The 71204-nt window shown below is 40.4% G+C and overlaps 5 protein-coding genes and 1 pseudogene across 10 annotated transcripts in view; 2 read left to right on the forward strand and 4 right to left on the reverse strand.

The window, feature by feature from the left end:
- The window catches only part of LOC146649359 (uncharacterized), a 3272-nt gene extending 3026 nt beyond the window's left edge, over window positions 1-246 (reverse strand). The window contains exons 1-2 of the mRNA XM_085387500.1: window positions 231-246; window positions 43-124 (exon numbers count right to left, since the gene is read on the reverse strand). Coding sequence (XP_085243626.1) covers window positions 43-124; window positions 231-246 — 98 coding nt within the window. The remainder of the gene's footprint in view (window positions 1-42; window positions 125-230) is intronic.
- Window positions 247-23839: 23593 nt separating this feature from the next.
- On the reverse strand, window positions 23840-24819 carry LOC146649360 (uncharacterized; annotated as a pseudogene).
- Window positions 24820-34316: 9497 nt separating this feature from the next.
- glrx2 (glutaredoxin 2) lies at window positions 34317-40666 on the forward strand. 4 transcript variants are annotated; one of them, XM_085385759.1, is made up of 4 exons: window positions 34317-34363; window positions 35490-35556; window positions 36855-37031; window positions 40051-40666. In XM_085385759.1, exons 2-4 carry the CDS (start codon window positions 35491-35493, stop codon window positions 40213-40215), a joined length of 408 nt encoding a protein of 135 aa, XP_085241885.1. In that variant the 5' UTR covers window positions 34317-34363; window position 35490; the 3' UTR covers window positions 40216-40666. The 4 variants fall into 4 exon arrangements, with proteins under 4 accessions (XP_085241885.1, XP_085241884.1, XP_085241882.1 ...); XM_085385758.1 differs by lacking the exon at window positions 34317-34363 and adding an exon at window positions 34370-34550; XM_085385756.1 differs by lacking the exon at window positions 34317-34363 and adding an exon at window positions 34577-34645.
- Window positions 40667-41402: 736 nt separating this feature from the next.
- On the forward strand, window positions 41403-53826 carry uchl5 (ubiquitin carboxyl-terminal hydrolase L5). The gene is made up of 11 exons (XM_085385753.1): window positions 41403-41605; window positions 42014-42077; window positions 42154-42259; window positions 42705-42830; window positions 44053-44114; window positions 44313-44443; window positions 44697-44760; window positions 44849-44951; window positions 52474-52587; window positions 52726-52824; window positions 53451-53826. Exons 1-11 carry the CDS (start codon window positions 41530-41532, stop codon window positions 53493-53495), a joined length of 990 nt encoding a protein of 329 aa, XP_085241879.1. The 5' UTR covers window positions 41403-41529; the 3' UTR covers window positions 53496-53826.
- Window positions 53827-57658: 3832 nt separating this feature from the next.
- Window positions 57659-59852, reverse strand: rgs2 (regulator of G protein signaling 2). Its single transcript, XM_085385754.1, has 5 exons — window positions 59596-59852; window positions 59404-59481; window positions 58966-59027; window positions 58600-58766; window positions 57659-58456 (listed from the first exon to the last, which is right to left on the reverse strand). The coding sequence occupies exons 1-5, from the start codon at window positions 59685-59687 to the stop codon at window positions 58262-58264; spliced, it is 594 nt and encodes a 197-aa protein (XP_085241880.1). The 5' UTR covers window positions 59688-59852; the 3' UTR covers window positions 57659-58261.
- An 8511-nt stretch (window positions 59853-68363) lies between these two features.
- Window positions 68364-71204, reverse strand: part of LOC146649364 (regulator of G protein signaling 1-like) — a 3261-nt gene continuing 420 nt past the window's right edge. The window contains exons 2-5 of one of the 3 annotated variants that reach the window (XM_085386722.1): window positions 70994-71053; window positions 70628-70692; window positions 70308-70474; window positions 68364-70140 (exon numbers count right to left, since the gene is read on the reverse strand). In XM_085386722.1, the coding sequence (XP_085242848.1) occupies window positions 69952-70140; window positions 70308-70474; window positions 70628-70692; window positions 70994-71053 (481 nt within the window). In that variant the 3' untranslated portion in view covers window positions 68364-69951. The remainder of the gene's footprint in view (window positions 70141-70307; window positions 70475-70627; window positions 70693-70993; window positions 71054-71204) is intronic. The other 2 variants (XM_085386725.1, XM_085386724.1) reach the window with 2 other exon arrangements.

Genomic DNA, 71204 nt, shown 5'->3' on the forward strand with positions numbered 1-71204 from the left:
AAAACATACATACGTTTAAAAATCCAGTAATGCTGTACACACCTTGTGCCTGTTAGAGAACTAGTTCCAGCTGTAAAAGCGCCCGTTTCTAAAGAAAAGGGTCCTGGGCCGTTCTCCCGAACTCCTAAAAATTAAGCTTTTGTTTTAGGAAAAAAAGATAGTTTGAATATCCTATAATATGTTAACATAACACTTTTTAAAAATCCAATAATAGGTTTTGTTTTACTTACCGTTTACGATGTCCATGTTATAAAGAACGATGTTAGTGTTGATGATCGCAAAGAAAATGGTGTGCTCTGCAGTGAATCTTGAGGCGTAAATGGCTCAGGGTATCGGGCTCTGAGCGTGTTTTTTATATAGGGTGGGTGTTTCCAAAAAGAAAGGTATGTCTCCAATCAATTTAAATGAGGCCCTACAGGGCTTTTGTCTTCTCAAGGAATTACAAAGGAGCCGATACTTCAGACAATAGGCGGGGTCGCCACCCGACTGGTACCAACTGCCCCATTTACCTTGTCGAGGAATTACAAAAAGAGCCAATACTGGCCACTTTAAACAATAGGTTGGGCCCTTGTTCGCATGGTACTCTCAACAACTAAGTGATACCCGCGGTGGGCTTTTACAATCCTGAACAAATTCAAACAATTAGCCAGCTGTTGAAAAGTTGGAGCGGGTCTGGGCGACTGGTTTTAGAAGTATCACTGTAGCGTTTATTTTCTAAAGGGCTGAATGTTATTTGCGACTATGTGTTGTGTTAAAAACTACTCTGAAACCATGAAACCACTTACAGAAGAAATGGCCCGTTTGATCCGTTTTTAAATAAAATAATCGCATCAACCCTGGAAAGAAACCCCAGTAGATGTGTAAAAACTAGTTAAATTAAAACTAGGGGTTTGATTAAATGAAACGCTTGTGAACATGCTGACATCACCCATTCAGAAGAAATTCCCATTTGTGCCGTTTATAAAATAAAATGCATGCCTCACCGCAAGCTGAGACATTGTCAGATTTAGAAAATTAGTGTGATTAAAACACTATTACCAACACTTTTGACTAGAGCACACCCTCTTTGTTAAGGCGCACTGTGAACCAAAACAGCTTCCACTCCGCCAAGAATGAAACAAGATGTCTCCAATCAATTTAAATGAGACCCTACAGGGCTTTTGTCTTCTCAAGGAATTACAAAGGAGCCGATACTTCAGACAATAGGCGGGGTCGCCACCCGACTGGTACCAACTGCCCCATTTACCTTGTCGAGGAATTACAAAAAGAGCCAATACTGGCCACTTTAAACAATAGGTTGGGCCCTTGTTCGCATGGTACTCTCAACAACTAAGTGATACCCGCGGTGGGCTTTTACAATCCTGAACAAATTCAAACAATTAGCCATCTGTTGAAAAGTTGGAGCGGGTCTGGGCGACTGGTTTTAGAAGTATCACTGTAGCGTTTATTTTCTAAAGGGCTGATGAAAAGAGCGATACTGGCTGCTTATAGCATTTATTTTCTAAAGGACTGAATGCTATTTGTAACATTTACTGTGTTAAAAACTAGCTGGCTGGCTTTGTCTCACTCTTAGTTCAACATTCCGAAATCCCGATTTTTAAATAAAATGATCGCATCAACCCTGGAAAGAAACCCCCAGTAGATGTGTAAAAACTACTTAAATTAAAACTAGGGGTTTGATTAAATGAAACGCTTGTGAACATGCTGACATCACCCATTCAGAAGAAATTCCCATTTGTGCCATTTATAAAATAAAATGCATGCCTCACTGCAAGCTGAGACATTGTCAGATTTAGAAAATTAGTGTGATTAAAACACTATTACCAACACTGTGAACCAAAACAGCTTCCACTCCGCCAAGAATGAAACAAGAAACAAAGAATTGCTTTTAAGAACACATGCATAACTGAATGTTGCGATACACCTAAGTGAAAAAATAGTTTAATTAAAAACCCTATGGTTTGATTAAATTAAAACCCCGTTAAAAACACATAAACTCATATAACCCCTCTGATACCCTGTGGTATTTCCACACCTGAACACGCATGCGCACACACACACGAAACTGGTCAAATCGGTTTGGCTGGCCGCCATCTTGGACTAGTGCCATCGAATTACTGAACGCGCATGCGCACACGCACGAAACCGGTCAAACCGGTTCTCAAACCGGTTTGGTTGGCCGCCATCTTGGACTAGTGCCATCGAATTACTGAACGCGCATGCGCACACGCACGAAACCGGTCAAACCGGTTCTCAAACCGGTTTGGTTGGCCGCCATCTTGGACAGGTGCCATCGTATTACTACTCACACCTTGTGCTTTTGGGCACTCCAGTGATGTTGCAGCTCTGAAATATGGCCAAACTGGTGGCAAGTGGCATCTTGGCAGCTGCACGCTTGACTTTTCTCAGTTCATGGGCAGTTATTTTGCTCCTTGGTTTTTCCACACGCTTCTTGCGACCCTGTTGACTATTTTGAATGAAACGCTTGATTGTTCGATGATCACGCTTCAGAAGCTTTGCAATTTTGAGACTGCTGCATCCCTCTGCAAGATATCTCACTATTTTTGACTTTTCTGAGCCTGTCAAGTCCTTCTTTTGACCCATTTTGCCAAAGGAAAGGACGTTGCCTAATACTTATGCACACCTGATATAGGGTGTTGATGTCATTAGACCACACACCTTCTCATTACAGCGATGCACTTCACCTAATATGCTTAATTGGTAGTAGGCTTTCGAGCCTATACAGCTTGGAGTAAGACAACATGCATGAAGAGGATGAAGTGGACAAAATACTCATTTGCCTAATAATTCTGCACTCCCTGTATTAATGATTTCCTGCACACTGGAGATTCTGTCCATGTATAATAATCATTTATCTAATATCAGCAGTTATAGCACAAGTACATTTATTGTCATGTTAAGAGGTTACTTATTACTTTATTGACTTCAAAGTGCACATGCTTTGGAGACATCTATGGCTCCGATTTTTGAGAATCACCACAGCTGAATGATCTAAACACGGAACAAAAGAGGGCAGAGTAAAAAATCCAAATCTTTAACCTCCTAGGACCTGGCGTCCACATATGTGGACATCAGATTTTGGGATTTCTAGACCAAAATACAAAATTTTACTCAACAAGGGACTGATATCCACTTACGAGAACATTATACTGACACTGTTCTATCGAAATTTAAAACAAATGTCCTCATATGTGGATCTTATGTGGATCCTTGTCAGAGATAAAAATTAGGTAAAAAAAAATCTTTTGGAAATTCTTTGTTTTTACATTCATCAGGCCCAAACAGCCCAAATAGCAAAGAGAATTTAAAAATGCATGCCATATAAGAGTTTGGGTCTTAGGAGGTTAATGTGAAAACATGAGTGGAGTAAACACATCCAACAAGGCACAGGCAAAATGCAAGAATCGACCATTGGGTCAGTTCCACAATGGAAACGACATGGGATTATAGACACACTAGAAATTACTATGTTTGACTACAGGAAGTGCAAGACGATCTGACAAGGAAGTAAGTGAACAACTGGAGGTACTGAGGAGTGCGCTAGGCTAAGGACAACACAGGTGCAACTAAAACAAATGGAACTGAATATCATATCACGATGAATTACTTAATAAACTGAAAGGTTAGGAGAGACAAGTACAACTTACACTCCTGTAAGTATTTTTGTATCTGGTTAGTTTCTTTGTTAAGTTCTTCAGACAGTCAGAAAATCAAGTATGCAAAGTTAAATCCTATCATTTTTTTCCCCCCTAAAATAATGCCTTTATTTAGTGTGAGATTTCTTTGGAGAGTGTTAATCCTAGATTATACTCTGTTATGTTCAATAAAGATACAGGCCTACCATGTGGTTTAATGTACTAATTTACTCACTACAGCTTGTACTGCTGTCATTCCAAACAATGTATGTCATAACAGTTAATATGCATGTACAGACTCACCAATCACTGCATTAGTTAATTCTTTGTGACATACATTCAAGAAGGCGCTGGGTACATTCTTCACAGGTTTTGGTCCAAATCAACATGACAGCATTGCACAGATGCCCCAGATTTGTCAGTTGCACATGCATAATGTGAATCTCTTGTTCCACCACGTTCCAAAGGTGCTCTATTGGATTGAGATTTGCTGACCGCAGAGACCGTTTGAGCTCATGTTCAAGAAATGAGATGAGATGATCTGATGTGATACGGGCGTGGTCAACAACAATACTCAGGCTGGCACAAATGGTATGGCCTAAAGTATGCCAAGAAAATACGAACCATAGATACATGGCAGAATGGGTCCATAATTCCATGTTATTTTTTGTTTGTTTTTCTTTTTTACACCAAAATGAGACCTTATTTTTCTGAATACCATAGCGAAAATGAAGACTTATTAAATTAGGCAACATCTTATACTGTCCAACTTTGATAGGCCCATGTGAACTGTAGCCTCAACTTCCTGTTTTTAGCTAACAAGAGTGACACCTGGTGTGGTCTTCTGCTCCTGTAACCCACCTGCTTCAAGGTTTAATGTTCTGTGCATTTGGAGATGGTCCGAATGTGGAATGGTTGTTGATGGCAGGCTGGCTGATCTGAGCATTTCGCAGTCACTTAAATGCCCTTTCCTCCCATTCTGATACTCGGTTTAACCAATATACTTAAGTGCATTGAGTCAGCCAGGAACTGACTGATTAAATAATTGCATTAATGAGCAACTGGATAGGTGTAGCTAATGAAGTGGCCAGCAAATATATACTTTAATTGTTATATGAATCTATATAATATATAAAATAAATATAAAAGTAGTCTAAATCATTGTAATTCAATAGTAATTGAGTATATGGGCATTACATAAAAATGCATGTGCATGTACTTTGAATTTGTACCCAGGTCCTGCAGGACTGAAAACCTGATGTGCAGTCAAAGTGAATTTCCCTAGTTTTTCCACTACTGTATAATTTCCCTGTGGCTGCTCATATCAAATTCAAACCCCAGTGCTAATGGCAGTGTAACCTTGTACTGTCCAGGTTTCACTTGCACACCAATCCTCTTTTCTCTGCTATAACTGGCAGCTCTCCCTCCTCTATGGTGGTCTGGACTTCACTCAGCCCGGGCTTCAAATCTATTCTACTTGGCTCTCCAATGGTGTGGTGACCTTCCCGATCCAGGACTGCAAAGTCACTTACTGTCTCCCACAATACCAACAAAATGAGGCTTTTTTTGTGAAAATCACTCAATCTTGCTAGCTGTCAGGATTATTGGCTGCCAGTTATCAGATTGACAGAATGTAATAAGACAGTGACAACAAATAGTAGTGCCAAAAGATAGTGGGGCCTACCTTATTGCGTTATTCTTTATCATCAAATATTACAGAATAGCTGTGTCGGTAATGAGTTGTGTGCTGTGTGCAGTGTATTGATATCACCTCACATCATTTCAGGGTAATGAAGATGAAAATTTGCCAACAGCCTCCTCTTGATAACATGTTGCAATGCAGACTGTGTGGTGTGACTGAGCTGTAAGCATGCACAAAATACTCCCAACAGCTCTATCTGATGTATGTAAAGCAGTTAAAGTCAGTTTTTAACGTTTCTGTGTGACGCAGAGTGTAGTTTTGGATAATATTGCTGAATTCATCTCATATTCCAGTATTATCACTATAAAGATAATAACCTTGTGTTTAGGCAGATAGAGAGAATTCCCTAAATGCTAAATACACGCTGAATGTAACCTTTGAAACAAGCTAGTCTGTCTTATTTAATTTGGGGTTAAAATAATTCATTTTTCCATCTCTCCAACTCGGGGCCTAGAAGACCTGGGTCCATGTTTTATTCACATTGCAAAACAGAAAACAGATCAAATATTTAAAATGAAAAATTTTATGTTGTCATGAAAAATATTACCTCATTTTGATTTTGATATAAGTGAAGTGTCTCAAAAAGTTGTTGGTAATAAAAAGAGAAACAGCTGGCAGAACGCTTCACAGTGATAGCAGGTCAGTAACACTAGTATAAAAACAACATCCTAGAGAGGCAGTTTCCCAGATGTGAAGATGAAAAAATTTAAATAATCTGGAGAAATCTCTGTGCGTGCATGTCTTTGATCTTCAGGCCTTAAGAGATTGTGTCATCATTGTGACTGAGTATTTCATTTTAAGTCTCCTTTCCTTTGCTTTCCTTGTTTGAGTCTGGCAACTTCAACATTATTACTGGTGGAGGCCCCCTTTTGAGACAGGTTGCAGTCATCTTTGGCATGTGTGCTGCCACTAAAGGAGACAGTTTATGTGCAAAAGGCAGAGAGTCACTGTTATGCAGAGAGGTGTGGCGTGGAAACAGCAGACATCACTCATAATCCTTCCACAGAGCCAAAAGAAGAACAAAGATTAGTTTTTACAAATAATATCAATCACATGTCATATATACACATACTCAATTTTGCACTGCACTGCTTTCTAAAGTGTATTTAAGTCTGGCTTTGTCACCACCATCAGGAATAAAAGGCACACCACTTTGCTTTCATTGGCTGAGAGTTTTTAGAGACTTTGATGTGCAGCCGAACAGTCTGTTCAACCTCTAAAGAGTCTTTATTCAGTACATCCTTCACTGGCTATCCATCCACTGTAACATTTTATGAAGTGCAACTGCAGCTGTCGCAGCTACACTAAAGGCACAACTTTCAGAAGTAATGCAGGAATTCAAGGTTGGCTGCTTCCTGGTCTGGGCGATATTACCCTCTGGAGGGAGGGGGCATCAATCACGCTCGTCTGGTGGAACAACAGCACGTATGTGTGTCTGCAGCCTGGGAGTTTGTTTATTTCTTAAATTTTATTTTTTCCTTCTTTTTATTTATTTATATTTGCCTTCTTTTGTTTCCCTCCCCTAAACATCCTCCACTGACTTTCATTAAGAGCTCTGTAGGGTTCTTGAAAGTACTATATCACACAAAAGTGAAACAAACAAAGTATTTTCAGACATAATGCATAATAAATTCCAAACATTCCCTTGAAGACTTTATGCGTGCATTTTTTTAAATATATTTGTACTTTTATTTAGTAATTTTTCATCAGGAGACTGCAGGAAGTTGACTCATTTTCTCTGGAATCTCTGTTGAATAGAAAATGTGGGGAGCAAAAAAGAAAAAGGCAAGAGCATTTCAGCAGATGATGAATAAGTGATCGCTGAACCGCAGGCATCAAGAAGAGTATTAATGTTATTTTAACCTCTGCTCTGATGCTTCACTCCCTTCTCTTTCCAAGAAACAAACATTTAAAAGTACTATGTTGTCAATTTTGACAGTTTATTCCCAATTTGGCTATTTCCTTTAACCGCTCGATGACCTCCTTTGCCGTGTACCACCAGTACTTGCGAACATAATTAATCTTCATTTCAGTTAAACTGTATTTATATCGAGCCATTTCACAACAGTGGTTTCCTCAAGATGCTTTATACTTTAAGAGCCTACAATAATACAAAGAATATCCCAACAATCAGACGACCCCCTATGATCAAGCACTTGGCGACAGACGGGAGGAAAACCTCCCTTTTAACAGGAAGAAATGAGGGAAAAAATTCAGGATTACCTCATCCAGAGCTAATTAATGCTTTATCAAAAAGGAAAATTTAAGCCTAATAAAAGTAGAAAGGGTGTCTGTCAGCTGAATCCAAACTGGGAGCTGATTCGACAGATGAGGGGCCTGAAAGCTTTTTAATATCCTATAAACCACAAGTAAGCCAACCCTGTGAAAGCAAAGTGCTCTATTAGGGTGATATGGTACTTTGAGGTCTTTAAGATAAGATAGAGCCTGATTATTCAAGACCTTGTAAATGAAGAGAATGATTTTAAATTCAATTCTGAATTTAGCTAGTAAAGAGAAACCAGTATAGGAGAAATATGCTCTCGCTTTCTAGTCCTAGTCTGTACTCTCGCAGCAGCATTCTGGATAAACCGAAAGCTTTTCATGGAGTTTGTTGGATAGTGTTAGGGTTTGTACATTTGAAACTCGGCGTTGAGTGTCCCAAAGCCTCCTGAATATGATGCAGTTTGTCTCTGCCAGCCTCATCATCCTGTCTTCATTGTGCGCTGCTTCTCATTACCGTTGCCCAGATATCTCTCCAGCACAAGGTCAGCCCCGGTGCATATGATGTACAACAACAGTTCACCGTTCCCTGCTGGAAAGATAATAAAGTTTGGAGAAAGGGAGCTCCATCCCTCTTGGTTTATTATTCAAATTACCTGGTCTTACTATAAATATACCCAGAATCAGTCATCGCTGGAAGTTGAAAGGAGAAAAAGCAGGAGAACTCAAGAACAGAGGAAAGGTGGAGGTTGGGGTACGTGTGGGAAGGCGGGGTTGATGGGTTTTAAGGAGGGAAAAGTGACAAAGGAAGTGGGGGTGGGGTAACATGTGTGTGGGTAGAGATAAAAAAAAAGGTGTGAAATGTGTTCGGAAAGAAGAAGTTAAAAGAGAATGAAAGGATGACGAAAAAAGAAAAAAGATTCAGTCTCCCCCCAAACTAGATCAGTTCTTCTCATATAGATTATCCTCTGATCATTTTCTCTGGCCACACAGGAGCTGTGCACGATTAGTGAGGAACCTTTGGGGAGAAACCTCCAAACAAAGCTCGGCGGTAAACAAAGGCAAAAAATGTTGTTATTCCTCCTGATGATGGGCTCCTCTGCTGCGGTGCCGCCAGAATTTAAGAAAAACTTCAATAAACGGCCGTCATGCAAAGCGGTGCCTTTAACTAGATGGAAACAAAACAAGCCTGACAGCGCTGCGTGTGTGTGGTTTTTATTTCTTTCCTTTCCTTTCCTTTGAATTTGGTCATTATTCTGCACAGAGCTGAAAGGAAGCCAAGTGTGGCAGGTGAGAGCATCTTGACTAGACAGCTGTCAAAGCCACTCGGAACGGGAGGGCATCGCGGAGAGCCGCATCACCGGTGGAGGCCTCGTCGCCCTGACTGCTGAGAGGCAGATACAGTGTGTGCAGCACACTGTACACAGGAGTTGTTACGACACGCACACACGCACACACGCAAGCACACTCAGACAAACACACGCACACATACACCTGCATGGGTGGTTTTATTGCCATGGCAACCAGTGATTGATCCCCTGAGTTATGCTGTGAGAGAGGGAATATTAATGACGGAGAGCAAGCAGCACTTGGTGGAGGATGGAGAGAGATGGCGCGGTGGGTGAGAAAGCTGCTAATATACACACACAGAGTCTCAGACTAATATACAGAAGGATCAGAGAAAAAAGCAGAATCATTTTTGTTTGGCCGACTCACACTGCAGCCCTTCATCCCCCATGCCTGCTTTTACTTCTCATTGCGCTGATGACTGTAAGCTGCTGATTCTGGCTCATGCTAAAGGGTTGCCTTTGTCACAAGGCTTCATTTTGCCATTGATGTTTAATTGTTAAAGGGGAACTTTTTTATAGTAAAGCTTTAGATCGCTCATGGAGAGCAATACTCTAGCCCAGGGATGTCAAACTCATTTTACATCGTAGGCCACATACTGCTCACTTTGATCTTAAGGGGGCCGGACCAGTGAAAATTCCCCTTTTCTGTCAGTGAGCTGAAGTGTAACTACACACTTAAACATCTTAATGTAAGGGGAAAAGGTGTCTCAGTTTTTCCATATGATACAGAAATGCTGCTGCAGTATATGAAAGAAATCTGTCGGCATGACTGTTCTGGGCTTAAATTGTAAGAAAAGTTGCCAGAAACAAAGTTTCTGTTAATTCATATAAAATGACATTTTATTAGTTAATAAATTGTTTATCTATTATTTAATTACTTTGGTGTAAAAAAAAAAAAGCTCTCAATAATATGAAAGACAAATATTTATTTATTTTTTAAAGTGCATTATGAAGAATACCTTACTCTAGGAAAGGTTATTGGCAATGGCACACAGCAGCTGGTCTTGTTTTGTTTCTTTGCACATATTTCTGAAAATTGAATGGCACATGAATAAACCGTGTTCCTGTCTACCATCTGCCTTCACGTTTGCTTCTTTAAACCGGCATCAGCCAGAGCTCACTTCACTGACTTCAGCAGATTCAAAATGCTGCCGTCTGGATTCTAAGTGGCACCAAGGAGTATGAACATGTCACTCCAGCGCTGGTAAGTTTATACTGCCTGCCTGTCGCATTACGTATAGATTTCAGAATCGTGAGAATTATTTTAAACCATTGAAAGGCCTAGCTCTGAAGTACATTAAGGACATTAACCCCTTATGTGACTGGGCTTTTACTCAGACTGGTGAATGGGGTCTCTGCTGGTTATTCTGAGGTCTTAGCTAGAAAACAAAGTTGGTTATGTGTTGGCCTTCAGAGCTCCTACTCTAAATTGTGGAACAGTCTGCCCACTTAGATCAGAACTGGAGCTTCTTCAGTGTCTTTTAAATCTCTTCTAAAATATTAGTTTTTGTAAATGAATATTGGATGAAACAAATGGTTACATAATTTCCTCTAAGATTAATAGACTATTAAGATTCTGAAATCTTCTCATGTCTTTTATTTTATGCCTTGTTTTTTTAAATAATATTTTTAGATGTCTCTTTTCAGTATATATTGTTACGTCCCCTGGCTAGTCTAGAAGGTTTGAAGGGACAAACATAAAGGTAAATAGTAAAGGAGGAGCCCAGATGGTAATTTTAAAAGGTTTATTTAATGCTAGTGTTGAAATTCTGGTTCAGACTGAGGGTTAACTTCAGGGAGAGCCAAGGCCAACAATAACAAACAAAACATCCCTGATGTGAAAATAAAAGAAACTTACCTAACTCCAAAGAAAACAAAATACACAACCTATAACCATAACCTACCTAACAACACATAAAAAGGAGAAAACAGGGTGTCAAAAAAAAAAGGCAGCTCTCCTCTACAGGCAGTCTGAACATGAAAACACAAGTCACAAAGGCACGCAAGCCTGCACAGGTATGGCAATCAAAATGGCCAGAGGGCCCAGAAACACAGCTCCACAGGCCTTAAGTAGCTGATTGACAATTAGCTGGATTCTGTGAGTAGGATCCAATCAGGATAGAGGAGGTGGAGCCTAGACAAAACATAAGGAGTTAGTTGAGAGAAGAAAACCAACATCCTCCTGGGAGATGTAACAATATTTAAATAATACATTTTCAATTTCTTTCTGTGAAGCACTTACTGTTGCTAACAGAAGCGCCGCAACAATAATAATCTCCACTGCTTCACAGCCATTGTGTGAGGAATCTGAACTGAGGAAAGAGGGCTAGGCTAAAAGTGATGCCAGTCAGCCCCGCCATTAAACCTACTCTCCAAGGGTCACTTAACAAGAGTTTCAGCCATTATTATGTGTACCTTAAACACAGACTGCATAGGAGAAAATTACAGTATGAGAACAGTTCCTGTTTTTACTCTTGCAACTTGAGGGCACACCGAGCGCTGTCTTGCAAAGAAAGGAAGGGTCATGCTAACTTTACTACACATCTCTGTAACACAATGTGTAGAAATCTGTGATTTTTCCAAAAACAGATTTTCTTCATGTTTGTTTACAGAGCACCAAATCACAACAGCAATCAGCTACATAATTGATAGTCCCATATAGGCTGTTGTGTAGTGATCACAATGCAGGGACTCCAGCAACACTTAACACTTGCATTGTTTGTTTGTTTTTCATCCTCTTCACGCACCTTGGAAGCAGGTGAAGTTGTGACAGAAATTTTTTGTTGTGTAGGGATGTCATTATGAAATCCACAATGCACAACACAAAGCTCAGAGCAAGGCATACTCCATCTTTGGTTCAAGCAAACTGCTTAAGCTGGGCATGCACTGTGCGATTTTTGGCCCATTTTGAGATGATTTTTCACTCGTGCGACCATTTTGGGGAACGGCCCGAGTTTCACCTTAATCGTGTCTCCTGCATCGTGTAGGTCATGGGGTAATGAAAAGCGATTGACACCACATGACCAGCTCCCAATCAGCAATCGTATGGTCGCAAGAAAATGAAACCTGTCTGTTCTGGTCGCTCCTCGGGAGGGTATCGCACTGTTTAAGCAGTGCCACAAGCTGATTTAACGCGATCTCTCACAATGCGCATGTGCAAACACAGAAATGGAAGTGAAAAAGACAGAGTAGCACGGCAGTGCAGCGTGTGATCTGGACACAAGCGATGGAGGCCCAACATGTAGAACTTTGGCAAACTCATCCGAGCCTTTTCGATGGCCTCACAAAATTATCAACATTATCAACCGCAACAACCATGAATAGAGTTGGACGGACATTCCTGCTCAATTGCAGCTGCCTGGACGTTTCTGAACACAGAATGCCAAGTTTCTCCTTGGTGAGCATTCTCAAATTCTCAGATTACCGACTCCCCACTTCCGGGTTCTTACAGTTCCGGAAACAAGAACACCACGTGTTGTGCATGGACGCACAGTGTGAGCACTCAGGTCACATCAGAGCATAGTGTGAGAACATGCAACGTGAGCTACGAACTTCTAACCCCTGCAATTCAGTCGTACAGTTTAAGCAGGAGCTGAATGTGCTCATGTAAAGTTTAGTGTGGAGCTCATTGTTGAGGTAGGGATTAAAGAATTGCTTCAGATTCTTCTATGGGAAGCAGAGAATCCAGCATTTCTGGTACATAATCCATAGCTTCTCATAGCTTCTAAAGACAGAATAGCATCTGCAACTATTTTTGCAACTCTGTCGTAACACAGAATAAAATTTATGGAGTTCCCCTCATGCATAAAAATGCAATCAAACAGATGGATCACAGACTCAAAGGAACAGTATCAAAGGTGTAGCCCTCTGGCCCTAGACAGTCATTACTGTAATGATGGTTATTGCACCAACATGAAGCTGTGGCTGGCTGGGTGAAACTCATTACTACTTTTCTTACTATTTTATTTAGCTGTACTTCATTGTAATATTGATCAGTATGCCTTAAACTCTAATTGGATGGTGAAGTTCCATTGACTGTGTGCATACTTTAGATATCAGAACAATTTTTCCTGAAGAATTAATCTTTTCCAGCCTGTTTCCAGCACATTGTGCAACACAATATGTGATTTGGGGTTTTAACAGTAATGAGGTGTCTGCAGCTGACTATTATTTTCCCCTACCATTGATTACCGAATTCAGCAGCCATCTACTTGCTTTAACACTAATGAGAACTACATGAGTTATCAGTTCCTAAGATCACTTATTAATGTGACATACAGTGAATTTTAAAGAACAAAATGGCGACCAGAATTTCACTTTCCATCCATTATTTACAGTGCACCCCTTTTACTCAGCCTCTGTGGGGGCTGCTCCCCAAGCAAACAGACACACAAATATAAGACATTTTTAGTCATCAATTAACCTTTATTCGAACTGTGGGAGGAACTGCAGGGGGAACCAAATCTGGTTCCCCCTGCAGTTCATTTGTAAAAGTCATGTTTCAAAAATGATTAAAAAAAGTTCAGTCAGGGCCACTGACATTTCCATCTCAAATAATTTATATTTGGACCTTTCCACCCATTCCATGTCCACACATACAAAGCTGGGTATGGAAAGAGCAGCAGCAATACACCAGTAGATAACAGAGAAGGCAGTAGCAACAACAGACACAACATTAAGTTCACATATAACATAAATGGAGTTGGTGGGTTGCAAAGTGGCTTGCAGATGTACAACAGCACTTTAACACATAATAGAGAAAGTATCACTGACTTCACTATCATATCAGTGATATGATAGTGAAGTCACATAGTACACAAAGTACACAAAGTACACATAGTACACAAAAGCATGCAGTTTCGATATGGTGATAGGTACCACCTGAAAATTAATCAATCAGAGAGATGGCAAAAACTTTAAGAGCGGCCAAATAACGAATCTGGGGCATTCATAAAAAGAAGGAACGCATGGGCCTGCTCAGCAACACCAAAAGTAAAGATCAAAGAAGACAACAAAACTGGAAAAACCACATCCCAACAACTAGTCAAGTCAAGAACTTTCTCCAGGAGTTAGGAGTCTTATTGACAAAGTCTATGAATAAAAGACACCTTCATGAATGTAAATACAGAGTGATTGTGCACTACTAATTACACACAAGAATAAAAAGGACTGCACAGTTCTGGGGGGAAAAACAGAGGACACCAAGATGAACTCGTACCAGAATCATGGCAAGAGAAAAGTATGGAGAAGGAAAGGCTAATGAAACAGCTAATGAGCTGAAGCAAACAATAATACTTTTTGAAAAAGTTTCTCTTGATGGTCCAATTGAATGGTTGACTGATTATTTCAACAGAAAAATGCTAGCTCACCCAGAGTCGTATTCTGTGACAGACTCTGCGTGCCCTCACAGCCCTGCAACAACAGATATGTCCCTCCTGAGAAGTTAAAAAAAATCACACACACACTTTAATGCAGTATGGATACTGTGACTGAAATAGCAGGAGAGAACAACAAAAAAACATAGCCTGCAGATAAGAGACGTATCAGCCACAGAGAAGAAAGCGATAGTGGATTTGTTTTTCCTGTAGGGACCAAGAGAGAGGACAGAACATCTCAATATCAAGGAATGCAAAATCTGTCACACATCAGTTTGTGTAGCGATATCCAATCACTCTGATGATGTAGACAGTCAGCTTCATATGAAAAATAACACTGAGGCAACATCAAAGAATTTTCCTGTCAAGTCACGCTTTTTCTTTTGAGAAGGAATAAATAATGTGTAGAATCAGAACTGAACCCTTTATTATCTACTACCTGAATTCTCGCACTTTAATTATTAATGTTTTTTCCCCCTTTCTAACCAGTTAAGCTGGCTGCTGCAGTCAGTACGTTTTCAGCTTTCTTATGTCGGGGACAATGAGTCTCAGCATGTAAGAAGCCTTGCTGTCTCCGACTTCAAGCCAGCCTTTGGGTTTTGGCTCTGTGAGCAACCCCCTCCCACGGAGAGCCAAAACCCAAAGACTGGCTGTAGCCCCGCAACCCGCTTATTTTTCTTCTGCCGATGCGCCTTCCCACGAAGAAGATTATTGCGTTTCTGATAAAGTGTTTTAGTTGCCGCGAGGTCAACGCTATTCCTGCTCCAGATAAAGCAACACATAGAAACCTAGAGCTCCGCTTGGGGGCTCTGAAACCAGCTGATAAAACTGCACTGGGTGTGGAAGGGGAGGGTGTGTGTGTTTGTGTGGGTGTGTGTGGTGGTGGGGGGTCCTGAAAAAAAGATAAGAGTGAAAGGAGAAAGAAGGGAAAAAGAAGAGGAAGAAGAAGAAGAAGATGGGAAAGGTTGGTGGGAGATGGATCGCCAGCTTCCATAGCCAACAGGATGTCATCTGTGAATGCTGCAGGCCACCCACACAGGAACAGCAGCAGCGACAGGCCGTTTACTTATCTACCTTGGCCTACTGAGCCTCGGGGGTCGGGGATTATTAGAGATAAATGCTGCATTTTCCCCTCTGATGTGCGGTAACGCTGCACACTCTGATGCTTTATTAGTAATCATCCCTTTTATGCTTGCTTGCTTCGTACAAAGTCTGCTCTTAAACAGGTGATATTAAACCAAAGGAGACTGTTCTTGGCCAAGCACGCTGCACCAGCAGCAGGCAAATTCAATAACAGCGCGAGAGGTGGTTGGCTATCTCTTCTGCAAATAAAGTTTTTCACCTCTCTTGATTAGACTGTTGGAAAGGTAAATATTCAGCTCGAGTTTCGGTGCCTGTCAGACAACAAAGCAACTCTGCCCTCCGCAGGATGACATCGAAACTGCGTGAAACACCTCGTCTGGCACTGATGAGGCAAAATGGTCACACCTTGTGAAATGAAATGTCAGCTCTATCCTGTTTTCCCCCCTGAAGTGAACTTAAAAGAACAAATTGATCTGTCAAGCATTCATCAAGAGTATTTGCATTTTTATTATTCATTTATATCTTTTAATAATCTGTATCATCAGTCAAGAGATTTAAAAAAAAGAAAAATATATATTATTCTTATAAATTTATTATATATGGCTTTGAAATAAAGACCATTAGTGCAATGGTGCAAATTTTGGTATACCCGAATGTCTCCCGAATCCAAACTGGAAGCTGGTTCCACAGAAGAGGGGCCTGAAAACTGAAGGCTCTCCCTCCCATTCTACTTTTAAATACTCTAGGAAAAACAACTAAGCCTGCAGTGCGAGAGCGAAGTGCTCTAATAGGGTGATATGCTACTACAAAGTCATTAAGATAAAATAGGGCCTGATTATTTAAGACCTTGTATGTGAGGAGCAGGAATTTGAACTAAATTCTGGATTTAACAGGAAGCCAATGAAGGGAAGCCAATATAGGAAAAAAAAATGCTCTCTCTTTCAGTATCAATCAGATCCTACTGCGCTTGTGTCAATCCGATACCAATACCAGTGTTGGTGTTGAAACTATCGATATTTGGATCCATCTGTACAGCTCATGAGAGTTCCACTTTCGACATTCCGCTCTGCCCTGGCTTTAAACTCAAACATAAAGGTAACAAAATGACGAAGAGCATCAACATCTCGTGCTCTTAACTGATGCGTGAAGGCATTGCTGTATCACCATGGAGCTGCCGTGACTGTCTGGTAAAAGTGTTTAATCAATTCAGAGAAAATAACACACTACAGCAAGGTGCTGCTGACCTTATTTGTGGGGGACAAGAGCACTTCACAGTGTGGTGCGATACAGATCAGGGGAAGCAGGGTTCAGTAAGTGTTTCAGCATCTTCCAAGGGGATCGTTTTATTTGCCATCTTGTATCAAGAGCTCCAGGATTACTGTGCTCAAGGAGCTGTGAAATCTCTTCCGACACCTCAAGCCACTGAAACAACTGGTGTCCGCCTCCCCTATCACAGAAACACACACTGGTCAGCATCTAACCTGAATAACAAGGAACAAAAAATATAAATAAATAACCCATACACACACACACACACACACACACACACACACACACACACACACACACACACACACACACACACACACACACACCAACAGTCAAAAGAATTGGGACCTGTCCTTTTTAGACTTTTAAACACTAACCTGACATGCCACCAATCCAATTTGTGTCAACTGCGGTCCCTCCACCGAGCCCCCCTCGACAACAACAACAAAGACAGCAATTGGTGCTGACAGCAGTCAGGAGAATACTTACTTGACACATTGTCGTAACCTTCCCTAAAACAAATGTCACCGTCGATGGCGGGGCTCATCTCGGCTGACACAAGCCATGTCCGGTCTTTCAGCAGAGGCATTTAAAAAGCAAAGATGACACACAAGCAGGAAGCAGGGCAGCAGAATTCATTTAAAGCCTGCAAATAGAATTGTGAAATTGTGTTTCTGATTTCCTTCAGCATGATCTTTCATGCCGTGATTTCCTTTTTTTCCTTTTTTTGGGGGGGGGGGGGGGGGGGGGGGAGTGTGCACTCCTGCTGAAACATGTTTGTCCAAGATAAGGCCTAATAAGAAAAAAGGCATATATTTGGGAGAGACTTTTGATAATGTATAATTGGGAAAATGATATATTTGGACAAACCTTTGAAAATGTTTCTCATAAATAAAGGAAAACATTATGCTATTAAGTGCAGCATCAGTGAGAGGCCAAAAATAAAATAAATATATTTTCAACTGTATGCAATGGACATTGATGTGCTTTAACTGGAAAATAATATAGTACAGTCTGACATACAATGCTGCACAAAACTCCTGAGCCATGCTTCATTTCTTTAAAATTATATTTAAAAATTTACTAGAGAGTCTGGATTCGTAGAAGAAAAACAAAAAGTAGTCTTTAGCAATAGTTCTCCAGGTTTTTCTGAACATCTTTCAAAGTGTTCTCTCATTTTCAGTCCAGTCCTTGAACCTGAGTATTTTCAGATCAGTGTTTTTTGGATGTCATGTCATTTAACACTAACCTATAAATCATTCAAGCATAAAAAAGACATAATTCGAGGTATGAACCAGTATTGTCCATCCATCCATCTTTTTCCGCTTATCTTCCAGATAAGCCTGATCACAGGGGCAACAGCCTAAGCAGGGAAGCCCAGACTGTCTCTCCCCATCCACCTCCTCCAACTTGTCCAGTGGAACACCAAGGCATTCCCAGGGCAGCCGAAAGATATAATCTCTCCAGCGTGTCCTGGGTCTGCCCTGGGGCCTCCTCCCGGTGGGACATGCCCGGAAAGCCTCACCCAGGAGGCGCCCAGGAGGCATCCTTGTCAGATGTCCGAACCACCTCAACCGGCTCCTTTCGATGTGGAGGAGCAGCAGCTCTACTCTGAGCCCCTCCCGAATGGGCAAACTTCTCACCCTATCTCTAAGGGAGAGGCCAGCCACCCTTCAGAGGAAGCCCATTTCCGCTGCTTGTATTCACAATCTCGTTCTTTTGCTCACTACCCTCAGCTTGTGGCCATAGGTGAGGGTAAGGACGTAGATCGACCAATAAATTGAGAGCTTTACTTTTACACTCAGCTCTCTTTCACCGCAACAGACTGGTCAGTGCAGCCGCAGCATGAATCCGTCTGTCGATCTCCTGCTCTCACATCACTCATGAACAAGACCATGAAATCTTCCACTGGGGGCAGGAACTCGTCCCTGGCCCGGAGTGGGCACTCCACCCTTTTCCGGCTGAGAACCATGGCCTCAGATTTGGAGGCGCTGATTCTAGCTTTTGTTTTTGGCTCAGTCCAGTGTTTGAAAGGTTTATGGTCACAGCTTTCAAAAAAAGGGCTTTCTCAGAAGCAGCATTAGATTTCTTGCACATGCCAAACCGAAACAGACAGAATAGAAGAGGGACAGATGAGAACAGGTGTAGTTGACATGTAAATGAAATCAAACCACAAAAATATAGATGCATATTTGTACACATATTTTTCACTATATGTAGTGGCAATACCTGGACCCTACAGAGGTTGCACAGTTCAACTCCTCCACATTAATAATGTAGAGGAGCTAAACAGGGCTGTAGAACATCCTTAACCCATCATATGCTCCTGTGTGCAAGGAGGAACAGGATGAACACTGCCAGAGATACCTCAAGCAGGTCACTGATGTGAGTGTCTCTGACCAAACAATCAGAAACAGACTTCATAAGGGTGACCTGAAGGCCCGACATTCTCTAGTAGACCCAGTGCTCACAGCCCAGCACAATGGAGTCCAACAGGCATTTCCCACAGAATACCAGAATTGGCAGGTGACCCACTGGTGCCCTTGCTTTTCGTAGATGGGAGCAGGTTCCCCCTGAGCACATGTGACAGATGTGAAAGGGTCTGGAAGAGCTGCGGAAAATGTTATACTGACTGTAACTTTGTTCAGCGTTACCAGTTTGGTGGTGGGCAGTGTTGGGTAAGTTACTTTAAATTAGTAACTTAGTTACATTACTAGTTACTTCTATCAAAAGTAACTCAGTTACTTCAAGTTACTCGGTACTTTCAGAGTAACTAGTTACTAGGGAAAGTAACTTTGGTTTTACTCAGAATTCTCTTGTTAATGTGTTGCTTCCGTAACTGGATACCCAGCAAGATTGCCAGTCTTCTAGCTTGCTTACTTGCCACAAGTGCACTGTGCCACCTACCAATAGAAAGGAAAAAATAATGTGCACATTTCCACATGAGAAATCCCACACCTGATTCTATCCTAGCCTGCTTTTTACATCCAACACAAAAACTGCAGTCGTGGTGCTTTCGATTGTACTCAGAACTCGGAAATTCTGCCTTCTGAATAGGAAGATGTAGGTAACACCAGACTGCAGATGAGCTGCATACAGGGCTGGACTGGGACAAAAATTTTGACCCACCATTATAGGAAAAATCATAAAGCCTTTGAATGAAAATAAACACTGTTGTGACAGTGATGTACACTGTTCTGATGGTATATATGTATCAATCTATCAATCGTTTGTTGTAAGATTCAGATAATTATTTTTTTAAAAGTGAGACATTTTAAATGAGAATAAGAAAGTATTTCCTTGTACCCCCCTTTCCCTTTTAATGCCCTACATGGACCCCTGGCAACACTTTGCTAGACCCACCCCTGCACAGTTATCAGCTGTCAGCTACTTAGAAAAGGATCCTGGTGTTATTTGTCTCTCAGAAACAGTTCATAACTTCCCTTCAACTCATTCATGTCACCTAAAAGGTAAACCTGTTTCTCCATCACAGCTCTGATGATCCAGTAAGGACATCTCCTGGTTTCATCTTCATGTTTCCCTCTCACCAGATAACCCGACGTCATGACCAGCAGGTTTACATCTGTGGCTCCAGCCAACATCAACTGTACTAGAAATTAATATTAAATAAATTCTAACAACAGCTGATCAAGCTTAAAAGTGCTGCTGGTTTCCTCTTTCTTGCGCAAAGTGGGCGATAAACAAACAAGAGAGAAAAGCCAATCAGTTTCATGATTGAAGTAGAAACGGGAGAGAGAGGGTGAGAGGATGAGAGTAGAAGAGGCAGCTGTGCAGCAAAAGACACAGAATAACTTTGTGTCTTTTTCATTGTAGCTGAAGTCCGGGACAAAATGTTCCTTTTCACCTCAATACGAAACGCGTAATATTTTCTCTGAATACGAGACGATTCCGTTTTTTACGGGACGGTTGGCAACTCTAATAATTAACCTTATGAACAAAATAAAGTTCAACATCAGTAACATAGCACCCACCCAGCTGTATAGAAACTCCGTCATGCTAGCTAGTAGCTACCCAGTACGAAAAAGTCAGCATAACACAAATAAACTCCACCTAAACTTGGTTCATATCTGACCCAGATAGACTGCAGGTTATAACTTCTTACCTGAAGTTCAGTTCACCTGACACTCTCGGACCAGCGGCCGCTTCGGGTCTCTCCTCTTGCCTCCCTTTTCCTTCATCCACCTGCTGGCTTCCAACACTTGCTAATGTTATTGAATCTGTGGAAACTCCGCGATAGCCACCACATGAAGTAACGAATAACGAGCCTATCTAAATCCCAGTAACAAGTAACGCGTTCCCGGTTTTGGCATAATAACTAGTTACCGTGCTCGTTACCACAATAATAACGTAGTTACTGTAACGCGTTACTTAATAATGCGTTAGTCCCAACACTGGTGGTGGGTCAGTGATGGTCTGGAGAGGCATTTCCTTGGAGGGACATGCAGATGTCTACAGGCTAGGCCACTGCACCCTGACTGCCATTAGGAATCAGGATGAAGTCCTTGGACCCGCTGTCAGGGTCCTGGGTTCTATTTTGTGTATGATAATGCCCAGCCTCATGTGACAAGAGTATGCAAGCAGTTCTCAGAGAAGGGAGGAAATGATACCATTGACTGGTCCCCACTCAACCCTGATCTAAATCCATTAGAACACCTCTGGTCCATATGATGCATCTACACATATATATATCTACAAACATATAGATAAATATCTGCACATGGATCAAGGTAATTTTGGACCCTCCTCAGCATTTTAGTGCTGCATCTTGAAACAGTGTCAAGTACAGTAATCTAGGAGAAGATATTTAGGCCACAAAGAGATGATAGTATTGCTGGTTGGAGGTTCTAATCCTCATTGTAAAGGAAACTATTTGCTTAAAAACAAAGACTCTACAAAGTTCACAAAAAGCCAGATGTGCATAAAATTCTAACCGATGCAGCAGCTGCCCAGATGTTTTTGTCTGAACCACATAGACTATCCTGCTGGTAACACTAGAGGCAAGACCAGAGATTCATGAAACTTATTGGCTGGAAACAGTGAAAGAGTCTGTTCCAGTACTTTATCTACATCTCTCAGTGAGTATAGCAATGGTTACACCAACAAAAGTTCTATGTTAAAAAGAAAAAAGAATGATGTGGAAACACTTAAATTAAACTGAAAAATATTAGCAAGTATTATATTCGGCCTTTGGAGTCTTTACTGTCAGCAGGATCTCACAATTTGTTTGGCTTCCACCAACTAAACACAAAAGCGCTTCATTATTCCATTATTCAGTGTCAAACCCCCGCCTGCCTTCCTTCCTTTTAATATTTTTTTTCTTGTGAGGTAATTTGCATTTCAAAACAGTCTCACTAAATTTCCAGAGACAAAGCTGTGCCAAAGAAAACCAAAGAAAGAAAGAAGGCAAGAAAGAAAGAAAAGACGACGCTGTGCATGATTGCACCCTGACAGCCAATCGGCAACCTGACTCATGAGTGTAATCAGGAAGGGCTGCTGGATCTGCTGCATCCTACTGGCGAGCCAGTGATTGTCCACTGTAGGCGAGGTGGGAGGAAGTTTGGGATGGTGGGGGTGACTTTGTAGCTGGCGAGATTCATGTCAGCCTCCTGCAGAACCTTGTGGACTGATTACACGTCCAGGAAAATGCATGCGGCAAATGGATATTAAATCAGCACAGCTTATTGCCATGCCAGTATAGGACCGACCCTGAGCATGGGCAAAATGCATCTGCAGCCAGCCCCTATAAACAGGCAGTGGGAAGAATTACATTACTATGGGGGCTCCAGATGAGTTAGACGATCTTTCTTTCAAAGGCAATGATTAATAGTGATGGTACCATAAATTGCTTCGTATGAGATTCGGTTGTTTTGCACTTGGAAGCCATTCTGTTCTGTTTGAGGTCAGCGATTTGATAAGCCTTCCACAGTAATAGCACAGATCCAGTGAAATCCACTCATCCTTCAGGAGAGCTGGTGCCTGATCCATCGAAACTTATTGCCACATGCCGTGCACTGATTTTTAAGCCCTTTGGTATAAAATTAAGCTCCCAGAGACCAAACAATACAAAGAGAAATCTGGCAGAAGTATCTCATTTTATCTCTAACCCAGCATGCTCTTACAGACTGTCTGCTGTCATCTGTACAGAGAAGTCTATTTTTGGACGTGTGCAGGGCTATAGTTGAGTCTGGTCCCCAGACCATTTTCTCACGTCTTTCACTTCTTACAGTGTTTATTTAAGAAGTGCATGTGCCAGTCTGAATTATTAGAGTCATATAAAGCACTCCATTATATTTAGAAATCTACTATCGCAAAAGAAAATCTAACAGCATTAACTGAGAAGACAGCCAGTCTTCCCTTGAAATCTAGCCAATTTCCTTATTAGGGCCTTTTGTCAAAAGTTGTGTTTTATGTTTAGTATTTCAAAAATTCATGAAGTCATGGAGATGTCTGTTTGTACTCTATTTGTTAACAAATGGCCATCTACTTCAAAGTTGTTGTTTTGTGCTTTTTTAAAGTAACGGATAAATTAGCTGATTTTTTGATTAGGCCTTTTTTACTTAAGGGTTTTTTCTAACTACAAACATTTTGTGTTATTCAAGTTTTTAAAAAAAAGTTTATTAATTTCTGCAAATCTGAATGACTGTGGCCGTATTGGTGGAGGAAGTCAGTGAGGGAACTGTTCTCTGTGTGATTAGGAACCTTTCTGCATCAGGAAGGTTCCTGGTTTAGACTCGAGCCCATGCCTTTCTGTGTGACTTTACATGTTCTCCCTGGACCAATGTGCATTTCCTCAGGCATTACTCCAACTTCCAGGCACAGTCCAAAGACATGCAAGTTCCAAAAAAAAAATGCAGATGCATCATCACTGAACAAAAATACAAACGCAAACTTCTGTTTTTGCTCCCATTTTTGATGAGCTGAACTTAGAAGATCTGAAACATTTTCTACATACACAAAGGACCCATTACTATCAAATATTGTTCACAAATCTGTCTAAATCTGTGTTAGTGAGAACTTCTCGTTTGCCGAGATAATCCATCCCACCTCACAGGTGTGGCATGTCAAGGTGCTGTTTAGAAAGCATGAATATTGCACAGGTTTGCCTTAGACTGCCCACAATAAAAGGCCACTCTGAAATATGCAGTTTGATCGCACAGCACAATGCTACAGATGTTGCAGCTTTTGAGGGAGCGTGCAATTGGCATGCTGACTGCAGGAATGTCTACCAGAACTGTTGCCTGTGAAATGAATGTTCATTTCTCTGCCATAAGCCGTCTTCAAAGGCGTTTCAGAGAATTTGGCAGTACATCCAACCGGCCTCACAATCGCAGACCACATGTAACCACACCAGTCCAGGACCTCCACATCCAGCATGTTCACCTCCAGGATGGTCGACCAGGTGAAGACCAGCCACCCAGACAGCTGCAGCAACAATCAACCAAACCACCAAAGAATTTCTGCAAAAATTGTCAGAAACCATCTCAGGAAAGCTCATCTGCATGATCGTGCGCCTCATTGGGGTCTGGATCTGACTGCAGTTCGTCACTTTAACCAACTTGAGTGTGCAAATGCTCACATTCGATGGCGTCAGGTCAAGATAGCTTGTGTTGCATCGTGTGGATGAGCAGTTTGCTGACGTCAACGTTGTGGATTGAGTGACCCATGGTGGTGGTGGGGTTATGGACATTGAACACGAGTGCATTTTATTGTTGGCATTTTGAATGCACAGAGATACCGTGTTGACATCCATGACCATTACCTTATGTTGCAGCATATTGCAAGGATCTGTACACAATTCCTTGAAAGGTGAAAATATCCCAGTTCTTGCATGGCCAGCATACTCACCAGATATGTCACCCATTGAGCATGTTTGGGACACTCGGCTCGGCGTATATGACAGCGTGTTTCAGTTCCTGCCAATATTCAGCAACTTTGCACAAGTATTGAAGAGGAGTGGCCAACATTCCACAGCACACAATCAACAACCTGATCAACTCTATGCCAATTGCACAATGGCAAATGGTGGCCACCCCAGATACTGACTGTTTTGCGACATCTGTAGCATTGTGCTGTGTGATCAAACTGCATATTTCAGAGTGGCCTTTTATTGTGGGCAGTCTAAGGCAAACCTGTGCAATATTCATCCTGTCTAATCAGCACATTGACATGCCACACCTGTGAAGTGGGATGGATTATCTCGGCAAACGAGAAGTTCTCACTAACAAACAGCAAATTCAAAAGTGTTAAATGTATTGGTGTTAGTAGTCTTCTTGCAAAAGTAGAGTTAATTTTACTCTAAGTAGAGTCACATTCTTTTAATGTAACTCTGAGGTGTAAAATGATAGTAGTTAAAATCGAGTGTTAAAAATGTGTGTTTCTATGTCAAATCTGGAGGTGTTACAATGGAAACATTAACTCTTGACCTCTTAACTCTGAACTCCTACAGGGGCTATGACACCAATAGAGTAAATTCACAGACTCCGCCCCCAGCACCATAGGCTCCAATCGAAGCTGAAGTGAAGCCGTTTCAGAACATTTTGCTCTACATATTTGAGTTGTTTGGCATGCTTGGTAAGTCATTTTTTCAAAGATTGTTTCAATCATTTCTATTAGCTTTTACTTCTGTGGCTCTTTGGAGTTGAGACAAAGCTGTGTGAAAGGCATTAGCCATGTTGCTCGGTGATAGCATAATATTCTGTTTTAGCTAGCTGAAAGGTATTGTTTGCGGGCAAATACCACAGCCTACCACCTAAAACAATGTCTAGAATGTGAAATGTTGGTATAATGGTGCTACTTGAAGCCTGAAAATGATCTCCCATAAAAAAAAAATGAGCAAACAGCAGTAGCAGATGTCCTGACTGGGTTCTACGTTAGCATTTAGATCCTCAGAGTTTTGTGCACACGGTTTAGGTAAAAATGAAAAAGGTTGAGGTTTTACATTTAGTTCAGTATTACCTGTTGCCTGTGTCCTTGTCTTTTGGGAAATTACTTTACACAAGTAATGGCTCAAAGAGGATTCCTTTTTTTTACTGTGCTGCAATTGATTACCGGATTATTTGTGCCATTAATTAGTGTCAACTAATTTTTTTTTTTCAATCTCCACATAGGATATGCTTGTGAAGATGGAATATGGGGGAGAGCAGAAGTGCGTTGAAGTTCCACAAAGTGATGAATGAAGGACATGCATATTGTATTGAAGAAATAAGTGATGAGAATGCTGTTATTTGCATTTACCATGTCAGACCTTTTGATAAACAAAATTCTAATGAAAGTGAGAACATGTACACTGTTACATCTTTCAGAAAATGTTTTGAAATTGTGGCGCACAGTTCAGAATAAATGTTTTTCAAAAACCATTGCATCTTTTTAGTAAATGTTTATTTCCAAAAGAAATTTCTAGAAGTTCAGAACAGTAAAATTCCCGCTTTTTAGAATGAATTAGAAGATAACTCTTACGTAGTTAAACTAAAATACTCTTTGAGAGTTAATATATAAACTCTTAACACCAAGTGTTAAATTATCAACTCCAGACAGATTTGGTGTTTAACACTAAATCAGAGTTAACGTACCAACTCTCCAAAAAGAGTTAAATTAACACTCTCTGGTGTGGACCCATATAGACACTTTAATAGTGTTGAAATCAAATCTGACAGTGTCAATTTGGACATGCTGGATTTGCTGTGCAGATTTAGACAGATTTGTGAACAATCTTTGATAGTAATGGGTCCTTTGTATATGTAGAAAATGTTTCAGAACTTTAAGTTCAGCTCATGAAAAATGGGAGCAAAAACAAAAGTGTTGCATTTATATTTTTGTTCAGTGTAGTACAGTTTGTTGATTTAGTCATTTTGTGTCTACGTAGATGAGAACAGATACAGGAACTGTTTCCTCCCACAACAGATGTGTTTATTTTGTTTAGATTTATTTTATCTATTTTTTTTATCCATTCCACCCCTTTAACTTTATTCTGCTAGTTTGTTTTGTCACTGTAATAATTAAATGTATGTCCTGCATTGCCTTTTGTTTTGACTGCTGTAACTCATTCATTTCATTCCCCAGTTGTGGGAATAAATAAAATATTTATAACCTTAAAAACCATTCTAACCTCTTTCAGTTGCATAATGTGCTTTTTTTGCCAGTATGGGGCCGAAAAACATCAAGCTGGAAGGAGAGACGACATATACAGTATATCAACCCATCCATCCATCCTGAAGTTTAAAGTCCATTCTTCTACAGAAGACAGTTGGAACTCAGCTGAAGTCAGGCCAACAGGGAAGTGTTCATTTGTCAGAGTTTTCTGGTCTCCATTCATTTCAACCTAAATCTTGCTTTTCAGCTTTTAGATATTCACTTAATGTTGTTTTCTCCCAATGCCATCACGTGCTTGGTAAGCATCTGACTGTTAATTGCAAGAAAAAGCCCCGGTTTTCCATGCAGCTGAACAAAATCTCAGATGCTCCACAGATTCATGTAATTTGACCTTTCTAACAAAAACACTGACTGATGCAAAAAGGTTGATAGGATTTTCATATTTGGAAAACCTCATTACTGCAGATTTTGGAACAAGTATTGGCTCATAAAAGTCTCGGAGCTTTTCTGGCTGTAGCTTCGGCTCAGCTTTGAGTCTTTTGGACATGATCTGGCAGCATTGGACTGAACCCAGGCCCTCCGCACTGTAGCCAGTCTTGATTGACAGTTTTATCAACACATAAAAATTGAGAATCTGACTGCAGCCAAGCTCCAATCCTGACTGAAGCCCACATATAGTGAAAAAAACCCCACAGTGACACACTCTTTACTTATCTGTATGATAGGTGTTATAGATTTTAGTGTTAGCTCATTGATTAACTGACTGAAAATTAGTTATTATACACTATGGCAATTGTCAGTTAGGCAGAAACTCTACAGCACTCAATCAAACTATAGCCAAGAGCCACACTTTGATCAATGAAGACTGCAATTGAGATTTTTCTCTACTATTGGGTTATTTGGCCTGAAGCAACTGCTAACTGTAAAGAAAATATAATCGTGTGCAGAATGTGCAGAGAAACTCACAAAGCAAACAAGTAAAAGCTCTCCCCCAAAGCAGCTATTAATTCACAAGTCATTTTTCAAAGCTGGCAAAGATAAAAGTATTTTACAAACATTCAGGAGTGTGATTTCAGCTGGGCTTAATGGTGGTCTGTTTGATAATATAACTCCAGTTCCAAAAATCTGGGATGCTGTGAAAAATATAAATACTATCTGAACGCTATAATTAGCAATAATTTAATTAATACAACATGGAAAATATTCAAATGTTTATAAAATCAGACATTACATGAAAATATAAGCTCAGTTTGAATTTGATGCCATCAAAACATCTAAGAAAAAGAAAAAGTTGGGCCGAGGCCACCAAAAGGCTGAAAAAGTACGCGATACTAGAAGGAAACTGCTGGAGGAACATTTTGCAGCTAGTTAGGTTAATTAGCAACCTGGAATAAACTGTGTTTATCAGTGTGTGCTCTTCAACATAAAATTGCAAAGGTTTTGAATCTGGCCCATACAATGTGCTTACACATGCCCCACATACCGCAAAGAATGATGGCCCTTTAGTGGCCCAGATCTGGTTTGCCAGATGTGGCCAGCACATGGGCCAGGTGGGCCAGTACAAGACCAGTTGCAGACAAACTGGTGGTCCTGTGCCAGAACAGTTTTAGCTCTGGCCCCAAATGTCAGCCTAATGTGTACCTTAATCAAGCCATGTAATAACAACATGTGCACAATAGTGCAAAAGTAACACGACAAACCTCTGTTCATACAGTGAATGGACTGATTCTTATGTAGCACTTTTCATTATCCTGGATTACTCAAAGTGCTCTATACAACATGCCACAGGGGAGGCCACGGGTCTGATTCAAACCCTGGCTGCTACTCTTCAACCTGCTCAGTGGGTGGGCATGTGGTTTCCTGCCCACCCACTGAGTGAAACTGGGACCCTGAAATGCACATTTCTTATAGTTGTGGATATACTTCCTCAGAAGTGTTTGATGCTTTATTGATTAGCTTCCGAACATCTACCAGGAGACACTGTCTGGGAATGGTTAGGATTGTTGTTATCCCCATATTTAAATGACAATGTGTCACCTCTATTTGGATCATGGCTGGTTTTCCATGATCCAAATAGGAAATGCTTGTTGGCATGGTCCTACAACATAAACTAAAAATAAGTATAGCTCAACCTCAAGTCACACAGTTTTTACAGGCTGAGATCATGACTTAAACTGAGATGGCATAGATGTCTTGTTTTAACTATTTTTTCTGCATGGCAAATCACTCCTATTTCATGCTTATGCAGTACTGACTGCCATGTAGTAGCACACCAGAAGGACTCATGTGTAATGAGATTTATATGTAGCCCTCCACTAATTAAAAAGTCTGGAACAATTACATAAGTTGTTCTTTTGTAACTGCTGATAAGATCATTACAATTCACTTGGCTGGTTCTGGTGTTGCAGTGCTCTTTTGGGAACAAATGCCTTAACAAAATAGTTCCCCTAGAATTGTTATGCTCAACAAAAATATAAGAATATAAGAAAACAAGACATGTTAAATCAAACACAATAATGACAAAGTGTAATGTCTCATGTTTCATCTGAACTTATATTTGACCTGATTTAGACTAGATTTTTATTATGATCTATAAAACCTTAAAAATGATAATGGGTGTACTTGTTTTATACTATGGTTGTATGTCCTCCTGCTGGATTGTAAATACATGGCGTTTGTCCAACATTGCAAGCAGAATCAGATGCATATGGAATAGTCTCTAACCCCACGTGACCCTGACAAGAAACAAATGACACAGATAAATGAAGTCCATTGAAACAGATTTGTATCTCAAATAATGTTAAACAAGAAGAAGCAGAGTTAAAAATTTACCCCATGCTGACTCTAATTCGTCAGAGTGAAGCATCAGCGGACTAATGAAAATGAGATGTGTGATATAGATCACACTAATGGCTCCTCATTCTTTTCTAAAAAGACAAATTATCCACAGCGGACAAAGTCTATTCTCTGGCTTCTACTGTCAGATTTTAAAGCTCCTCTTAAAGTGTCCAGAAATAGTCGAAACTATGAAATGTCCATGTAAGGCTTTTCTGCAGTTCATTGTCTTGTGTTGTGTCACCAGCATCCTGCAGTTAAAGTTTACAATGGCAAGGATATTTATGGTGCTTACGTAAACTTGTATAAATCACACTATGCCAAGGGATTGTTTATATGTGTTGGTGGCCATTCCATCACATATGTCTCATGGATTTGATTGGACTATAGCATTCAGTGGCGCAAATCCATGTACCGACAATTCGTCATATCATGGCAGCATATCACTGCAGCTTGAAATGGTTGTGGATGTCTCATTTGCCAGCCTGTTTTACATGTGGGGGGAGAGCACATTTTCCTGTATGTGTCTGAAATGTTAAATGAATTAAGCTTTTTTAAATTCATGTCACTTTTAAGTGTTCAAGCTGATTATCATATCCTCTGGCCAACAGCTTTTTAGACAATTCCACCATGCTTTCTACAGCTGTACTTGGAAAATATTACAAGACTGCTGCATCTAAACCAGTGTGAGATAACATGCTTTTATGATGCTTAAGAAGTCCGGTAATAAAAATGTGCTTTCTATGTACATGACATTAATGCATTTAAGGTGTATGTGCCTGTTACTGGTAACTATTAGCCAGTGAGAAACAGTTCTTTTCTTGCATTTTGGCCAACCTTTGGACAATGTACAGTATGGACACCCCAGGTTATGTTGACTGAATGTTTCAAAGATGATCTTTGGGAAGGATGATAATCTATGCATTGGCACACTACTGACTGAAGATGATAGACAATAGAGGCACCTTCCCAGTAAGTAAATCCTCAAAATGACTGTCATACACCAGTCAGCCACAAAATTAAAACCATGGATGGCGATCGTGGCTCAAGAGTTGGGAGTTCGCCTTGTAATCGGACGGTTGCCGGTTCGAGCCCCGGCTTGGACAGTCTCGGTCGTTGTGTCCTTGGGCAAGACACTTCACCCGTTGCCTACTGGTGGTGGTCAGAGGGCCCGGTGGCGCCAGTGTCCGGCAGCCTCGTCTCTGTCAGTGCGCCCCAGGGTGGCTGTGGCTACAATGTAGCTTGCCATCACCAGTGTGTGAATGTGTGTGTGAATGGCTGGATATGTAAAGCGCTTTGGGGTCCTTAGGGACTAGAAAAGCGCTATATAAATACAGGCCATTTATCATGGATGGGAGAAGTGAGTAAGTTCCTCTTGTTTAAAGGCACCTGTCAAAAGGCTGGGGTATATTAGGTAGGGAGCAAACAGGAAAGATAGCAGTGTAAGTATGTGAGTAACTTTGACAAGGGCAAACGTGTGACATGATGAATGGCACAGTGTTCCTACAAAAGTGGTTTAAGAAAGGACAACATAGTGGTAGTACAATCATGGGTGTGCAAGGCACAATGAAACATGGTTTCACTCAAATAGAAGAGTTTTTGTAACACAAATAGATGGAAACCTTACCTTTCAGAGTACCGACATTTGTCAAGTATGAGATATTTGTTGAACGTCTAAGTGCAGAACATAGTAACTCAGAACGAGTCTTTAATGGTGATTGTTCGCTACTCAGGATCAAACAGGGAATGAAACACGGCAATCAAAATACTAGACATTGCCAGAAAATACAGAATCACTGGGAGATACAAGTACACCAAGAAACTTTGTGGTAAGTTATACAGAACTGGGGTGTACACAGTCATGACAGATGAGGGCAACAACGAACAAGGCTATAAGGTAATCAGAGAAATGGATAACATCAGGGAAACTCAGCTGAAACCAGTCATGGAAGATGAGACACAGGAAACAAAACTAAAGACTAACAAAATAAATTCAGAAAGTAACTGAACACGGGTACATCTAACACCGAAACATTGACTTTCTGCGCAGAATACAGGAGGTCAGGAAAATAAACTCAGGGAATCAACTAAAAGGATAACTATAATTGCAAAAGAAAACACAATCTAACTGAGAATGGGAATAACATCATGGAAATAAGGTTAGAATATGAAACTCCAAATGACAGGAACAAGTAAGAAAATAAGCAGATTCCTTGATGGCGGGGGCCTCAAAAAAAGTTTGAGGAACATGATAAGAAGTTCTCATTTGATAAGGCCTCAGTTCCACACATCTGGAGGATGTAAAAACAAGTAATCCATGACAACTTGACCCCACAGTTTCCAGGACTTAAAGGATGTGCTGTTTAAGTGCTGGTGTCTAATACCACAAGAAACTTTCAGAGGTCTTGGGGAATCCATGCCTGAATGGGTTAGGACTATTTTGGCGACTTTGAGGAGGACCAGCACCACATTAAAGTTTGTGGTGGTAATGTTGCGGCTGATTGACTGGTGTGGTTAGACAGCTCTCTCATCTATCAATGCTGTGAGCAAGTGTTTGAACCGTAATGCAATTCTCCACTTTCTTTCATAACCTTTTGGTTCTGTCTCTGGATGTTACCCACTCCAGGGAAAAACTGTTGATGTCTTTGATGCTGCGAATCCGTGATGCATTTCTTCCTCGGCTTTGAAGGAATGAAGGCATTTGAAGTGAAGAACTCCTGTGCTGCCTCGTCACGTATCTTTAGATTTGTTTTTTTATTCAGCCTAGCACAGACTAACACAGCAAATGTTTCCCATTTTGCTGTTACAGTTAATCCTGAATTAACTCCTCCTCCCTCTCCTGTGTTTGAAGAGGGAGGGGGAACAGAAATCTTTGAGGATACAAAAGAAGCCATGCATCCACGCCAGGTTTCATGGCTGTGCTCTACAAACAGAGTGTGAGATGGGAAGAATATTATACTGTCTTTCCACTGATTTCTTTTCAAACATCCCAGGTTGCATCTTTTTTGGCTTCAGATTTATTGGTAATCTCAAGGCATTTGCAGTATTTTAGAGAGAAGATCAATAATTCCTCTACATGCAAGCACCTTGTGACAGTGGGGAGGAAACCCAGTGATGATGGTTCTCTGCTTCAGCAGGTTAAGGTAGTGAGGAGTAGAAATGGGTAGAGAGGAGAGCAAAGGGAAAGCTGTGCATTTAAGGTAGCCACACTATTGGATGAGCATCTCTGACAGTGCTGTGTTGCTGTTGTTCCGACATCATAAATGATGTCGTTCTGGAAACAAGGTTATTAGAGTTCACTTAGACTAAATGAAAAACAAATGCAACATTGTTCAAAGCTTCTTCAGACTGACATATACCACCCTGGTCATTCTACCTATAACAAACACATTTTTAGCAAGTGAATCAAATAGATAAAAATCAAATGCAATTTAAAAAAAAGAAGAAAAAAAAAGGCAAACCCACACTAAATGACACTAAAGTAAAATGAAAACAGCAGATTTCCAGGAAGAGCACAGCAACTGACCAATCATGCTTTCATGATGTAATCACTTTGAGACTAAGTTTTCCTACATGGCCCTGGAGTAAGATCAGACTGCAGCACACAGTTAATGACTATATTTTCGTCATGGTTGTTATTAACAATATTACATTTTACCACTTCTGTCAGAATATGCTGCTGTTCTTTTAAGCTGAATACAAACGCCTGTGCTTTTGAGCACTATCATGTTCAGTGGGGTTTGAAAGCGTGCGACCAGCATGGCACTAAAGCTACACTACAATTATCAGGAGACAAGGGAGCAAAAACTAACATAACAAATACAAAGCAAAACTTTTTGCTACAAAAATAGTATGTTACGCCTTCCCAACTGATTCAACTAAAGACATTGAAACAAATGATGTGTTTTTGCAACAGGATGTTAGTAACAAAGTGCCTAAAGATTAAATTTAAAATTAGTTCTTCGCTAAGTTGTGTGTTCTGTCAAGAAAACATTGGTTCATCTCTTGATGCTAGAATGAGTCATAGGTCAGTCATAGGTTAAATCAGTGTGTTTTTCTGAAACAACAGAGCATAGTAAAGCATCCCAAAAAATACATGTTGCAAAATGTAATAAATTCCTTCTTCAGAAAGCTAAAGTTATAAATGTAAATGGTATTGTAATAAAAAAACATATTTATATTAAGCAGGGCTGTCAAACTCATTTAAAATTGTGGTTCAGGCACAGCCCACTCTCATCTTAAGTGGACCTGACCAGTGAAACTTCATGACAAATGTGTAAAATTACAAAAAATTGTTCTAACAGTTCATTATACAGACTGTCCTATAATAAACTTAAAGTTTTTGTTTATTTACCATGGACTCACTAGTAATGGAAAAACGGGGAACTTTCCTGTAATTTAATTGTTTATCTGTTAGTTGCAGTGGGACAGGCAGTTAAAAAAAATCTATGCACGCCTCCACATTTTTTTAAAGCTGTCCATTGGTCCAGATTTGGAGCCTTTGCCCGATCAATTCTGGCCCCTGAGCCTTACATTTGCCCTAAAGCTCAAATGACATATAATGTAATTTAATTTACCAAATGATGTATTCTTTATGAAAAAATGATACCGCCATTAAAGGATTACACTGCTATTTTAACTGTACTTAAAGACTGCTTTATAGTTTGTTTGTGTTTTTTTAATTCGAGCGTTACATTCACGCTGCGACTTGCGTCAGAAACTACTTCCGGTGTCCACGTAAGGTAGGCATCAGGCGTAAACAGTGTAAGTATCGTGCTATAGTAAGTGTATAGCATCTGGCAGGGCTAGTGTAGCCTCAGAACGGCTCCTACACTAATCTTATGTTTTATCCAGGGCAAAGACGTAATTGTTTTGTTGCGGTGTGCTCTGTCTTCGCCATGTTTTTTCACGCAGGATGTCTTCGTAGTTTGCTATGGACCGGCTGTCGAAGGTCATTCTCACTTGTTTGACTATAGCAACTAGCTGTCGATCTGAAAAATCACCCCCACACCAAATTTATAAAGAAATATTCCTCTGCTTGGTAACGTAAGCAAATAATACTACATGGGTGGACAACATTGCCCGCTCCCAGGAGCTCATAATTCTTGTTAATTCACTCCCGCATGCTGCATGCTTTACCGTCTGTCATCATAACTTCCCGTGATTTAACATGAAATTAATTTTAAATGACTTTCTCATTAACAAATACACCTATTCGCGGCCTCTTGATCAAAAGGATCCTTCTGAAAAATTCGGCATACTTAATATAAATTAACTTTACATTATTGCTTTAAATATCAGTCTTTATCCCCGGCGTGCCGGCTGTTATCAGCGTTAGCAAACGCTACCTATACAGTCTTAACTCGATTAAGCGGTGGTAGCTAGGCATAAGAAACGATAAAAATGGCACTAAAAGATATGCCGATTATAAAAGAAGGCGGTCACTTTTCATTTAACATACAGAGCCACGTTTTATGGAGCGTTGTTAGTTTGTTATTGCCGTGCCGCCGGCTCAGTGTTGCCAGATCCTGATGGTGTTTGGCTTGTCTTGCCCAGTGCCAATGAGAAGCGAGTGCAGTGCTAATCCTGGATTACCAAGCGCACGAACCTTACTGCAGTTTAAGACCAGCGGCACAAGTGAATATTAAAATTGACCTACAGTAAACATGGTTATAATCAGAGCAGCAGTTATCCTTCAGTTAGATCTTATTTTGATGGCTCTGATATGTCCTCTCTTCGTCTCTTCCTTTCATATCTTCAGCTTCGTCTATGGACCTCTGCCTGCTTCTTGTGTGTCAGTTAATTCCACTTGATTCACAAGATCAGCACTGGACCAGTTGCCTCAAACACTGCATTTTATAATCATGTGAGTGTGATTTTTCTTTTCCAGAATGGGGAATTTAACCTCCTCCCATCCAAGGGGTCTGTCCAGCACTGCCTGTTTACAGTACGTTCAGGTAAGACCTGCTACATACAAGCAGTTTGTTACTTTGCTGGGTATGGTAGCGTGCAGTGGGTCTTTGTGTAACTTGTTTTCAGTTGTGCAGGTCTCACAGGCTTATGTATTTTTTTATGGATACACAACCATGACATATTCTGTCTGATTCAATACATGTTTTACCTGAAGACTTTTGAATTAAACATATGTCATGCAGCACACCTAGAAGTGACATGTGTGAATACACGTGTTCACAAACAAATATAAATAAATCTGTGACAAGGCCCTGTAATGTTTCAGGGGTATGCCCATCTACTGTAGACTGCATGAAAATGGGTGTAAGGTCTGGGTCTGAAAAGTGAAGCCTTAAATCTGCATTCTTTTTAAGTGCCACCAGGGGGCGGTATGCGTGGCTACAGAAACTGAAGGTACTGCAGAAATTTATGAGGAAAACTGGCTCTAATTTAGTAAATTATGGTCATTCATCTTGTGCGGCTGCATTTTACATACTTGCCTCTAGTATAGGTGTTATATCGGTCCATTACACAGTAGTCAGTCAACAAATCTTTCCATTAAATGACCTGAGTGTGATTACAAAGTGCACAACTGCATGCATCAAGATGCCTTGAGGTTTTCTTGTGCACATCAGTTTTACACTTCTCCAGATCAGTCGCTCTGTGGTATCAGAGCATGTCATCTTGTCAGTGGCATGTTTAACTTTGAAGGCGGTCTGCTTATGAGTGGAGGTGACATCCTAAAATCCATTAAGACACCACCGACTCATCAATAATTAGAAATGTGTTTTAGCCACATGAAGAATGAGCAATCTTTTAGAAACTTCTTAACTTTAAAACAAAGTCTTGTGCATTCAAATTGACTGCATCCTTAAACTTAAAGGCCTTTGCATTCAGGTGTTCCAAACAGGCAAAAATTCAAATAAAACTGGTGGTTAATCAGAATTCTTTCTACATCTGTTGACTATATTCCAGCTAAAGCTATAGATCTGTGGTTACTGACGTTACCTCCTTTACCAGCTTACCCTAAAGTGAGTAGAGCAGACAACACTCTGGTGATGAATCATCAATCTGCTAGAAAGAATGCAAAGAGGAGGAGCCGTCGTCATGCTGGTGTAGAAATGTGCTTGTTGCCCTCAAAAAGGAAGCCGTGAAACTTCCACCATAATTCTGCAATTGGGTCTCTGCCCGAAGTGGAGATAAAATCCTTCTCGCCCTTCACCAACTTGATTCCTGCTATGCTGAAGCTGTTTCTGGACTCCACACTCATAACTAAGTATTCTAATTGTGTCTGCCCTTTCAGGATGTGGTGTCACAGAACTGTGTTGTGATATTTTCCAAGACCACCTGCCCATATTGTAAAATGGCCAAAAACGTCTTCAACGAAATTGGCGCAACCTACAAAGTGATCGAACTGGATGAGCACAATGACGGGCGGAGTCTGCAAGAGGCCCTAGCTCAGATGACCGGTGCCAGGACGGTAAGAAGGACCTCACCTTCGTGTGCTTTTTTTTTTTTTTAAGTAGAAGAAGAATCAAAACACACATCTCTGACAGCTTGTTTGTTCTGGCAGCTCTGCCTTCAAGTTAAATTTAGGTGGAGTTAACAAGCATCTTTGTTGGGGTTGCAGCCAAGATTGAGGACTTTATAGGCGCTCAGAATAGCTGACTCTGAGTCAGGATGAATCCCCATAGCAAGTCCCATCTTTTTACATCATAGCCTTTGCTCTGTTGCTCTTTAGTCACTTTCCAATATGCGAGAGTTCTGAAAACATGGAAACGAGGAAGGCTGTCCGCACATGAACACTGTGCATTAAAACAATGAAGCTGAAAAACACATACATAGGCCGTCTGCTTTACCTTCAGGTGTATGCCACTGCAGCCTTGCTCATGTTCCCTGGCCTCAGCTTGAAAGCTGTGAAAGTTGATAATGAATTTTATAATTCAAAATAGGAGCATCTCGACTCAGGGTCGCTGTTAGGGTATGTATTTGTTTTGTTTTTTATCAGAGAAGCCACGCATGTCCTTGTGCTCGTACACGTTATCTGTGAAGTGTTATCGAACCAGATGTTTCAAAGCCCATGTAACTAATAAAGAACAGCACGTAATTTAAATCACCTTGATACTTTTATAGTCTAAATATTTAATCATTACATTTTCATGGCAAATTGAACAACATCTTGCTGCCCACCATCCACAAGGGGGCAGCAGCCCACATTTAGGGGCTCATCGATTTCAACAACTATGTCAAACTTGCAGCCCCTTGGCGTGAACTAGCACCTCCAAAAAGGCCAGTCTGGACCACTGGATCCAGTATTGCTGAGCATGAGGATGTATGCTGTCTTTTTCCTTTTAATTACAAAGTATCTACTCTTTCTGTAATTCCATCCATTTTCTGCTACTTGTCCAGGTCTGGGTTGTGGGGGCAGCAGTCTAAGCACAGATGCCCAGGCCACCATCTCCCCAGCCATCTCCTTCAGCTCTTGCAGCTGAGGCATTCCCAAGCCAGCCTAGAGAGATCTAATTTCTCAAGCATTGCCCAGGTCTGCCCCAGGGCCTCCTCCCGCTTGAAAAATGCCAAACAAACTCACTTAGAAGGCATTATAGTCAGGTGTCTGAACCACCTCAGGAGTAGTGGCTGTACTGTTAGTCCTTCCTGAATAACCAGGCTCCTCACCAGGGTCAGCGATAGGGCTGAACGATATATCGCATTTGCGATAATATCGCGACATGATCAAGTGCAATTTTCTAACCGCAAAGGCTGCGATTATACTCTGGACATGTCCAAATTCATGGGCTGCATCCTCCTGAGGCCGCATTTGTAGACCGATTACGTCACAGCGACGCGCCGAAGGCTGTCCAAATTACTACCATATCCCAGAATTCATAGCGCGGCCCAGCCAAACTCCAGTTTCCAGCAATGGCGGCCGCTACTAAGTTTTAAAATTACTCATACTAATCTTTCTGGGTCACAAAATAAACTTTTAACATATTTTCAGGCGAGAAAGTAGTTGTGTAAACATCAAATATCTGCTCGGTTTATCAAGATATCCCATATTTGCAAAAGTGCTTCGACGTTTTCAGAGGCGTCTGCTACCCACCAGCTCGACAGCTAGCCGGGAGCTCGAGGGTTACTGATGCGGCCGAGAACGGCACAACTCCCGGCACATCATTTTCAGATCACCGCGGACTTTCGCTGCTCGGGTTAAACGTAATATATAAGTCACTTAGACAACCTAAAAATGTTATTGTTGGGCTTTTTTCAGTGTTTTGTTTGTTCGTGAGTAAATCGGTTTGGCTGAGATTAAAGTTATTAGATTAGATAAAATAAAACTTTATTAATCCCCCGGGTGGGTTCCTCCTTGGTTTTCACACAGCTGACTAAACGTCAAACAGAAAACTTATTAAACAGAAGTATGAGACAGTCGAGAATTTACGCCAGTGTCTGGTTATATTTTAGATAGCAAGAAGCAGACGGCCGAGTTTATTAAACTCCACCGAGACAGCGGTGACGCTAATCAGAACTAGCCTTCTGATTCAGAAGGCTAGACCGTCCAATTTCACGCCTTTAAATTTTAAAGGCGTGTTTGTGTGTGTGTTTATACAATTGCTATTATGTTTGCACTTTATGTGTAATGTTACTGACTGCAGAGATCAGTAAGATGTGTGTATTTTTTATTTATTAGTTTTATTTATTTAATATTATTTTTTAATTGAATGACTGTCTAGTAGTTCACAGATGTCGAAAAACTGAGTGTGGTAAAGCCACTGATTTTGTTTATGTATATTTCTGCAATCTGCACATTGTACTGACTTTCATTTTAATGTTTACACCAGGGTTCCTTGTCAGCACTTTATGCTCAGATGTTTGTAAGCTAAAAATAAACTATTGTGTATGTTCAAATATACTGTTGTGATTGAAGAAGTTAAATAAAAATGTCAGTCATCAATTCATGCATCACCTCATGTCATCATAACAGAGGTCTGTCTTCCAGGAAAGAACAGTTTAAAATTAATGTAATATAGTATTGGCCATACTATATGATGTATTGCTTGTCTTTGTTTAATAATACAGAAGACAAAGACCTTAAAAAATAATCGCATATCGCATCGCAATCGCAATATTGGGGCAAAAAATCGCAATTAGATTATTTTCCATAATCGTTCAGCCCTAGTCAGCGAGCCCTTGGAGGTGGCCCATTTCCTCTACTTGTATTCTTTAGATCACTAGCTGCTCCTACTTTAAGTTGTAAAAATTCATTAACAGCTCACACAGCTGTCAAGTTGGGGCCAAGAAAGAACACAAACAAACCTGGAGCTACAAATAGACTGTGTGTGGGTCTTGAATGCAAGGACAGATTGGAGATGTGAGATGGCACATGAAACTTGGGGGAAAAAACCTAACCTAATCTGAAATCGTTGATCATTAGCAACTCATTCATAGCATGCTAAAGTCTGTATCCCCCTGACACCCTCCCCCCTCTTTTTTTCTCTGTTTAGGTCCCAAGAGTCTTTGTCAATGGCCATTGCATTGGGGGCGGGTCTGATACCAAACAGCTCCATCAGCAAGGAAAGCTGGTGCCTCTGATCGAGCAGTGTGCTTCCTGCTGTGCTGCCACAGGCTCTGAAGGCTCAGGCGCCAGACAGTTTGAGGCGGCCAAATGACTAACCGTTCTTACGGTTTTTATCAATGCACCACTTATCACATGTTTGCTTGAGCTCATGGTACAAGGTGTACATTGCTTGAGCATGACTATAGTATTTATGCATCAAAGTGCGGTGGATACTTGATGTAAAAATACATTTTCATCCAGGGATGTACATTATTATGATAATGATGATGATATTGTTTTTAATATTATTGTTATGGCCTCTGTGTAAAGCGTGGGATTGCTGTATTACTCGTACAGCACTTGTACATGTTTGTTTTATTGAACAATATTACACTTCACTGAACTGTGAACATCTTGATGTATTGATTCTACCTTAGCCGTTGGTTTTTATTTCAGGTAACTTTTCATATTTTGCAAGAGCAAAAGAGGTACACTTTGTAAAAATATGCAGAGTATTGTGCTGTTATTTGCATAAAATGTGAATAAATTTAGTAATTTGTGTATTTTTTTTGCAGTTGTCCTATTGCTTTCTACCACCCCTAAGCAGTCGCGGGGGATTGCTGCCCGTTCCTGGTTCTGCCAGGGGTTTCTTCCTGTTAAAAGGTTTTTTTTTCCTTCCTACTGTCCCCAAGTACTTGCTAAAAGAGGGGGTAATTGATTTTTGAGGTTTTCACTGTATTATTGTAGGGTATTTTCCTTATAGTAGAAAGTGCCTTGAGGCGACTGCTCTTATGATTTTTGCTATTTAAATAAAACACAATTGAACTGAAGTAGACTGATAAGAAATCCTGTTACAAATATACGCATTATGGACAATCTTTAGGTCACGCCAACATTAAGAAGTTCCTGAATCTTTGACTTTAGAGCTAGACATTGAATTCATTAAATTAGTAAATAATAATTACTACAAAAAATAGAGTGAATAATGATTTTCACATATTAAATATGAAGGAAATTCCGTTATAAAGTCGCAATGTGTCCCTTCTACAAAGGGCGCTCCATATGTCAATGCTTCACCTCACATGAGGGCGGGTACTGGTTGCCTTGCCGGGAGAAAGAGATTGTTTTTATTATTTCTATATTTGTTTTTATGCATTTATTTTTTTTAAACAATGTAGTCACGGATGTTGTTAATAGGATGTTAGTAATCGAATTTTTTTTTCTTCTTTGCCAATTACACCATTCCCGTGCGTTGTACGCTGTGAAACAAAACGCGCGCAACCATCGCGTCCACATCGCGCCGCATCACGGTGAGGTCATTGTCGTGCTGCGGTTAAATTAGCCTGGCTAACGGGAGCAGTGCACTGCTAAGCTATTAGCATTTCGTTTATGTGTGCTGTAGGCTGAATAAGTAACAGTGTGAAGGATGTCTGGAAGTGCAGGAGAGTGGTGTCTCATGGAGAGCGACCCCGGGGTTTTCACGGAGCTCATAAAAGGTTTCGGTGAGTGACTCGTAGGGTGACGCTAGCGGCTCATTGAATGTAACGTGGCTGTCTCGACAAGCTAGCTAGGTGGTTAACTGGATACAATAAAGCTAACAATAGCTTCCAAATTGCTACTTCTTACTTTTGTATTGCAACAGGAAAAAATTTTTACATACTGTGCATCTTTATTACACCTTAATGTTGAATGATTTGCTTGTAATAATTGGGTCGCTACTTTAATTGGGCGAGCTAAATAGCTAGCATTACTCAGCGTTCAAAACAACGCGCGTGAAAGCAACCCCTTTGACATGTGTCGTGCATTCTCAGCTGTCAGACTACAAATGCTTTCTCTCCGTTAGTTAATGGTTACTTGAACGGTAATTAGCAATGTAAATAAATGTTCGCTGCTTCACTTGTCATTGTCAGGCTGCAGAGGAGCCCAGGTTGAAGAGATATGGAGTATGGAGCCAGAGAACTTTGAAAACTTGAAGTATGTTCATCTACACCTCTTATCTTGCATGCCTCTGCTAAAGACAGGTCTTTTTAATGTATGTGTTTTGTTACAGACCCGTTCACGGGTTGATTTTCCTGTTTAAGTGGCAGCCTGGTGAAGAGCCAGCAGGATCAATTGTCCAGGATTCAAGACTTGATCACATCTTCTTTGCCAAGCAGGTACTCTTAGCATTACAATTAATGTCCCTGTGTTCATTTAGATGCATTTGACTCACTATCTTCACTGCAGAAGCAATGCATTTTCCAGTTAGTTAGTGTTGGTGGCGCTTACCAGACGAGAAATGAAGTGGCTCTGCAAAAGGCTCTAGTTCATTCACATTGGAAAATGAGTGAGATAATAAATTGCAGCACATCTTACTTGGCTGGATAAATCTCACTAAGCCCACACCAAAGGATGCTGCTCCTCAGTGTAAAAAAAAAAAAAAAAAATATATAATCTTGAGATACCTGATCTGCAGAAAATGTTTAAAGTTATATTTTTTTGTTAAATGTTTATGTTCATTATGTTTATGATCAACATGCAGATCCCACTTCCAGTCTCGTGTCATAGTTTGTTTTTAATTGGTCTATTTATTTTGTGCCTCTCTGATCTGTGTGTTTCCAGGTCATTAACAACGCTTGTGCCACCCAGGCCATCATCAGTGTTTTGCTCAACTGCTCTCATCCTGACATGTTGCTCGGCGATACGCTGACGGAGTTCAGAGAGTTTTCACAGAGTTTTGATGCAGCTGTACGTCAATGGTATTTTTGTCTCAAATCCAAATTTAAAAAATAAATAAAAAAGGAAGGGGAAAAATCTAACCGAAAAATAGATTTCAAGACATTTTATTATTTTATACATTTTATGAGATGACTCAGCCATCTGTCCTTCAGATTGTCATGAGAACCATACTGACTCAGTATAGTTTGGTTTTTTTGTTGTTGTTGTTGTTTTAGGGTTGTTGTTTTTTATCGCATAAAGAGGAAAAAAGAAAACATTTTCAGCAGCATTGTAGTGTAGCGGTTAGCACTGTTGCCTCACAGCAAGCTAGTCCTAGGTTTGAACAGCCATCGTGCACCCAGGGCTTTTTGGTGTGGAGCTCTTTTTTCTGTGCAAGTTCTCCCCTGGCGCCCTGGTTTCCTCCCACAGTTCAAAGGCATGTGTGGGTTTGGGTCATGTGTGATTCTAAATTGGCAGTAAGTGGGAATGTGAGCGTAAATGATTGTCAGTCTTGTGACAAATATTTTTGTTGGGAAGCCTTAGCTACTCGAAGCACTTAAGACTACAAGCCACATTTTACCCATGTATACATCGGTTTGCACTCTAGACTCTGAGCGCTCACACCCATGCATGTCTGTGGATTGTGGGGGGAAAATGAATACCCAACCACACTGAGAAGATGCAGACTCCACAAAGAGAAATCCCAGCTAATCCACAGACTAGATTAGGAGTTATTCATGGACCACAGCAGTATTCTTGGGCAAGATTCATTTATTGGAGTCTTAGTGTTGGATAGAAAGAACATAGACAAGGGAAAGAAACACTTGTAGAATGAGACATGTTGTATAAAACACTCAAGTTGAGTATAAAAGTGCTACATAAGAACCAGTCCATTTACCATTTTAAAGATGTTAACTCATTAGCCTGTATCATTGTCAAAGTTCATGCATTTGTAACAAAGATCAGTTCAAAATTCAACGAGATCTGAGGATTATGTTTTTAATTGTATACGGACCTCGACCTCTATAGACAGACATGGGAAGGCTCGGCGGCTCCGCAATCATGTTGACACATTGTTCTAATGAACAGTAGCATCAGTCGGTTTATTATATGTACTATACGTTGGTAGCAGTCAGTAATATAATAATTTACTGTAATGACTTGTTAACAAGCTATTTAAACACATGATGAGAAAAGAATTAAGTGGTGTCTTGTGACGACCCGTAAAATCAGCATCTTCTCCTCTCCTCAGATGAAAGGTTTGGCTCTCAGCAACTCAGAAGTGATCCGACAAGTTCACAACAGCTTTGCCAGGTGAGGCTCTGCTCCTGTCATTTCCAGCTGGGGAAGATGAAAAATAAAAGAGATTGGTCGATTTGTTTGTCAGTGGACGAGTGTGCCTTTTTTGTAAGACGGGCAAATGTGAGAGTCACTTCTGTTCTGTCCTGCATCCTCGCTTGCTCGATAATTTGTGTATGAGGTTTTTTGTAATTGTGTTTTTTGCGTTTGCAGACAGCAAATGTTTGAATTTGATGCAAAGTCTTCGGCGAAGGACGAGGACGCATTCCACTTTGTGAGCTACGTTCCTGTAAATGGCAGGCTATATGAGCTGGACGGGCTTCGAGAGGGGCCGATCGACCTGGGTAAGCAGAAAAATGTCCTTTGTTATTTTTTTCATTATGGTTTTAATAGCTTAGTACAAACTGACAGTTTAATGTTTAAAGTCCCTCGGTGTGCAGCCCTGCTGTGCACAGCTGATTTTTGTCTTCTTGGCTGTGCTCCATTCCTCATAAAGCTGCCTGTTTTTTATGATGATGTAGAGTGCGTGCTTGGGGTTAGTGCAGGTGTCAGTGTATGCGCTATTATTATTATTTTTTTCCTGTTTTTTGTCACCAGGTGCATGCAACCAGGATGACTGGATCAGCGCAGTCCGCCCTGTGATTGAGAAAAGAATACAGAAGTAAACATTGTGTGTTGTACATGTATTTCACGAACGGCTTGCGTTAACCAGATACTTTGTAATTACACGTCATTGTTTCCTTCTTCAGGTACAGTGAGGGAGAGATCCGGTTCAACCTAATGGCCATCGTGTCTGACAGAAAAATGATATATGAGAGGAAAATTGCGGAGCTCCAGGCCCAGCTTACTGAGGTGAGAGGCAGTGAAAGGGGTTGAATCCAGTGAAGATGTGACAGAGAATCATTTTTTATTCTGTTGCTTTCTGCCTCTGAGGCAACCTGTATAATGCGTCAGCAGCTTTCAAAAGTTGGAGATCATAAAGCTCTGCTACACTGGAAGTGAAGAGAAAGAAAGAAATGAGGCAAGAAATGTTTTGTGGACTTCATCTATTCCTTTTTTCTTTTTTTTTTCCCATAAGTAATACGATGGGTCAGAGAGGGACTCGGTTGTCTGTCATGTTGATGGACAGGGTTGTAAAAATTCTGTCATCTCATTTAACTTAATAACATTGCAATTTCAAACCCAGCTGAACCAAAATAACATGCAGAACAGAGTCCGTTTATGGGGATATGTAACCGAAACAGACTGCACATGTGTCATGTTGTCAATACAACAGGCAAAAATGGACTGAAGCACGGTGCTTGCTTGAATATAAACAAATATAGCAGGGATGTTGCTGCAGAGGAAATTAGGGGTTGGCGGTATAAACGGTATACGGTAGAAACGATATAAATTTGGCCAATGGTAGAGATTTTTACTATACCACTCTACCGCGATTAGGGATGGGTATTGATAAGATTTTAACGATTCCGATTCCATTTTCGATTCTGTTTAACGATTCGATTCCTTATCGATTCGTTTTTTTTTTTTTTTAAAGGAGAACACTAAAGTCGATTAGCTTAGAACTGTGTTTTATATCTTCTCTTTGAACAAGATAGAAATTTAGGAGTAACATGGCCTTACAAACCCAACAGTGAGATCTTAAGAGATCTACAGCCTACGGCTCTTCAATGGGGTGTCACAGGGTCCCCAGGAAAAAAAATGTATATGTAAAATAATAAAATAAATATTCTCCTGTAGCAATAACAAAGTTTAACATAAATTATTCTGTAGCAATTACACAAGAATATCCAGTAATGTCCTGCCTACAATTAAACACATTCACTTACCAAAGTGAAATCGGGGGCATCTGCTGTGGCAAATGGGTGCAAGCCTTTGACCACAAACTTGGTCACTGCTCGGTGACATTCGTCTACGCTACCGTAGCAGTCTACGCTACCGGTAGACTGCAGCGAGAACTGCCACCATCTGAGCCAGACTCTGTCTCTCTCATCATGGTTATCTAAATGCAACGCACAGTAATAGCAGGTTTTGTAATAAGGTAAATCGCGCTAACATAATATGCAATGCTAATTGATTAGTTACCTGCAGTATTAACGGGAGAGGACGTGGAAACGCTACCGTTGCTGCTGGGTTGAGCTTCGCTAGTCCGGAGCGGATCAAAAACACGACATTCGTTGAAAGCAATCGCGTGTTTTTTGAGCAAATGCTTTTGCATGTTCGTAGTGTTTCCTCCCTTTGATGAAATCTCTACTTTGCAAGTATTGCACGTTGCCCTCTTGTCATCCTTTCTCATAAAGTGTAACCAAACTTTTGAGCGTTTGTGCCGCTCAGGCGCCGTGTTTCCTACTGGGTAAAAGACGCTACTCAACGTGATGACGTCATTCGGGGCGACTGGAATCGATAAGGGAATCGTTTTTAAAAGTGGCAAACGATTCCAAGGAATTGAAACAGTGGGAACCGGTTCTCAACAAGAACCGGTTTTCGATACCCATCCCTAACCGCGATACCGCATGTTGATGGTGTCATCAAGCTGCGCCTGTTTTGGTCGAAAGCATCGCAGCGGCTGCAAACAACATCATCTGCAAATTATGCCGGGCGACAGTCATAGCAAAGACACAAAGCACTTTTGGAATATGAGGAAAGCCAAAAACTGCGCTTCCTCCACTTCCCTACCATTGATTCATTAATGCTGAATTCTCTTGCAGCCGCTCTATTCCCGTGTTGTTGCAGTATATTAATGACTAACCTCGTTTTTTTGGATGGATTATCTCAGTTGTTCTCCTGACTGAAGTTTGGTCCGTTTATAGCCCCTAACCACCAGAAACCCTCACGTTTACTTTTATCGAGTGGAAAAAACTTAGCGTTCATCCTCCAGCTTCACTGTGCTAATGTTATGCTAACATAGCTGTGTCGCTAGCGATCACGTAGGACATCATTATATACCATCTAGCCCAACTTCAGTAACCCTACAAATGTCACTGCTTAGTTTTCTGTCTTCATTTATGTTGGAAGTGATAGCAGAGCTGTACGTTTTAATTTTTTCAAATATCTCTCAGTCAGAACATGGCATACAGTGGGGCAAAAAAGTATTTAGTCAGCCACCGATTGTGCAAGTTCCCCCACTTAAAATGATGACAGAGGTCAGTAATTTGCACCAGAGGTACACGTCAACTGTGAGAGACAGAATGTGAAAAAAAAATCCATGAATTCACATGGTAGGATTTGTAAAGAATTTATTCGTAAATTAGGGTGGAAAATAAGTATTTGGTTACCTCAAACAAGGAAAATCTCTGGCTCTCACAGACCTGTAACGTCTTCTGTAAGAAGCTTTTCTGCCCCCCACTCGTTACCTGTATGAATGGCACCTGTTTGAACTCATCATCTGTATAAAAGACACCTGTCCACAGCCTCAAACAGTCAGACTCCAAACGCCGCCATGGCCAAGACCAAAGAGCTTTCGAAGGACACCAGGAAAAGTATTGTAGACCTGCACCAGACTGGGAAGAGTGAATCTACAATAGGCAAGCAGCTTGGTGTGAAAAAATCAACTGTGGGAGCAATCATCAGAAAATGGAAGACATACAAGACCACTGATAATCTCCCTCGATCTGGGGCTCCACGCAAGATCTCATCCCGTGGGGTCAAAATGATCATGAGAACGGTGAGCAAAGATCCCAGAACCACACGGGGGGACCTGGTGAATGACCTGCAGAGAGCTGGGACCAAAGTAACAAAGGTCACCATCAGTAACACACTACAACGGCAGGGAATCAAATCCCGCAGTGCCAGACGTGTTCCGCTGCTGAAGCCAGTGCATGTCCAGGCCCGTCTGAAGTTTGCCAGAGAGCACATGGATGATACAGCAGAGTATTGGGAGAATGTCATGTGGTCAGATGAAACCAAAGTAGAACTTTTTGGTATAAACTCAACTCGTCGTGTTTGGAGGAAGAAGAATACTGAGTTGCATCCCAAGAACACCATACCTACTGTGAAGCATGGGGGTGGAAACATCATGCTATGGGGCTGTTTTTCTGCCAAGGGGACAGGACGACTGATCCGTGTTAAGGACAGAATGAATGGGGCCATGTATCGTGAGATTTTGAGCCAAAACCTCCTTCCATCAGTGAGAACTTTGAAGATGAAACGAGGCTGGGTCTTCCAACATGACAATGATCCAAAACACACCGCCCGAGCAACAAAGGAGTGGCTCCGTAAGAAGCATTTGAAAGTCCTGGAGTGGCCTAGCCAGTCTCCAGACCTCAACCCCATAGAAAATCGGTGGCGGGAGTTGAAAGTCCGTGTTGCTCGGCGACAGCCCCAAAACATCACTGCTCTCGAGAAGATCTGCATGGAGGAATGGGCCAAAATACCAGCTACTGTGTGTGCAAACTTGGTAAAGACCTATAGTAAACGTTTGACCTCTGTTATTGCCAACAAAGGTTATGTTACAAAGTATTGAGTTGTATTTTTGTTATTGACCAAATACTTATTTTCCACCCTGATTTACGAATAAATTCTTTACAAATCCTACCATGTGAATTCATGGATTTTTTTTTTCACATTCTGTCTCTCACAGTTGAAGTGTACCTCTGGTGCAAATTACTGACCTCTGTCATCATTTTAGGTGGGGGAACTTGCACAATTGGTGGCTGACTAAATACTTTTTTGCCCCACTGTATCATGTTTAGGTGGAAACTAGCGAGCTAACTTCTAACTCCGTTGAATTGAATAAATTCTGTTTTCATGGATGCCTGGATGTTAAACTTAATTGTTACACCTGGTAAAGCAGCAACGCTGATAATTTGATTAAAGATGAAATAATTTAGACAGTTTTTAACTCTCATTGATGCCCCAGTGTTCGTTTTACTGTGGGACCTGAAGCAGATGGAGTTTTGGACCCAGATTACTTCACAAGGCTCCTGACAACGACAGCCATAATGCTCCGACAATCCATCAGGTGGTGCAGCTTCGTAGCTTACCAAAGTTGTACTAAAACATTTTTGACAGATTTTTGAGTGCTGTGTACTACATAAAATCAGTTTGAGGTCAGTAAGAACAACCAGAATTCACACATAAGGCACACTGTCGATTTTTGAGAAAATTAAAGGATTTTAAATGTGCCTTATAGTGTGTAAAATACGTTATAGAGAAGAAAATAATATATCGCGATATATATCGTTACCGCACATGCTTCAAATTATACCATGATAGGGGTTTTAGGCCATATCCCCCAGCCCTAGAGGAAATTCATTTGTCCCTCTTGTTTCAAAACAGCTGCCAAATGACCTCGAGAGAGGTTCCGAGCTCCATCTGAACCAACTTTCAAATGTACACTTCAAGTTTGAACTACAAAACATTCATAGCAGGGTATACTTTATTATTATTATTATTATTATTATTATTATTATTATTATTATTATTATTATTATTATTATTAGTCCTTTATTTATACAGGTAAAAAATGTCATTGAGATTAAAAATCTCATTTTCAAGAGAGACCTGGCTTCATGGCAACGAAAGTCAAAATACACATACCACATAAGTATATAACATTTAAAACAAATACAATATCCCATACCCATTTATATTCTTAATGCGGGAACGTTCTATAGATGTCCAAACGTTTGTATGGGCTAGCAACTACCTGTGAAACAAACGTAAATTCTCAGTCTTCTCAAACAGGAAACAGACTTTTGTTGCTCCGCCTCGGTGGAAAAGCTACATGTTTAAAAGCTTTTTAAAAAACTCACTTTTTATATGAACAAATAAATTGAGATAAATGTGTAACTGTACATACTTGTGATTAATTTCAAACTGAATTTCTGTTATTACTGTGGCCGACCTGCAGTACCATCATGTCCCACCAGGGGCCCCCAACGCACACCTTAAATCAGTGCTGAAATGATGGGACTGAAGTACTGAAAACGTTTTACCTTTTGAATGAATATACAAGCAGAACGGCTGTAGAGGGGGAGAAACAACCCTGTTAGGGTTACTGTGAAACAGAAGCTCTGCGGGCCACTTTGAGGCCCATCTATGTATTAGTACATAACGACAGCCTAACAGCTTTTTAAAATGGTAAAAGGAAAAGAAGCAAGCCGCTCTGAATTAAATTTAGGCTAAAGTCCGGCTGCGGATCTCTCCGTTCACTGCTAAGTTCTCCCTTCTTCTGTGTCACTTTTCCTTTTTTGGATGTGGAGCCCAAAGCTTGGGGAACGGAGCTTTTTGCCATTTATGTGTATACAGCTGTGCTCCCCACCACTGTCGAGGTTCAGGAAAGTTGAGACGATAAGGCAGGTGATGCAAACATTCACTTTTGTATCTATATAAGCTCGACATCAGTCATCATCAATGATGAATAAAAATGAAATGCCCACTGTTCATTTTCATATTCGTCTATTTTTTTTTTCTTTGCCCCCCATTATTAATTCAAAACCACAGTGAGCCACTGAAGATGAGCAGAGAGCACCATGTGGCTCTGGCTGTGGTTCAAGACTCCTTTTAGCTGTCAGTATTTATGCTCATTGGTTCAGGATCAGAGATTGCATCAAAAAGACAAGCGTGGAAAAGTTTTACATCGGCTGCTGGCTTACATGAGTAAAAACTAAAAGTTAACCCAACTTTTCAAACAACACAAGAACTGCATATCATCTTACAGTAATGGATACTCTGCTGAACATAACTGGCCTTTTCTCATTCCTTCTGTTTAATAGTGAGACAGTTCCTTTTTTTTAGTCTCTCTGCACAGAAATTTATTTTCTTAAAGCTTTTGAAGGCAAACATTTGTAGGAACTTGTTTCAGAAAAGGAGTTTAAGACTGTCTACGGCTGATCTTTACGCTCTGACACTGGTTGAAATGTCAAACCTTATTCCACTGCTTGATAACGTATATTAGATAAAATATTGAGTTTACATGACCTGACATGAGTGAAAGATTTCATATTTATGAAATCAATGGGATTTCATGTATATGAAAGGGGCTGCACAGATACATGAGCCAAACATGGATATCAGCTTATCAGCAAATTGCCTGACATTTATTTATCTGTTCACATTCAGTTAATGATTGGAAGTTTCACAAAATCTGTGATTTGTAAAGGGTTAAGGATTTTAAGTCCCCGCTCCCCCCTTTTTAAGAGAGAGAATCTTTGAACTTCAAATTAAAATGAAAGAGTTGGAACAAATACAACTTGGCACCTTTTGCACTGTTAGAAAGCGGCCTGTTTGTTGCTGTTTAGCTGACCTTTATTTAAATACAGTTCAGGCTAGGGCTGTGGGATATGGCCAAAATCCCGATATAAGACATCTATCATCCCGATAACGATATAAATCACAAAAATTTAACATTTTCTGTAAATTCTGTGAATCTCGGGCAGCTCGACGTGTGTGAAGTGTTTCCAGCTGGGCGTCGTGTACCTGGAGTCGAGTGTTTTAACCGATGCATGAAACGATACATTTTTAGACACGTTTGAGTCTAAGGTTTATTTTTTTAGCACCTGACGGCTATTTTATGCTTCTCATCCGTAAACATTCTGCACACTCTTTCACGTGATTCAGTTTATTTTGAAAAGTCTCAACAGGATCTTGAGCTTTATTGTGAAAGGTTTATGTGGAAAACAAACAAGCGGACACGCGATGATGGTTTTACCATCGTTGTTGCTAACGACAACGCATAAAAACAGGCGCTTGTCTGTCTGTAGTGTGGTTATATTAAATATAAGAGAAAGAGAGAACTTTAAGAAATTAATATAGCCACTACAGTGACCATCAAAACAATGAAAAATATATTGCTGTAAACAGTTTATTTTGCGACACCACAAAACAAACGATGGCGTAAAATGAAACGATAGACGTTTTTATATCGTCATCCGATATATATCGTTATATGAACAGCCCTAGTTCAGGCTGGTCCTGCTGACTGATCAGAATAGCAGGGCGTAGGTTTGAGCTGTTTTTATTTGGGGTTTCAAAGTGGGGCCTGCCAGAGAAGAGCAGGTGTCTTAAGAGAGTGATGAAAGAAAGCTGGCCTCTCTCTGATTGAAAGCTTTAGGCCGTTGCCATGGTCCTGTGCACTGTTATGGGATGTTGCTGTAACTAACCACACCTAACATTCACAAAAGTTTTCTCAATGATGGGTGGAAGAATGTAAAAATGACTAAACATATTGTTCACTGCAGCTCATTATCTAGTGTCTTGCTTCTGTTAAGACTAATAAAATCGTTGCCTGTGTTATATTTCCATATCTTGGTGATTAAAGCCGTTTGCAGAGGTTTAGCTGCTGCGTGCGTTTCATCTACTTATCATCACCGTTTGTTCTGAGTGCAAGTATTCAGTGAGTGGACGGAAACCTTCTCCCGCCTTCTGTTTCCAGGATGAACCAATGGACACAGACCAGAGCAGCACGTTCCTCAGCTCCATCCAGTCAGAGATTGCCAAGTACCAGCTCCTTATTGAAGAAGAAAATCAGAAACTAAAAAGATATAAGGTGGGTCTCTTCTTCAGTAATAATTTCATAATGTTGCATGTGACGTGTCTTACAGAAAGCCGGTCCATGAAGAAGTAATTCTCCTTCCAGAAAGATTGGTGGATGTGGATTTTTTATTATTATTTTTCTTTCTTACAGATTGAAAATATTAGACGAAAGCACAACTACCTTCCTTTCATCATGGAGCTGTTGAAGACGCTGGCAGAGTACCAGCAGTTAATACCTTTGGTGGAGAAGGTAATTCCCCCCCCACTTTCTCCAGCTTTCCACAGCCCTGTTTACTTTGAGCAGGCGAGTGTTCTCAGAAGACTCGAGTACTTTGACATTTTAAAACATTGTTCTTTTAACAAGCACATTATTTTAATTAATAAGCCGAGTGCTGCCAGCAGGTAGCTTTTATGAGCATTGGAGGAGTGATAATGAAATACCTTTTCTTAATGTGAAGGGTCTCTGTGAATTAAGAATTCCCTTTTGAGATTTTGGTGAGGGCATTTCTTTAAGAACACGCTGATTAGTGAAACTGTGTAGAAAGCCAGACTGTAATTGGCTTTTGTGTCCACTAGGGGGCAAACTTGATTTGAAAAGTAGGCGCTGTCTTTGAGTGAAGTAATTTCTGTTTATTAATACAGGACCTTTTCATGGGAAATAACTTTTCATTTCATTAATTGATTCCAACTGGACAACAAAAACAGAAAATAAATGTGTTTATTAATCTATTTGTAACTAGAGCATATGAGTTTAATTGTTGTGACTATGATAGTTTAATGGGAAATAACCAGAGGAATTATACAAAGAAATTACATTTGAAATGAGAAGGTCCTCCGTTGCTATTAATAAAAATGTCTCTGGGTTTGTTTCCCCAGGCGAAAGAGAAACAGAGTGCCAAAAAAGCCCAGGAGGCCAAGTGAACAAGAGCACACTATGATTTATACACACACACACGTCCATCCTAAACCCTACAGTCACCCCCCCCCCCCCCCCCCCCCCCTCCCACACACACACACACACACACACTGTACCTGTCACATATGTATTAATGACCGAAGATGGTCTGCAGCACACTCTCACCATGGCAACCCATTAAACCATCCAGGACTGCCCTTCGGGTGTAGCCAAAAGACTGTCTGGCAAGGAAAAAAAGAAAAATCATGTGTCCATCAGCTCTAATGCATGCTCGAAGGAAAGCTGTTATCAAATGATGTTCTGTCTTATTTTCATAATAAAAATGTCTAGATGTTTGCGGACTGCTTGCTTTTATGGACCTGTATTATGCGTTCCCCTGATGTTTAGATGTGTCTGCAGATAGTTTACCCATCAGTGCTGTGTAGCTAAATTTCTACTAGTGGATCTTTGGCTCCATCTGGTGGTGTAGCGTTGAAATAGCAGGGCATGTATTTACTGTACTTCTTGAAGGCCGTGTATCAAGACTATTTTTTTCCAGGCTTTGTCATTTAATTAACATGGTGGCACACTCGTACTACAGCTGTTTTTCTAAAAGAGCTCCTACTTAAGCAATCAGACATTCAGATCTTTGTTTTAGAGCTGGACCTGATGGGAGGACACAATCAAGCCGCCAGGTCCTTATAAGTGCATCATCAACAATGGACTGGAAATTTAATGACGTCTGTGTGGCTTTTGGATACATTCCCATTGCAGTGTTTTGATGTTTTTTAACACTGAAGGCAAAGGATCTTCTCTTAATTTGTCAAGTAAATCAAATTCGAGACGGCGGTGTACAGAAATTGGCTGCTCTAGAACAGTGTGTGCGTCTAAAGGCCTGTGCAGACTGACGTATATGCAGAGTGCTGACCAAAGTAGGACGTGGCCCGTTTCTAAATTTGGATCCAGTATTTACACACCTTTTGAGTACTCCTTGGATCTGATCCCAGTAGTCTGTTGCCATGATCGTCCATAGCAACAAATGAGAACCCACAGGTTTTACTACCAGTTTAGAGAGAGAGAGGCAAAGACAGTTTTATTTTCTTGCATCAAGCCATGTGGATCAGCAAAGGTGTTCACTATGATGACATACCAGTTTTGCGTTTGTGAATACCAACACCCTGTGCTTTTTTTTGGACTATCTGCTGTTGTGCACACCAATTGCCATTGTTTTTTTTCACGCCTATTGTATCCTTTATTTGGCTGTTGTCACAAAAATGAGTGTGATGATGTGGTAGATGGATGCAGATGTTAGATAAAAGAATTAAGATTCTAAAAATAGCCAGGCATCTACGTAATGGAATGTGTGCTGGGTAAGTCTACTTTAAAGGTCAAGGCAAGTTTATTTGCACAGCTCATTATCACATATGATTCCTCAAAGGTCTTCAGAGGCCTGAAGCGATGACGGTTCCATAATCGGACATGGAGAAAATGTGTGGCAGAATAACATCAGCACTAGGACACAATTCACTTTTTTGTATTCCCTTACTGTTAAATTTCTCGGTTGCTTTCTTTTTGTTCAGCCAGCATTTCAAAACCCAAAAGAACTCGATTTCACAGTGACGCACAAGCATTGAGAAACAGGAACCATCGAATGTTTGGCATTGTTTGTTGACTAAGATTAGGAAGATTCATAGGTTTTCATGATAAATCTTTGGGGGGCAAATAGACACTCTGGAAGAAATACTTCTTCTAGATGTCTTTTCTCCTTTGACAACTAGATGTGCAAACTGTATAAAAAGTCTAGCAGTGCTTTGGAGAGGTATCTATGGGCTAAACACAAAGCATTAGTTTACTTTGTTTTGGGGGGTTTATTTGTTTTCATTGAGCATTAACCTTCAGCTCACTCTTCAAACCAAGTGAAAGAAAGCAGCTTTCATCTGTTGTGGTGAAGAGAGCTAAAAATGAAAGCCAAGCATTGAAATTAAAGCTATTTACTGTAAATTTGTGTTTCTACCCTCACGTATGTGGGCAGGAACTGTAGAAAGTCACCAACAGAAAACAGTCACAGATGCCAGAGGCGGAAATGGGCTTCTTCCGGAGGGTGTCGGGACATGCCCTTAGAAATAAGATAAGTCACTTGGGACGGACTTGGGGTAGAGTTGCTACTCCACGTTGAAAGGAACCAGGGGATTTGAGTAGACACGCCTTAGGCAAGGTGTTTCAGACATGTCCAGTCACTACGACATACTGGCTGGTTTCAAAGTACCTCAGTATCCCCCCCCCCCAAGGGAAGGGGGTCTCCAAGGCAATGGAGGTCTCGGCATTTGTTTAGACTGCTGCCACTGCAAACTGCACCTGAATCAGTTGAATAAAACATACATAGAAGCATGAAAGGTTTCCAGGTATAAATGAAAGGATCAAACAAATAAATATGACGTGACTAGAAGAAAGTTTCACCTAAATTACTGGTGTATCAAACATCTTTGGAGACTCCATATCCTAAACATCCCTCACCCCATAGATGTCCTGCAGTTTTATGGGAACATGAATCCAGCACAAAAACAAAGAAAGAGCAGAGTTAAACGCACTGGTATAAAATCGCTGGCTGATGGTGCTCACATCACAGAGAACAGCAGAACATATGGTTCTGGAGAGCAGCCGCTTTAAAAGATTATTCCGTCTCGTCACGACAGTAGGGCAGACATCTGACAGAGAGAGCAGAAGGGAAGGTCTGGGTGTCTGGCCACTGTCAGCCACCACTGTGAGTTCACAGAAGGGGACTCTCCCTGTCAGTCAGGTGGCCCTCTTCTCCTACACTTAGAAATTTAAACATAAGGGGTTACTGTTACAGTGTGCGAACTCAACTGTACAAAAAGGAATGCAATGTTCCAGAAAAGACGAGGAATGTTGTTGTTGGGCAACTGAACATGCTGCACGTTATCTAATAAGTCTGACTGCTCTGTTAAACATTGCGAGGCATTTATCTCAGTAATCATTTGTTATTTCTATTTTAAACAAAGAATTTGGGATTTTAAAGGTCCTCTAAAACTTTGTATTTGTACGTATTTTTTCAGCATTTCCACATACGTTCATTTGTATTTTGAATGTAACACTTTCCTCGAGCTCGCATTACTGTGCACAACCTCGACATGCTGCAGGAACTGGGAAACAACTCGTATGTAGAAAATGTATGGAAAGAAAATATAGAACAGCTAAGGACGTATTTCCCTTGAGGCCTGGTGGAGACCAAAATTTGAGTTTAAAGACTAGAAACTAACTTATTGTATTAGTATATTAGGTAACATGGCAGAAAGTAAAAAACCACCAGCAAATCTGATTTCAATACTGCTGGTGTTAGCTAGCTAGCTAACAACAGTATTTTTAGGCACAGGTGTTCAAGTATATGAAAATATCACCTTAGAGTAGAAGAATTTAGTATTATATGTGTTATATGTATATGATAATGTGTTCTGTCATGAACTCTGCAAATGCTGCATAAAAAGAGCTGGCGTGACAAAGGCAGTCATTATTTCCGTGAAGTCTTTCCTGTTTGAAACATTTGACGTTGGGTGTTGAGTCTGAGCCAAAAGTACTCTGTCAACACTTTGCAAAACGAGTACCTATGCTTTAATGTACATAGCGTAGTACATTCAGTTGTAAGTATGCAAACTCAGACAAACTATATTTGACTATATTTATTCTGTAGTGTGGTTTAAAGCAACGGTATACTAAACACTTCGCACATATTAGCTTTGTACCTTGAAAAGATGTCGACTATGTTTGAGTTTTTCTTACAGGCCCCAGTTACCCCAAAAAGTTAGCTTGGGCACAAGCTAGCCTCAGCTAGTTTATTTACGTCAGCTAGCTTTTTTCTTTTTTTAATTCATTATTTTAAAATTTACTGTTGAAGTGAGTTAAGAAAAACTCACTCTAGCAGTAATGTAGATTTTACATTTCCGAGTAGTCTGCTAAAAGAGGATCCAGCTAGGGAGCTACCTTAAATCCCTTTTTGCTGACGTACTACTTTTTCAGACAACTCGTGCATTCTTCAGTGCTACATATTTTGTGCATTAAACTGGTAAACAAACACATCCAGAACATTTCAGTGTTGAAGAAAACATTTTAATAACCAAACAGTCCAGCTGCTCAATGCTTAAATTCACATTAAACACATAGTGCAACATCACATATTTACAGTATCTTACAGTATCACAGTAATTTCAGGCCAAACATAGGCATTAGATGAAACTGTGTCATATAAATTACAATTGTAATTTTGTTTTAATGTAAACTGCTGCAACCAGCAGAGAAATGAAAACTAGAGGTACACGCGAGGTGTGTTTGACCATACAAAGCCTTCAAATGGATATTGTGACAGAAAACACTTCCTGTCACTGTGTTTGGTTTGATGTAAGGCAAGAGATGCAGGCAAGTGTTTTGACTTTGAATGCAGTGGAACTAGATCTGCATCATTGATCAAAATGTCTATTGGTATTGAAAAGAAGGTTCAGGTAATGGCTCAGTGATAAAAGCTTAGCATTAGTCCCATCTGCTTGAGACAGTCTGTGCACTGTCTGCAGCGACATACAGGATCTGGCCAAATCATTCCCGCTTCCTCGTTGAGAGCTCTTGACAGCACTTTGCATTTTCCACACTCGCCCGTTAATGTTTATGCTACGAATTTGCATTCAGCTGTATTATACCGAGGTAGCGCCTGGAATGAACACGGTGGACAGTCTATTTACAGTCACAGGGGTAAGCAAATGACTCCACAAGTGGGTGTCTAGTTATGCTAGGACTCAACGTCCATGTCCTCTCTTGCTGCAGCTGCATACAGTTCGTTGTAGAGGTCAGAGCTGATAAACCTGGGGTAAGAGTTGTTTTCCATCAGGTTGTAGATTTTCCTCTGAGCTACCAGGAAGCTAGTTGCAGTGGGCTTGTGGAGACTCTGTGCGATGGCATTTTTGGTGTGGAAATCCAAGTTGACCTGTGACCAAAGACAAAACATCCAGAATGAGCCTTTGACCCCCATTTTAACAAAGAATATCTTTATTATTAAAAGTGCGTGAATTCTGATTAAAATCAGCTTAAAAAGAACAAACAAATCCGAAGCCATCTGTTAGCCGTTACCTCCTTTGGCGCTTCACTTTTAATGAACTCCTCGTAAATGCGGTTTGCCTTGGACACCATTTCCTTCCGTGACTTGATCTTTTTGAACTCCTCGCAGGCTGACCAAAACTCAATGTTCTCATCGCAAAATTCGGACCTCAGAAAGATACAAAATGCAATTTTCCCATCTGCGTGAGAGATAGAGAGGGAGAAGAGAAAGATTAGAAAACTACTTCCGTCACACCTACTGGCTCTTTGCCCATTCATGTAGGTGAAAGGAGTGGCAGCTTTGTTTTACTGATGACTATAAAAAGATTTCATTCGGCTCACAGTAACCGTGTAACCTTAGTGACTCAATGTGCCAATAGAAGCGTGAATGATACTTACATTTATGACTGAGCAGCTTGTCAAGCGACTGCGCCCATTGGTTCACGTCATCTACGCTTGGCCTGAGGGTAAAGAACGCAGCTCACGTAAGAGATAATTATAGTAGCGCTAACTACTACGTTAGTGAAGTGTCACTGTAAAGAATTGCTTATCAAAGTTGAAAGTCATATTGCATGATCATATTGCATGATCGTGTTGCATGATTGTTTTGCAAACTGTTTGATGAGTTATTTTACAGCCATTTGATGCTCTCATATCTTTTCCATTAAGAATTTAAGGACTTATATGAGCCGTGTACAGTTCTCACTTATATGCACAAGTGAAAAATATGCCAAATCTTAATTTACATAAAATGCAAATTAACTGAACACCTGAAATTTGAGACATTAAATCCACAGAAATCATTTTAAAACAACTTGTAAAACAAACAGGGCTTACCGGCAGAGTCTGTTTTTCACACGCTGTGTAGAATTTGTCTTCAGGAGAAGTCGTATTCTGTTCCTCCAGTTTTTCCTCCTTTATAAAAGAAAATTAAAAAAAGAGTTCACTCATCTGCTTTTAAAGATGTGCAATTCTTTTACAAGGACATAGTGACCAGGAACGTGCTCATTAAAGACTGCATCAACTTACTTGATCCCCTTGTCTGCGGCCAGCTCTGTTGGTTTCATGCAGTCCGTAAATGCCATGTTTGGGGATGACACACTAGCAAGGTTCTCTCTCATTGTTCAGTCCTCCTCTCCTTCTCCCTCTTGACTTGTCTGGCAACTTTATAGCTCAGAATCATGCGTCGCAGCAAGGCGGAACTAGAACGGCGGGTCTGTAATGTGATTGGCTCTCCCTGAGTAAACAGCAGCTCGCCCCGCTGTGACTCTCAGCCCGAAGCAACGATAGGCTGTCGCTGCATAAATATTCCCTCCCTGAGTTGCCTGCGGGCTTCCATTTTTAAGAGTAAGGTCAAGACGTGACGTATATAGCACACTCAGTGCCCCTGTTCTTAAAATAAAGTTGTGTTGGGAGAGTAATGGAACTTTTCTCTTCTTTTTCTTCTTCCCCCCTGTGTTTATAGCCAGACACAATCACAATATCTTTAAGACTGTAATTGGTGAGTTGAAAACAAAATATATTTGAAATGAATAGATGAAACAGGTGATTCGTTGCTACCTTCTGTGTTGATGTTTAATTAATTACTCATAGAGGGTGTGGATCAGTCACTTCGCATCCTGACTCCTGTCTTGATGGCATGTTAGATATGGGCAAGTTGGAACAAACGTGATGATGTAATATCCTCTTACCTCTCTAGGTAAAAATGTAGGAACAATGTTTTCATTCCTCACATTTTATCCTAATAAAAAAAGCTTTAATTGAGTCCACCAGTAAACTTTAGGTGGTTACCTCCAGTATTGTTATAAAGCTCAAAAAAGGTTTACTTGTTTTTAAAGCATAACCTTATCTAGAGGGGAGTACTACCTGCTTTACTTGAAGTGTGTTTTAGTCAGTTAGAAACACAGTAGTTAAGGAACTGACCATTTATAGCAGAAGGTTATGGAGGCGAGATTTAGTGGATAAGGCCGTGCCTTTTGAGGGAGCTCTCAGAGGGATCTGAGCTGCAGTAAGCTGCTGCTAAAGAACTGATCCGCCTTCACCAAACACATGCTCAAACATGAGATTTTATTAAAGCGAAGACAGCCAAAAACTTTCAACACCAGAGGCAGAGATCTGAGTAGCACTCCAGCCCAATTATGTTAGCACGAAGGTATCAGCAGTCACCTGCGAGAGATTCAACTTATCAAAGCTTTCTCAGGCACCACTATGAATACCAAAGAATAATGCTGGTGACTGATCAGACACGAGATTACAAAGTATGACTGAGGTATCTGATACTGATCACGCTGAGTTTCCTGTCTGGAGTCTTCCACTGATACTCGATTAGATTTTATATAAAACATGGATACAGCCACCATGAGCCCACACACACGAATGGCATGCTGATTTGACTAGCAAGACACAGGCTTGTTTACTGGAAAAACTAAACAGACTCTTTAGAACTGTTGCTCAGTAAGAAAAAAATGACATCCGTGTCACCCAGAGCCTCAAGGCCTTAATTATTCATAACTTTAACGTGTAAAACAATTTAAATGTGTAATTTACATAAAAATACATTCCCTTACAAATGTCAGGAAAGGAAAATGAGGGGCAAAGACCACTGTTTTTACCAGGAAAGATGTTTGTTTCTGATATAAATGTGAGCATTTGAACATGAAAGTCTGTGAAGATTGAATTGAATTTGAATCAAACCAATAGTGGTCGAACGTTTCAAGCCCTACTATGTTCACTTTGTTTTGAACCATGGAGTGTGCTACTTGACTAAAATCTACACAATTAGAACATCTTAAAATATTATCAAGCAATTAATACCTTTAGTAAGCATATATATATATACATATAACCAATACTTGTAAATGTTAATGTTATCAGCATTAATTTGCGCTTGTAGGCTGTCTGTGAGATGTATGCATGTAACTCAAGCATATAGCTCTTAACCGCTAACGTTTTATTTTCTACCTAGTATTTAAATGTTTTCTCTTAGGGTAAAGCCTATTCTTTTTCTTTGGTCTTTTTTACACTTTGCTTTCTGTCTTTTAATCATTTTCTTCAAGCAGCCACGAGCTAGCACTAGAAACTGAATTGATATGAGCTCACTTTTGAGCCAGAAAAAAATTCAATGTTGCTGGCAACATAGGGCTAGGTTTTGACTACGTTACTGATATTATTGAAAGGACATTGTGTTCTTGTTACCAAACGTGCCAGTCACGTTTAAACCTGCGTATCCTTGCACACAAATAGCCAGGTGTCATGTAAAGAAGATGAGTAACTGTTTTGCTAAACCTGCAGGCCCGGTTTTTATATACAGTCAAAGAGTAACCCATACCACCTTCACGTGGCACTAACCCTGCCATCTTTCCACTAGCTTGGTGTTTTTACCTAAAATAGCATGACAACATTTTCATGAACGCAGTTTTGAATGCAGAGTCTGCACGGCTTTGTGGAGATAAAGGAAGACTAAAAATATTACTGCAGAGCTTCCATTCATAAAAAATACTACTCTATGTAATGACATATACCTGAGCGGCGATCAAGTAGGAGAAGTAATGTGATGGTCCACTTGGTTCAACCATCTGGACAACATCTATCACATTTTAAAAACGGCTGCTTGTAAAGGTCACCTGTTCAGCTTAGTGAACCCTTTGTTCTGGGAACTTGAGTTGAAAGTGACGTCACATCCCAGAAAGCCTAAAAGAACGTTTCTGCCATTGAATGGGATGCCCGTATGTAAAAATCCTCACATTTTGTCCCCCAGTATTGGCAGCATTTGCAACTGCGTCACCTGCTGTGTACTGTTGTGATAGTCGCTGTCCTCCCTCCTTCTCTCTCAGCTCGGAGCTCTGCAGGGTGAAAACACTGGTGTTCGCCTCACATGTTTATTATGATGTGCAGACAGTGTATAAGCAGCTGTCTGTCTAGAAGTGGATGAAGCGCAGGGCCAAGTTTCCATTAAGGCACGAGTTGTGTCCAAAGAGGGCTTACGCAGAAGAAGGTGATTCCCAGCACCGGTTTGCAGAGTTTGTCCTCTTTGTGTTTGGACTTTACAGCTGCACTCATTAACCCTTCCAGGTGATTTTCTTTCGTGCTTTATGGCTGTCGGCACCGAGCCAAGTGCCGACAGCCATCCTAAAGTTAGCATGGAGCTCCAAACCCTTAATGAAAGATTTGCTCTAGACCATAGGGGGGAAAAAAATCCCTAAGAGCCATTCTGGCTGCTTCACACGCACTCGTTCCAAAACAAATAGGTGCTAAAAATAAATTAAAGAAAAGCTTTGGATAGTGTTTGCTTAGAAATTGACTTTCTATATTTTAGCACCAATGTGTGCTACTTGTCTAAAGTTCATCTCATAAACACAAGACAAAATCCCAAGTGGGCAGCTGCAGACACATTCTGCAAACTAACACAAGCTACTATCACCTTTATTTCAAAGCTAGTTTGTCTGCTCTGAAGCACCTGATACTGGTTATTCCTACGTGCTAGGAGAAGCTGATTAATTATTGAAATGAATCGTCAAAAAAAATTATATCATTAGTAAATTGCAGGCTATTTATCATGAATCAGGACACAAAGAAAACACAGATAAATATATATATATGTATTTGTACGAGAGACTCTCCTTTATTCTTCACTGGACATGAGGATACATACATTGTTGAGCACTATTCACAAGTAAGTGCCATTTCTCCTAGTTACGTAATCTAAAGAGGCAGCTTTAGTATCTCAGATGAGGAATTGATAAATCTTTTTTTTTTCTTCAGGCTGATGCCTCCGCAGAGCCAGTTCCGCTTTACTGACTTTTAACAGTCAGCCCATATAACAGGGAACCAATCATTCAAGCGTTGGAGTTACGTAGCACAAGTGTTGTAATTTCCACAGGACACAAGGCATTTGCTTTGGGATTATGGGTGTAGCTAACACCAGTATCAGCAAATATTAGCCTTCTAAACCATCGGGCTATTTTCGTGATGTAAAATGGACAAGAAATAAACAAAAGGTCCTGGACTTGCTTTGGTATTGAGTTTACCATCCTTGTGTCAAAGACTACATGAAAATGTCTGGTGGCACGAGCTTTCTATCATTTTCTGCATGTACCAAGAACTGCCAGTGTGCTTACCCATGGGGGTATGTACTGTGGAACTGGGGTACTGTGACACAAGAGATCACAAGGTAAAAAAAAAAGTGCCCCCTATAGCATGACTGGTGGAGTGTGTTATCTGTGGAGCATCCTGTGAGTGTCTGTCTATGCCCTTGTTTAGACATTGGATGTGTAATATTGCTGGCTTAAATCCCACTGATGTCATCCTGTCTTTTAAACAGGTACATTTTATGTTAATGTTCCCTGTGGATTCCGAGAGACAGATGCATGAAAATTTCGGAGTCCAAGAATGGAAAGTACATAAAATGGCACATGAGGTCATCACAGTGTATGCTCAATGAGTGCTCATTGAACACATAATGTAGCAATGTGTGCTATCCTTTGTGCAGCCAGACCTGAGCTGGGTGATTTGAATACTTTATTGGCATTTGGTGTGACAAAGTAAGACTATTGCCGCAACTTTTTACTAAGACGGGTTAAGATGCCATCAGATTAACAGAAAGGAGAGGTAATGGCCATGTGAAGTCCCCAACTTTAGGCCTCATCTTGAGTATACAAGTGAAAGCGAAAGGTTCTGCATTGTCACTTATCTCTGACCCCTATTTCCTGTATTTTTCTGTATCAGCAAAGCTAAGATGAGAATAGTATATACTGTCTATTTATGCTTAGTCTGCTGGGCCCTGGGATAGCAAAAACCTCTCCATGGCAACTGATTCTGCTATGTTGTTGTTTTGGCATATTAACAGGAAGTACAGGTTGCTGGCTTACTCATAACAGTGATCCTGTCCAAGTGAAAAAAATAAACAGTGGTGCATACTGGCAGCCTGTTTCATTAGCTCAAGCATTTTGCTCTAAATTTGCCTCCATAATTGCTAACTCGGTGGCTTGAGACTCAGGTCCTGGCACATCTTACACAAAGGCTCGAAAGGTTTTGTGTCAGGTGGGCTGACAGAGGATGCCATTTTCAGCACATTCTACTATGGAAAGCTGCTCATTGTATTTTTATCGTCATTATTTATTCATTTGTTTATCATGTGGACATATTTAATTCTCGGAGTCATAAAAGTCGTAGCTGGTCACTGGCAGCAGAGGATGATAAATTTCATGGGTCCACAGGGGCAGTACGGGCAGTCAACAACATAGAGGACAACACTAACCCATAAAAACTCTGAAAGAAATACAAGAGGACATGATATTGCTCAAGAGGCAGACAGAGCCAGCAACAATTCATTGTGGCACCAATAAAATAAACACAAAAGCCGTTTGTTTATATAGTGGAGGCCAGTACAGAGTCAGGGAAAATGGGTAAAAACTACACCTAATCTAATCTGCATCTACAACAAATACCCACATATGCAGATGATGTCACCTACATAGTAACAACTTTTATTTTGCATCTTCAATTGTTCAGTCAATCACTTTTCTCTCAACACCACAGTAATAACCATAAAGTATGAAGCTGAAACATGAAAACCACCAGTTTGTTTTCTTCAACTTTTAGCTGTTAGTTACAGCGTGTAACTCTGGAGCTTTCTTCGATTTCATGTTGGTTATGATTATAGGCACTATAAAAGGCACAATAAGTCACAGATGTCAAAAGACCTCTAAAAAGATGCCATACTAGAATGTGGATTGCCCTTTACACTAAATTTTAGTGTCTTTACACAAGAAACGCTTTAGTCAGTTTGTCAGAAATGGCATCTTTCTTCTAGTCATGTATAAAATCCTTAGAGGCTTAAGTCAAAGGCATCACTGCCAACTTAAAGCTCACATTTACTCACATAAGCTTACATTTATTTCTGACTTAATGCAAAACACACAAATTAGTTTTTATTAAGTTGGATTTAGTTTTGGTTCTAAATATCAAAAATTGTTGGTATGAACTAAGCTGTCTCACATCTGCAATCCTTAGCAGTGGTACTGTACAGATTGCACTCTAAGCAAATGCATATTAGGACATGCAGTAGCAAAAATATAAGTGACTCTTAATTTAAGTGAAAACAGTCCTGATGCTTCCAAGTAAATATTGGCAGGGTTTCTCTCAGAGGTTTTACAGTACTATGTTCTTTGTCCACTTAAGACTAATGAAGAAATGACTGATGTATTATTTTCTTCGGTCCTCAAACAGCCAGCATTCACAAGCATTTGTAGATATGGCCAATTTTTATTTATTTATTTTTACCTTGTTTGTAATAGGTTTCCCAGTAAATTCTAAACCTTTTCAAATTTCATGCCAAGCTTTTGCATATTAGAAAATATGTCATGTCAAGGGGAAGCTCAAAAGCAACCAATATCTAACACAATAAAATCCATAATATATGCACATGTGACTGTGACGGCAATATGCCTTATTTCACTGTTATTGACCAACCATTCTTGACCTGAGTGGCACTCTTTTATTCAGGGAAACTCAATATTTGCAGCGTGAACTGTGTGACTAGCTGTTGTCAATGAGAAAACATTAAATAGTTACATTACCCATTTGACAATTTCTTTAAAATCTTTTTTTTTATTGTGTGCTGTATTTAGCTCATCAATACTTACATCTTTTAGCTACGTTTTCAAAATTAAATTTTCACTGTGGGCTAATTTAGCTGGTTTTCAATCCTTTTATTGGAAACTACAAACAACATTGATCGGTAGTGTTTTGGATGTGAAATGTAAGATGTGGCCAAAGTTGTGTAATGAATTCATACTCTGCAATGGCAGACATGTACTGTATTGGGAAGTCAGACAGAGAGTGCATGCAAAATGCACTGTGTGTAGAAATGAAGGCTGCACCCTTAGCATTGATGTTAGTCAAAAGTTACAAGAAATTATTAACACATGCTACACAGTACCGATATTTTTGGACCACGTTACTGAAAAAAAATTTCCCCCCATTGTGAGGCACTGTCCTTATAGTGTTGACATGCCCACATGAAGGTGCACTTTACCAGCTGAGCTCAGTCCAACAGTGTATTTGTGAAACAAGCACATAATTAAGTTGACAACAGTGTTGATGGGGGTGCATTTTAATCAAAGACTGTACCACAGCAAATCACCTGCTGCTGTGTTGACAAGCGTCCTGTCCTCAACCACGCAAACCCTGTTGCTGCTTGTGTTTAAGCATGCAGATGATCTTCAAAGGAGACCAAAACAGTTAGCATTGCTTTGGCGGCCTTCTCTGCTTTAGTGTACAACTGCTCTCCAAAAGGTGTTTTAATTGTTACTTTGTAAACTTTGTGGAGCAGGTAATAATTTAAATTCCATTGGCTAATGTGGTAACATGCCACATGTGAGCTTTATAATGCATTACTGCCTGTTCATTAGACCGTGGCGGAATGAAACACAGAGAGAAACTTGACCTAAGGCACTGCCAACATTAGATTTTGCACCTTTAAGTGGTGCAAACATACCACATAATAATCCAGGACTGAAAAAATCAAGCGCTGCAAGTCCTTGAAGGGCCACTTGATGTTGGCCTATAAGCCTGTATAGAAAAGACTGACGTAGATTCCAGTTCTGAAAAGTGAACCCAGTGTGGAAATACTTGAAACTGTGATGGTTTCAAATAGCCAGCAGAGAGCAAATCCTGTATAGAATTTTTTCTTTTTTTTAATCAAAGTTCATTTGTGTAGAAATCTATAATATGATATCTTGCTCTGCAGTAACTAAAAACTATCAAGAAACCTGATGAGATTGCGGTCTTTTTGGATTGTCTCAAGTCATAATCAATAAAACATGAGGTTAATTTTGTATATTATAATCAGAAAATCATAAAAGGGCTAATTAGACCATTAAATCATCAGAAAAGTAGTTAAAGTGGTCACAGGGAGCTGGTTTTTAAGAGCATCCTCAGGGCCATTAAAAACCACTTGTCATCTAGTTTCACTTATCATGCCTGCACGCTACATCAGTCATTTTATTTACAGTCTATGGGCTGCCTCCAAACAATCCACATAGACTTGCATGGAAACTTTTTACAGCTCAGCTCTTTACATTTTATTACTTAAAACCTAAAACTTAAAGTTTGCATTATTATGGGTTCACTTTCTCACCCTATTATGGTCTCTTTTTGCTGTAAAAAAAAAAAAAATCAAGATAGCGATGGCCATAAAGCTAAAATTGAGTATATTAAATGCCTACGTTACTTGAAGGTGACTCACACTATCATTTTATCGAGTCTGTGCATCAAGCCCAGTGTGAAGATACTGAAAAATTATAATTTTGGCACAGAATTCTTTAAAATTACCACAAAAAAAAGTTTGTAATGATTGTGTATTTTATTGTGTATTGTGTGAATATCATGTCACATCTTCAGCCTTTGTGAGCCTTGTTAATCTGCTCCAGTGACGCCTGTTCAGCTGCACTACGTTCCAGGAAGGAACAGAGAAGGTACAAAGTCAGGCAGAGAAAATCTCATTTCTCACAATGTCTGATTTCACAAGAAACTGGAAGTTCGTGCCTTCCTTTTTCTGAAACAGCACATATCTGTTACGAGCTTGATTTTCAAGACACCAGATGCCTTTCAGTGATTGAAAAAAAGAGGAATATATTGGTCCAATATCTTTAGAGATTTTTTTTTTCTAATGTCATTTCATAAACTGAAATTAAAACTAGAAGTTAACATTCTTTGTGATCTTTGAAAGGATTTTGTTAAGTGAATGAGCTTAATCTGTACTTAGGTACATACATTCCCATGCATACATGTTTGCATGCAAATGTTTGCATATGTCTGTTATAACATAAAACCCACAACCACGTGCAAACATCCCATTTCTTTTTGAATGAAATGCGTTAAGAACTGTTTCACTCTAAGCGTCTTGAAGCCTTCTATAAATAGACCACAAAACTGTAATCAGAATTCTAAAAGTGACATTGTGAGTGAGAAGGACCTACACCGCAGGGTGGTGCACAACACTGAAAAGTTCACTTAGTTGCAGGTCGGCAAATAAAATAATGTAAATGTGGTTCAATGTAATAATTTAATGTAATTCAAATCCCTAACAAGTTTAACAAGTACTTAAACACTGCAGCAAACTTTGTACTCAAATGGTGACAATGAAAAATAAATAACACAACATTGAACTTTTTAAGTTAACTTAACTATCAGCTCCCTAAGAGTACATTCACACAGTGCGCTTTGGACATCAGCAATCGGGCCTATTCTCATGGTATAAAAGGAGTTTTGACATCCCGGCATGCAATGTGAGACATCCTATTTCTATAATCATTCCACGCCAGAAAACTTAAATAAACAAAATCACAACTCATGACATTTCAGCGTTGTAAGGTTTCTGCTTAGATTTTAGTCTTTACACGCTGCGTCACTAGGCTAGACGTCAGCGGCTAGAAACGGCAAGTTCAGATCCCACACAAAAAATATACATGATTAGGCTTCTTGCAATCACAAAACTATACCATTAATAGTTATTTTTATTGAAACAAACTATTTTTACTTTTTGTAGTTTCAAAACAACCCTAAAGGATATTAAATATCGGCACAAAATAACGCCTATAGACAGCTTAAACTAAAAAAAAACCTAAATCATCAGTTTTTCAAACCCCATATCGGTGCAATCTACATTATTTAAAAAAAAAAACCAGAAAGTGTCCATGAGTGGCTCTTGCTAGGTGGCCTTCTGCATGCTTTTACTGATGATTGCTTATCAGTGTTAAATCTATAGATTTGTTGTCTTCCTTGGTGCTGTCATCCCGTAACTGGGCGGCTCTTTTCATGACAGCTTATTCTGAATCAGTGACGGTTAAAAACACTACATCTAAAATGCTCGCTCTCTTTCCCTCTTTACACACGCATACACACAGTTTCTCAAGTGTGACCGTGACATGTTACATCCTCTATCCTTATCTGCATAGGAAACACGTCTCCAAAAAAGGCCAAAGGGCGTCTACTGAATGGTTTGCTTACGCAGCTCTACAGTCAGACCGAGAGGCAACCAGCCCGCTGATTCATTCACTGTCAAAAGTGCGCACACAAACTCATGATCCAGTGCGAAAATGCACACTACATGCTTGATATTGAGAAATCTGCCTGTGCTTCTCATTCTTATATAGTCCTCATGTGTGTGATGCTAAGTGTGAGGTGGCAGGGAGTCGGGGGGAGATACTTCCGTGACGGGGCTTGAGGGCTGATTCTGGACACTGAGGAACAAGTCCTCTGCACGCGTGTGCTGCGCCGGTTGGCCCTTCTTCCATCTTTGTTGTCAGTCCTTCCACCTGAAGGAGCTCAAACATTCCAGTTATGGGTTTTATGTCCTTTCTCTCCCCTCCTCTTGCCGTGCTTTCATCCCTTCATGGCGTCGGCGGCGAGGCTCTCCAGAAGAGTTCTATAAATGTCCGAGCGGAGGAACCGCGGGTACGAGTCTCTTTCCATCAACCCGTAAACGATCTTCTGAGCGTCGTCAAAGCAGTGCATGGTGGGAGTCTTGACGTTCCTTTTGATCTGCTCTCGGGTGTGATAGTCGATGTTGATCTGGAATGAAGCACAAAGGTAGGAATGAGGGGATTTGAGCCAAGAGCAAAAGATGTGAGATTCAACATTTCAGCTGGCACTTCTCTCCTCTTTCAGAGGACTGCTTGCACTGACATATAAAGACAATATGTAAGGGAAACGGTGTCTGTGTGTGACTCTGAAGTTACCTCTTTAGGCGATTCTGCTTTAATGAACTGCTCATAAATCTTCTTGGCTCTTGAGGACATTCGGAATGAAGACTTGATCTTTTTGTAGTCCTCACACGTGAGCCAGAACTCAATGTTCTCGTCGCTGTATTCGGACTTGAGAAAGTTGCGAAAAGTAGCCAGTCCATCTGAGGTGAAGCAAATAAAACAAGCCCATTTTCAGCTTTTATTTAAAACAAAAAAAGAAGAAAAAACCCAAATCAGTCTGCCCAAACTGTCATTCTTACAAACACAATATTGTTTTAGCAGCATTCTCACTCTCAGGGGGAAAAGGAACCTACATTTAGACTCGAGAAGCTTTTCCAGTGACTGTGACCATTGTTGGGTATCTTCTAAACTTAGCCTGCTGGGAGAGAATGCAAGTTGGATTACTTAACAGAATCAAATTTGAGCAAAGCGAAGCTGTAAAGGGTGCGAGTCACACAGAAGCACACTCATTAAGAAAGCATAGCAGATGGGCTTATCGAATTCAAACAAAAATGCCGAACCCTGGGATATGCCGGGTTGGTGTGCGTGCTGTGCCAAAGCAAACATGGTGTCTCAGGATCATTTGAATCCTTTCAATGATGCCATAGATGGAAATCATAGGCGCAGGCTGGCTATTTTAAAACTGAAATGTATGCAAAACACTCCATAAGTCTCCTTACCTCTCAGAGCTGGAGGAATGAGAGAACATGCACTGGAGTCGGCACATAAAGTTCTTTCCACTGTGTAGGGAATAAAAAATATATGAATATATCCCTGTTGCGTTTATTGCTGTTCGATTAGCTTCCAATGAATGTGTCAAAGAATGTTAGGAGGGCTGGTGTTTAGAAAAGACAGTGACTCGTGCCGTTATATAAGATGAATGGCTATTTT

This window comes from Rhamphochromis longiceps, linkage group LG17 (genome assembly GCF_057381845.1).
Source record: "Rhamphochromis longiceps isolate RC_006_pf linkage group LG17, R_longiceps_female_GT1.1, whole genome shotgun sequence".
Lineage (NCBI taxonomy): Eukaryota > Metazoa > Chordata > Actinopteri > Cichliformes > Cichlidae > Rhamphochromis > Rhamphochromis longiceps.

Coding starts and splice junctions, on each gene's coding strand:
- glrx2 (XM_085385755.1), top strand. CDS start 35,266: ATGGTTATAATCAGAGCAGCAGTTATCCTTCAGTTAGATCTTATTTTG. Junction 35,394..35,489: donor CCTCTGCCTGCTTCTTGTGT/GTCAGTTAATTC, acceptor TTTCTTTTCCAG/AATGGGGAATTTAACCTCCT. Junction 35,557..36,854: donor CCTGTTTACAGTACGTTCAG/GTAAGACCTGCT, acceptor CTGCCCTTTCAG/GATGTGGTGTCACAGAACTG.
- uchl5 (XM_085385753.1), top strand. CDS start 41,530: ATGTCTGGAAGTGCAGGAGAGTGGTGTCTCATGGAGAGCGACCCCGGG. Junction 41,606..42,013: donor GGAGCTCATAAAAGGTTTCG/GTGAGTGACTCG, acceptor TGTCATTGTCAG/GCTGCAGAGGAGCCCAGGTT. Junction 44,952..52,473: donor TCCAGGCCCAGCTTACTGAG/GTGAGAGGCAGT, acceptor TTCTGTTTCCAG/GATGAACCAATGGACACAGA.
- rgs2 (XM_085385754.1), bottom strand. CDS start 59,687: ATGAGAGAGAACCTTGCTAGTGTGTCATCCCCAAACATGGCATTTACG. Junction 59,482..59,595: donor GCCGCAGACAAGGGGATCAA/GTAAGTTGATGC, acceptor TCTTTTATAAAG/GAGGAAAAACTGGAGGAACA. Junction 58,767..58,965: donor CAAGCTGCTCAGTCATAAAT/GTAAGTATCATT, acceptor TCTCTCACGCAG/ATGGGAAAATTGCATTTTGT.